The sequence below is a fragment of the Gossypium arboreum genome, chromosome 11 (genome assembly GCF_025698485.1).
Source record: "Gossypium arboreum isolate Shixiya-1 chromosome 11, ASM2569848v2, whole genome shotgun sequence".
NCBI classification, from domain to species: Eukaryota; Viridiplantae; Streptophyta; class Magnoliopsida; order Malvales; family Malvaceae; genus Gossypium; species Gossypium arboreum.
The window spans coordinates 103,778,408-103,850,496 of NC_069080.1; the positions used below are offsets into that span (position 1 = coordinate 103,778,408).

Here is a 72,089-nt window from a genome sequence, read left to right on the forward strand (position 1 = left end):
TATTTCTTACTATAGGTTGTGGATTTTGGGGAAACTGGTCCTGTTCGATGTTCCCGTTGCAAAGGTTACATAAATCATTTCATAAAGTTCATTGATCAGGAAAGGAAGTTTATCTGCAATTTATGTGGTCAGTAGTAATCAGCTTTGTGTGCTCATCTCGTATATTTTGCAGTATCTTGTGTATTTTAACTTATTCTTATATTCATACTAGTCTATTATTAAAGGTGACACTACAAATATCAAGTTGTGGTATATTGTTCTCATATATGTAGTTTATTTGAATGTTGGAGTTTTTGGACTGCTTTCTCAAAATTTTTATTGACTAGAAGTTTTCTAGGAAAATTTGACATAGTCCTGAAATTCAATTTATAATTTCTTGCTAATATTCTTTTATTTTTAGTGAATTAATCGACCAAATTCAGGTTTGTTGGTTAACCATAAAAATTCAGTTTAGTTAATGTAAGAGATTTTAAGAAAATTTGATATTTGAATGTTATTTTGGTTATTAGTTAGGATTAGTCCTGTTAAGTTTTTATACCTTCATTTTATTTGTTTTGAACTTTTATATGTGTTAATTTAACATCTGATGGTGATTAATATCTTCATTGTATTGTGCTTCTAGATTTTGATTTGTTCTGATATTTTGGTTGGATATGTAGAATTATCCATTGAAAAAATGTTGAAGGTTAATTTTGTTTCGTTAATGAAAACCAACCAAATTAACCGAAATATTAGGTTGTTTTCTCTTTTCCTGCAATTTTGTAGTTAACAGATTTGGGTTTCACGTTACATTATTTCCATTAACAAGTAAAAGTATTTTTCTTCATTATTTTTGCTATTAATAGTGTTCATTATTATTTACTAATAACCTGCTGACTGGATCTATTTATGGTGTTAAGAGTAATCTTTGTTAGCTTATATAATATGGGATTGAGAAAAAAATTTGTTGCTGTATTGAGATTTTTCTTTGATCTGATTGGTTGTGTTTATAGATTGAATGTTTTTACATCTGTTTATGGTTTTCCTTGATCTGGGTATGAACTGGGGTTTGAAAATGTTTTTGAGTATATGTAATGTGTTGTGATAATCAATGAATAAAAGGAGAGTTTGAGGATGGATATCTAGATGATGATGGTACACAGGAATTAGAGAAGTATAGCGACGATAACAAGGAACTGGCTTGGATGTTCTTACTTGACGGCTGCGCAATTTTACAAGCAGTTTACATGCGTTACGGTAATGATGATAATGATGGTAAAATGTTTATTAAAAATGATTTGCTAACATTTGTGTACTTGGATCAGTTCTTGTTGGAAAACCAATTACCTTTTCGGGTTCTTGAATTGCTTACAAGCCAGAGAGAAAATGGTGAAAAAATTCATGAATGTAATCCAAAGGTTCATCGACGATACTGTTATCAACACAGGCGAGGACAGGTAATTTAGGGAATTAAATAAAGAATCATTTTTGTGGAGTTTATAAATGTTAAAAGGTTTTTATAACTAGATGGGTGATGGAATCTATTTGACTCTCATTTCCAGATGATATAAAAAAGAATTTCATGTATTAATTTATGATTTTATTTTATTTTAAAAAATTGAGTAATTATTTTTTCAATTGGAGGGCCTAATTTTTAAAAGGAATAAAATGTAAATTTTCATTTCTTGGAATGACCCATGCCTGTCGGTTTGCATTTATCCTGTTGAGTGTACATTTTTTAGAAATAAAAAATTATGATTTCAAATCCAACTTATCTTAAAAATGGTAAGATTTTTTCATTAATACAATAATAAAAAATTTATTTTAGCTAATATTGTTTGAAACGGTTTAGATTGAAAATTAACTAAGACATCAATCCGAAAAAAGTTATTAGACCAGTCTCTATGTGTATGCCTGCAAGCTGTTGTGGTGATGGACATTAGTTGTTTAGTCTTTTGTTTTGTTGTGCTGTAAGACTATTAATTTGAATATTTAACCATTTGTTTGCAGGGTAACTGACTCTTCAAAGAGGGAAAATTTGAACTTGCCAGGGCAAAATATGAAAATATGTCTAATGTGATGTTGGATATGATTACTTCAAGAAAAATAAAGAGTGAGATGTTTGAGGTTTATCATTCACTTTCATGTCTTGATAAAATATAGTTTGGGGTGGAATTGAGCAAAGGCTTCAGAACTGTGATTTTGAGTTGAGTTTATGTTTACTCCTTGATTGTACTGATAATAATTTCTCAGGGAATCTTATGCATTGGCTTTCTCAAACGTTCTCGCCAGCAAAAGGAAATTACAAGGGAACAAGCAATTCAAGATCTGGAGGTAAGCTATGAGAGTTGCTCAAAGCTGGCCTTTTGGTCTACATCTTGCCTTGATGATATCTTATTTATATATTCTTTTGTTTGATCAATTGGAGGTCTAGTCATACTCTGAATGCTTCTTTTTTATATTCAAACCTCTCCTACCACATTATAATCAAGTGTTCTTAAGTTAACAAATGAACTGTAAGAACCCATTCTTGTCGTGCGTTGCAAGTGATTGTTGTTAAGATATTGAACCCACAACCTTTCAGAAGTCTTGAACAGTTCATTTTAAGGATATTTTCTAACATTTAATACATTGCTTACTTTAACTGAATTCAAGAAAAAAGTGATGCATTAATTACACGGTATTGGTTAACATTTCTCTTAAGAAATTTATCAATAAACACCTTAACATGATAAGAATATAGGAGATTTTGCAATATGGTATTGATTTGTAGGGTATTTCAGGCCAATATTGTGAAAGTATCACAGCTGTGAACTAATTTTCTCATCAAATACAATAATCTCATGGACATTTATATGCAGGAATTGGAGAGAAGAAGAGAAGAACTTGAACAATTGTTGTTGGCAGAAAGGGTATGAGAGAATATGGGTGATTAAGTCAAATGGAGAAAGGGACATCATGTCCTTGTTGTGTGCAGGTGTTTTCTCCCTGAGACAGGCAAGGAACCTGACATCAAGAATGGTTCAACTTAAAGATGCTTCCTCGTACTCATTCTCTTCCTCTTTATATTTTTCGATACTTACTTCAAGTAGGATACTAAGAATTTCCTATACTATTCTTTCTGATTGCTTATAAAATAGTTTGCTCATTAGATACTTCATTTTCTCGTCTTTTATTTGTGTAAATCATTTTTCTTTGTTTAGTGACAATGAATCTTTGAACATAATTTCATTGAGTTACATATAAATGATTTTTTAAAAATTGTGTATAGTTTAAAGTTCAAATTTCAAAATAAAACATAAAATATTTATCATAGAAAATAAATATTATTTAATTAAAATTTTTTTAAAGTTTATATTCTTTAGTGGCGTTTGTGAAAAAAGCATCGCTAAAGGTCATGGTTTTTAACGGCGCCATGACTTTTAACGGCATTTTTGTGGAAAGTGCCGCTAAAAACCATGAATTTTAGCGGCATTTTTATCACAAAAGACGCTAAAGATCATGATCTTTAGCGGCGTTTGCGAAAAGCGCCACTAAAGGTCATGGTCTATAGCGGCGTTATAAAAAAACGTCACTAAAGACCATGACCTTTAGCGACGCTTTTTCGCAAACACCGCTAAAGACCATGACTTTTAGCAGCGCTTTTAATGCAAACGCCGCTAAAAGTCATGGTCTTTAGTGGCGTTTTTTTAAATAAACACTGCAAAATTTTACGGCGTTTGCTATAGCGGCTTTTTTTGCGACGCTTGTGAAAACGCCGCTAGCGGCGCTTTTTCTCCTGTAATGAGTCAAAGTTTCCAACATATTGTATACACAAATTCTGAGTAAAAATTTGACTTGGAAAATTTGGAGTTAAATTTTATTTATAACTTGAAAAAAGTATGATCTCTAGAAATTTCTTGAATACAAAAAAATCATTTGGTTCTTCTCTCTGATTAGGCTTTGATCCAAGGGTTGGCTGGACTTGATCTCAAATGAATGCAGGTTACTTCGGGTCTTGTGGTGACTTGCTCTTGGAATAGGTTTAGACCTCCTTTCTTCAATTGAACATGATTAAAAAGCATCTTTCCCCAAAAAGAAACGTTGACTTGCTTTCCTTGGTTGGATTTGTTTGGAAGGCAGATTTCTTTAGAACCATTATGGCATTTGTCAGAATTTCTTCATGTTCTTCAATTTTTTTAGAGATTTCTTCATAAAACTTCTAGACTTCTGAACTCGTGAATGTGTAAAATGGCTTGGAGGTGACTCTATCTTTTATATTGCCAATCACTATAGTAAAAGAGAGTTCTTGTGGAATGTAAACTCTTCATTTGAAGTGATCCACAAATATAAACTCTTTTATTTATTATTTATCTTTTATTAACTTAATTAATTTAGAGATAAAATAAACATTTATTGTTATTAATTTTATTATTTTAATTTAATTAATGATAATATAAATATTTAATTGATGCAGCCGATTGAGTCTCGCTCGATTAGAAGTTTCTCCTATTTAAGGGTTGGAGAAGGGTTATGGGTAACTTTCAAAATTGTATAAGAAAAATTCTTCATTCATGTAGAACTCATCCTTCTTTGCCCATAAAACATAAAGCAATGCCCAAGCATTAACTTTTTCATCAGCACTGATCGATATTCACCTTCCACTTGCAGATGTTGTAGATTTTATTGGTTTTGAAACTTTGATTAAAGTTGATTGCACCATTTGTAGCCACTACAGATTTTCAGGTTCAAAAGCTTTGAAATAACAAAATTTTTAGAGCTAATTATTTCATCCACAACAAATCATAGATTGAAAGTGATCATGGGATAGCAATTCTAATCAATTTTGGTTTGCTCCTTTACGTGTTTATGCACTAATAATAACCACAACTTTCAAAATATCCTTGCACTCTTCATGCCTTTTTTTTTTCTTTTGCATTATATTTTTTAGACCATGATGAAAATCAAAAGCCATGATGATTTGTTGAATCGAGCTTTGTTCAATTTTTTTACCACTTTGAAGGATTTTTTGATGAAGCTCTCAAATCTCACATGTTTCAAAGCAAGATGTTTTAGGCATGCCGATGAAACCGATCAATTGCTTGACAATGTGTCTAAGGCAATATACATATACCAAAAGTGGAGCATCAAGATATCTTATTGAAGTGTCACATTTCAATACGACAAATTAAACTTTTTCAGTACTTAAAAGAGTTTATTCTTAAGTAATTCATAAAATCTTTTATTAATTTTTCACATTAAATGAATTTTAGTTTTAATTTTATTATATTTTCATACTTTTCTGAATAAAATGGCAAGTGTATATGAATAGGGATTTAATCTGTGAGTTTTGTTTTAGGTACTTAGTTGATGTAAAAGTGAGAAGAGAAGCTTAAACTGAAGCCAAAGTCGCGACATTGAGGAGTCATTTATTTAATTATATTGAATTAAATAATAATTCAAAAAACCTTAAATTAATGCTCAATTCATTTATGTATTTAATAAGAAAATGCAGTTTTTGCTAATGTAATCTATTTCTCTTTCTTTATCATTTTTATTCATTTTTTATTTCAACAAGCTAGATGAGGGACCGATTGTGTAACACCCTTTAATCCGTATCCGTCGTTGGAATAGGGTTACGGAGCATTACCAGAACTTTCAGAACATCTTTCAGATAATTCCCATAAATTGCTATTCATTAACCAAGATTATTCATATCGTCCTTAAATGGACACTCGAGGTCCATTACGAGCATTAGAATCAAGTCGAGACTTAATCGAAAACTCTAAGATTTTTTTGTGAAATTACAAAAATTTTCTAAGTTACATAGCTCACACGCCCGTGTGGTCCAAGGGACACGCCTGTGTGACACGCCCGTGCTGCAGGCCGTGTTCGACCCCGTGTAACTCTCTGACTTGTGCACATGGCCATGCCACACGTCTGTGTGTTAGGCCATGTGGTTAATTAAATTCTTTCAAAATTAGGTGCAGGTTTCACACGGCCAAGACAAACGCCCGTGTTCTAGGCCGTGTAGCACACACAATTGAGACACACACCCGTGTCTCTGCCTGTGTGCTCAATTCTAAGCATTCTATTTTCTCAAATTTAAGGTGCAGGAGACACACGACCTAAACACACGCCCATGTACAAGGCCATGTGTCACACACGGTCTAGACACATGCCCGTGTGTCTGTCCGTGTGGACAAAATAAATCCATTTCTAGCTTCATTTCTCACCCAAAATCACACTAATGACCTACACGTAAACTCACATCCAAATACCAATCATTTCAAGCATTCAAATTAAGAAAACTCTATCATTCAACATGGCATATCATTACATGCATACATGTTTATAATCTTACCTTGATATATTCCATATGTTAGGCATAATTTGATCAACCATTTAACATATATATATAGCTACCATAGTATCGCATTAAAAGTATGTCAAAAACAACCATTACTGGCCATTCCAATGGCTAGATTACAAACCACATATTTAAGCCATCTATGGCCAAGTTAGCCTATACATGCCATTATACCAAAATTATTTTACTATATATACCCAAAATAAGCTAGTGGATAATGTGATGATGCTCCAGTGATCTCCAACTTTCGCAAGCTTCTGAGCACTATAAAATAGGGGAAAATATAACGGAGTAAGCATTACAGGCTTAGTAAGTTCGTATAATGGAAACTAAACTTATCAATCCCGTTTATTAAATCTAAGCATACAATATCATGATCCATTTGGCAAAATTTCCTAAACATATGCATTCAATCAAACATGTTAGTCACAAAATCTTCATATCAATCAAGTAAACATAGATGAGCTCATCATGTAATATATTTTTTTTCAAGACATTATCATTTCATCTCATAATTCTCTCATCATGCCAAGATTTTTGTCCATTGAATCATTGAAATTCTGATGGATACTCAAGTAGTACACTCAAGGTGTACAATTTAATAACCCGTCAATTCTTATTCAAGAGTACCCTTTAGGACATTTAATCAAAGAACACACTCTCGAGCCACATATTGTATTACAGGATTACCATTCCAAGCTAAATCCTTCATGTAACGTATGTTCTGAAGAGCTCAATTAGGATTACCAGTCCAAGTTAAATCCTAGTTGTAACATATGCTCGAGAGAGATTATATCAGGATTACCCATCCAGGCTAAATCCTTTCTATAATGAGATCAATAGGATTACTCATCCGAGCTAAATCCCATTAGCAACAAATGTAAGACCTCATTTTATAAGGCAATCACATTTATCCATCAAAATTCAATATTCAAACGAGACTTTACCCTTTTTTTGACTTTTCCGAACATGTAATCATTTCACACATATATAATATTCACATAAATATAAATCATATTGCATACAATCATAACATTCAAGTTAACATATTTACATGCTCGATTAAGTTACACGAACTTACCTCGACACTTGTTCGCGTAAATAATCTACTAATTTTAAACATTTTCTTTTCCTCGATCTAACCTCAAATTTGTGTTGCCTGGATCTATATAAATAACTTTAATCATCAATTTCACACATTTCATATTCATTTGGACTCAATTTACATCCTAGGCAAAATTACCGTTTTACCCCCAACTTTTCCATAAATTCCAATTTCGTCCCTAAGCTTGGAAAATGAAATTCATGCAATTTACTCCCTATTCCAAGCCTAACCAAAATTTCAACATAAAATTTACCGCACATATTTTCTATAAATTTCATAATTTTTCATCAATTTTCACAACTTTACATTTTAGTCCCTAAATCATGTTTTCATCAAAAATCACTTTGTAAAAGTTGTTTATCTATCAACAACCTTTCATTTTCTACCATAAATTTTAAATTTTCAGCATATTCATCCATAACCTAATTTCCATACCTTGATAACTTTTCAAATTGATCCTCCAAATAGATAGATTAAGCTATCTCGATTTCAAAAATATCAAAATTACTAAAAACGGGACAAGAAAACTTACCCAATTAAGCCATGAAAGTTTACTCTCTCTCTCCTAGGGTTTTCATAGAACTTTGGGGGTTGAAGATGATAAAAAATAAGATGATAATTCTTTTATCATCTTTTAATTAATTAAATTATTTCAATTTCCAATTTAGCCTTGCCTTTTTTCTAAATTTCCATGGATGAGTCACCAAAATATCTACATACTTTTCTTTAATGGTCTAATTACCATATAAGGACCTCTAGTTTTGAATTTCATAGCTATTTAACCCTTGTATCTACTAGAATTCAACTTTTTCATTTTATGCGATTTAGTCCTTCTCGTAATTAAGTACATAATCGATAAAATTTTATTATCAAAATTTTCACATGACATTTTTATCATATTATGAACCATGTAATAAAATAAAAATAAATTTTATTTTCGGATAGGATTTGTGGTCCTGAAACCACTGTTCCCATTTCACTGATAAATGGGTTGTTACAGATTGGAAATATGATTAGGGCTCAAATAATTTATAATTAAGTTTTGACTTTTCATCTATTAGTTATAAATTTATTTATTCACAAAGTCATTCCACTAAAATATCGTAACTGAGCTCTACCTTATTATATACCATTACGAAAGCAACTTAATAAGTGCTGGTCTAATGACTTTATCATGAGTGTGTTACCCTCATAAGATATCCTTAATATCTTTTGAAAAAATTCTTGAAAATTCAATTATTATAAAATAGTAATTAAATCAATTATCACAAATACAGATGACCCATGACAATGTTTACTTTTCTTCTATCATGTAATATCGATGAGAGAATATCATTGACCTTTTAGTTGGGCTATAAATTCCACTATTACGGAATGATGCTACATGCTGGAAAAATCGTATACCCAACAAAATAGTTTTTGAATCCTTATCTATTTGAACTCAGACTTTCACTTACATCGAAGTATACAAGTCATGCATACATAGCCCATCATCCACTTAGGATTAAGGTATGTCACACTATAAACATTACAAGTGAATAAATTCTTAAATGAATCTAAGATTATTCTACTTGGGTCACGTTCGATGTGTTTTCAATCCAGTCAGTCACATCTATGTCTCTAACTTCTAGGAGCCATTCACTCCAATACCCAAGACAATGTATCTCCACAATTTAACTTTATAGATGACATATTAGTCTTTCAATCAATCTGCTCGTTTCTGGTTAGATAAATGACATGCTTAATTATCTACTAATATAATTTATCTTTTTTGTATTGTAATCTAATCATGTAATATCGCTTAGTATTAGTTAAATATTAGATAATTGATGAGTCAATATTTTCTTTGTAGGCAAAAACAATTGAGGACTATATACAATGAATATTAATGTAATCAATAAATATTTTATTAAACCAATTTGTTCGAAAAATACAAGTATACATAGACAAAAATACTACACTAAGGGCACTAGATCCAACACTTTCATGTTCATTTTAGCTTACTTTTGAGTAAAACCGATTCTTTTTAGGGCTAAATTGAGTTTTTGGTTATTAGTAGATATGTTTTTTGGTGTATAGGGATAAAATAAACTTATGAGAAATTAATAAAGGCTTCCAGGTGTGTATCAATGCCACTTTCTTTAAGGTTTTTTTTTTTTGCCCCCACCTATATTTTGGTAGGCAAAAAAGTTACCGGCAAATAAACATCGAGGATACAATAAAGCCCAATGACTGCTAACATTTTGCACTGACAGAAATACCCCACTGAGTGTTGAGCGGAGCATAGCAAAAATGTCAATTTTTAAACAATTTATGTATTTATTCTTTATAGAACAGTGTAGGAATATAAAAGATGGTGGGAGAATAAAAAAAAACTTTTGATGTGTTTGTCTTGTGTGTTAGGCAAATGAAATTTGGCTACTATTTGTAGGAGTTCTCATGAAGCTTCATAGGAAAACAACTATCTAAATGGGTAACCATATCTTTTAAAAATAAACATAATTATTCAATAGGTGCCTCTTTGAATAATCATGACTCATTGTTAATAATAAAGTGATATAATTTTTTGAATTTAAGGGGCATGATTTATCACTATGAAATGTGATAAATATTGGTTAACAAACAAGTGGTATAACTTTTGGTTACTTAATAACCTTTCATTTGCAACTATTGGAACACTATATATATTTTGAAAATATCCCAACAATGTTTGTATTTTGGTGTCATTTCTTATCATTTGATGCTACTTTAGGTAGTATAGGATGGTGAACAAGTAAGATTGATAATGTGTAGGTGAAGACTAAGTGCATTAAAGCTTGAAGGCTATGGAAACAAATAGTCACACCGCGACATGAGGTTGCTTGGTGCCACGACATGAAAGGCTAAGATGGCATAAGGTTACCAAGGCTAAGGTTGTAGCGCTAATTGATTGGAGGTCACGACCTAATCTAACACCCCAAAATAGAGCCTAAGAGTTTTAATTGTATTTGGGAATTTTAGCCTATATGTGCTCGGAATTTCGTAAGGTTGGTACTCAATAATGTTTTCGACAATGGCTATTAGGGAATTGAGTCAATTTCAAAAAATGAGTTTTAAATACCTTAATTTTATAAAAATGGATTGATTTGTGACAAAGTCAAAACTGTGGGCATTTATGTTGTAGTTTAGCCAATTTTTTAAATTGAACCTAATAAACCCCCATTCCTTGTTTGTTTTCACGATAGCTTTGTTCCTCTCTTTGCTTGTGTCGTCCCTTGCTCTCTCTTGCTCCTCTAATTTATTTTTGATATCTAAACTATAATTACTTGATTTCCTATCCTTTCCAAGCATTAAACCTTCACAAATCTTCAAGGAAGCACCCTAAAATTTCATAGATTTCATCATCTTCTTCATTTTTGGGTTTTTGAATTTGCATTGAAAACTCATTTAATCTTCTATCAAAGGTAACCATTCACTTTCCCATTAGTTTTTAATGTTATCTATACTTTTAAATCGAGTTTTTAGTTATGAAATAGTATGTTTTAGATAAAAGTCGAAATTTTGGTCATTAATGGTGAATTTTGGGTTGGTGGATTAAAATTTGGTTTTAAAGTGTTTTTCAACTCATTTTAACTTGATTAGAAGGTTTCTAAAGTTACTTTAAAGTTTTATTTAGGATTTCTCAAGTTTTAATAAATTTTCATTACTATGGCCAAAACTTGTCGAAAAATTTTGATACCTTAAAACGTGTAGCTTTGTGTAGTTTAAAAGTTGGTAATTAGTCGTAGATGAACATGTAGATGAATGAAGCTTGTTTCATACAAAAAGATTAAGTATAGACCGAGTTATTCAAATTTTAACTTTGTCATGCTAAAGTCTTTAGTTACATGAGAATGTAGTTTAGAATTGTATTTTGGTTGGTTTAAGTGAGTCTTTGGTTCTTACTTGATTGTGTATATCATGTGATTGTTGTGTGTGAAGCCTAGGATTCATTAGAGCCTACTACGAGTTGAAGGAACAGTTAATTCAAGCTCTTGGTTTTCGACGAAAGTTGATAATTGGATAGTGTTTTGGAATTGCTACTCGTAGATGATTCATTGTGTAATTGGGAATTTAGATATAGCCTAAACCCTTACTCTAAATTTCGAGTGTAAGTGTTCTCACGCCTATAATTAAATGTGAAATATGTTTGCTTGTGAACTTGTGAAATTATGAAATTATTAGCATATATGAGATGTTATGATATATGCTATGAGCTTGTGATGGCCATTATAAAAGTGAATATGAGGGTATGTTATTCATGTCATGTGACAATAAATATGTTGATTTGTTTTCATGCCATATGACAGAGATTATATGGTGCTACTAATGTAAATATGTAGTGAATATGTGTGGAAAATCAGTAAGTAAATATGTGATAATAATGTGCATATTTTGGCCTTGTGGCCTTATGAGACGATTGGATATAGCTGGCATGCCATAGGATTGTGAGTACTCACCTTTATGTTTTGATTATGTAGGGCGTTGAGGCCCAGGGACAATTTTGGAAAGATAAGGGAATATGAGCTACGCTCCATTCATCGGGATATGTATGTGTGGTGTGTTGAAGAGTGTTAGCTATATGCTTCACTTATGGGACATGTTCGACTCTTTGAGTCATTATGGCGCGATGCAGATTCGCATATCTGATGTATGGTGATAGAATCCACTTTATTTTTCATAATCTCAAAAGCCAAATTATCAAAAAAAAAGTGACTGAATATGTTTAAATGTTATTATTATATACTAAAATATATGCTTAAGTATTAATGTGACTACTATGTGAATAAAGTTTGGTAAGATGATTAATGTGTAAAATATGTCATAAGAGTAAAATATGATGTGAGTATGATGTATGCATGTTTCGTTGATGCATGATGGCTTATTTACGTAGTGGTTATTTTGAGCATTCACTGAGTTTGTTAAGCTTACCCACTCCATTTTAACCTTTTCAGAATAGTTGCGTTCCCGGTATGAGCGGTGTGGCCTTCAAGGAATTAATCCAAGTCATTCTTTTATTTGTTATAATAGGTGTATTTGGTTTATTTGTTATATGGGACTTTAAGGCAATGTGGTAGATTTTATTTCGGTTTTGCTAAGTTAATTCTTAGGTTGTTTACATGTTATTTATGCGTAGAAGTATGTAGACTTGAATATAATATTGGGACTACTATTTTGGATATTTTGATTTTTCTTAAACTAGGTGAATGAAGCATGATGTTTAGGGATTAAGTTGAATAGTTTTAATGCTTGCATATGCTGAATTCTTGTAACCTAGAGCAGAGGTATCGATATTGAAGCTTTAAAAATGATACCTCTGTACTTTCAAAAGTGTAGTAAGACAAAATATCAAATTGGTATCGATACTCGGGGTAAATTTATCGATACCTTGTGAAAGATACCAATAGTTTTCAACGTTTGGGAATTTTAGTGAGAAATAGAGTGCAAGTTTGGTATCGATTTTTCATGTGGTATCGATACACTTTAAGAAAATATCGATATTGCTTCTTTAGTATCGATACCATGTAACAGTTTGGGAAATTTTGCAATTTGGCCCATATGCAAGTTTGATTGAAATTTTTAGTACCCTTAGTGTATGTATGGCATTTTTTAACGGTAGGAAGTGGTTGTATGGCTATTATTCATACATATGATTAAATAAAGATAATGACTGGTTACTTGAGAAACCATTTGCTAAGTAAATGATACGTGACGGTGATGTAGTATCCTAGTATTCGGGCTCGGTGACTAGGCCGGGTATAGGGTGTTTCACCTAACTCACTGTTTGGAATTGAATGACTAAAGGTTCCACATAGTGTTGTGACATTGGAGAAGCCTAAAGTGCAACGTGGTTTGATTAAGTTCCAAGAGGAGTGCTAGACAATAAGTCATGTCGTGACGTAGAGATGTTGAAAATCGCAATATTGTTCCTTGAAGTCATAGCGTTGAAACATTGAGCCCATGACATGGATGCTTTGCACCCTGCTTAGGAGATGTTCGTTCGTGACATTGTGATGCCGCGATGTCAAGTCCTATTTCTAAAGACCATGATGATTACTCAAGGGTATTTTGTAGGAATTTTTCCCTTTAACCTTTGTTAAGCTAAAATATAAGTGAGGGCATTTAAGTCATTCAACTCCTTGATATAAATACTTCTTGGCATCAAAATCAAATATGAAGATAAGAATTAGAGGGAAAATAGAAATTAAACAAAGTTTTCTTAGTCTTTTTGTAGAGTATTCTTACAAGCTACTGTAGGTTTTGCATTTTTGGTGGATTTTCTTCATTTCTTCCGGATAGACAACATTGTAAGGGTGAAGTTGATACAATTTCCAACTCCATGCTATTTAGAGAAAGTTCTAAATTCTAAATTCATATTCTTCATTAATAATATGTTTATAATGGTATTTTATATCATTTCAATGGTGTTAAGTTGATTTCTTATGATGGTTGATTGTGATTTTAACTATCGATTGATGTTATCATGAATGCTTAACTTGATCAAATGTCCAATTGTTTCGATGTACTCAGTAGACTAGAATTGACGACTCTAGTTGAAAACTTAGATAGGTGAAACTGAGAAGAAATCCTATCGTGTGTTAAATTCGATACAATCAAGCCAAGTAGTAAGATCGAGGGTGAGCTATTAACAAGATGAGAACGAGAGGAGATCCTAATTGGTGATTCTTGTGTTAAGATGAGACAAAAAGGAGATTCCTAGCTAGGAATAATAACTAGGATAGTCGAGCACACATAGTGGCTTAATAATCAATTAAATGATCAATCGACCATCGCCTTAACCACTTGCATAGTCTAAACAAGGAACAGGGTAAATAGTTAGGTTACTTGCACGTTAAAATAGATTAGTTACCTTTATAATTCCTATGTGGTTGGAACTAATATTCTTTGAATTGATTAAACTAGTAATTACATTGTGAGTAGGTTAATTGACTCGTGCATTCCCTTATCAATCATTGTGGAAGAAAGATCTTTGGAATACTTGTCTAAGTGTTCCATTGTAACTATATATTACAATTTGCCATTGTTGTGCTTATCGTGCTTGCAATGTTAATCTTATTTGTGTGTTTGAAATGAGCGTATAATTGGTCCAAAAAATTTCTTCATCTACAGTTATGTCAAATTCTTAATGTTGCTAGTGTCATGGGTTGTGTATGGGAGCCCGCAACCATGACACATCTGTACGATCCATCAAGAAAGAAGGAGGTCATTTGGCCCAATCGAACTGGCCTGTTGCTTGAAGAGATTGAAGGTCCATCTACAAGCTCGACAAATATGGAAACATGATCTTCGAAGATATGCAATCTTAGATATGATATGTAATCTTAGAAGATATGATTTTGTAATCTTAGAGATTTGATTTGTAGATACCCTTTAATTGTAGCCGTTGATGTACTTGATTTGTACTGTTGGATTTGGAAAGGCTCAACTACAAATAGAGGCCTCTCCCCTCATTGTAAATCACTTGAGTTTTTTTTTAGCAATAAGAATTCTTGAGAGCATTCACCAAAAACTCTCTCTCTTGTGTTCTTATTTTTTGTAGCTTATTATTATTTTGTTCTTCGTTCATCTTGTTAGTTTCGAGTTACTTTCGTTTGAGTTGGGTTTTTGTGGAGGAATTTTGTTGAATCCTCATATTGTAGGAGTTAGGCTGACTTAGGCGTTTTTAGGAGGAAGAAACTGCCTAAGGCTGTACGGATTGTGAGGCAAAAATCCTAAGTCCGTGACAGTTGGTATCCGAGCCAATTTTCAAAAGTACTTTTGAGAGATGTCGAAAGAAGTTGTCGATCAAAATGAGCCAATGGAGACCCGTAGGAGGGCTAAAAAGGCTAGTCGATAGAGGGATATGCTATGGAGCTTGGAAAATCGAGTGATTAATCTCGAAGAGTCCGTTGGTGACATGAAGGAGACACTCGAAGTGGTCCTGATCCGCATGGAGGAAATGAAGGAAGATAGCAAGGAGTTTGTGTTGGACACTCTCAGATCCACTTAGGACAAACTGATGGTGAGGGACAAAGCTCTTGAGGCCCTGGTGACTGCCATGAAAGAGGAGATTGCTGAGCTAAAGGGAGAGCTCACAATCTGTAAGGCTACCCTGGGAAGTGGGATGTTGTCTTCGGGACCAAAGCAACGTCATGTGGATGTTTCAAAACCCGAGAAGTTCAAGGGGTCTAGGTCCGCGAGAGAAATGGACAACTTCCTGTGGGAATTGGAGCAATATTTTCGAGCAATAGGTATTGTGGATGATGCCACCAAGGTAAATACTACTTCAATTTACTTTTCTGATGTTGCTCTCTTGTAGTGGAGACGTAGGTCCACGGAAGAGAAACGTGGAGGAACAGCTATTGGGACTTGGGAGGAGTTCCAAAGAAAGTTGAAGAAGCAGTTTTATCCGCAACATACTGAAAAAGAGGCTCGTGCTAAGTTGTACCGGCTTACGCAACAAGGCACCGTTTGAGATTATGTTCGAGAATTTAGTGAGTTGATGTTTCAGATCTTAGACTTGAATGAGAAGGAAGCATGCTATTGGTTCGAGGATGGGCTGAAGATGTGGGCCAAGCAAGAGTTGCGTCGCCTAGGTATCACTAAATTGACCGTAGCCACGGCTGAGGCAGAAAATTTCTACGATGTTGGGGGAAGGAAGTTTGATAATAATAAGTCTTCCAAGCCCAAGTCGAGACCCAAAGGTAATGGTGGGGGAGACAAGGATCAAGGGGAAAATAATGGCGAAGGCTCAAGGGCTAGTCAAGGTAAGCCTTGGGATAGGAAGGGGCCCTTGAAATGCTATCTTGCCAAAGCCCACATAGAATGAGCGTCTGTCCGAAGAAAGCCACTTTCCATGCCATGGAGGCGCGCGAGGAAGCCGAAGATGACACCAAAAGTCTTAATTCAATATTAGGTGGTGCCGAAGAGAAGGCAAGTAATGGGTTGATGTTTGTGGACATCATCGTAACTGGCAGAGGATTGAATGCACTTGTTGATACTGGTGCGTCTAACTTATTCATGTCTGAAGAAATGGCGAAGGAACTTGGGCTCAAAGTTGAAGAGGATTCGAGACGAATCAAAATGATGAACTCGGAAAGCATTCACATAACGGGTGTGGCCAAAGGGGTGGAACTCTAACTTGGCGAATGGATCGGCAAAGCAACTATTAAGGTAATCTGACTTGATGATTATGATTTTGTTATTGGATTAAGCTTGCTTGACCGAGTTATTGTAGATATTCATCCTTCTGAGAATTACATGACGATCTCTGGTTCAAACCGTCGATATATAGTGCAAATAAAAAGAAAGAGAAGTACCGAGGGAAAAATACTGTCGGCGATTCAATTTGCCAAAGGAGTACGTAGAAATAAAGTCTCCTATCTAGCTACCTTGAGGGAAAATGTGGAGGAGAAATTCGAGGTAGAAATTCCAAAGGAAGTGAAACAGTTGCTGAAGTCATTTCAAGATGTAATGCCCATGGAGATGTAATGCCCATGGAGTTGCCAAAAAAGTTGCCACCTAAGAGGGATGTGGACCACAAGATTGAGCTGTTGCCCAATACTGAACCACCAACAAGGGCACTATATCGGATGGCTCCACCTGAGTTGGAGGAATTGCAAAAGCAATTGATGGAGGTGTTAGATGTCAGGTTCATTAGACCATCTAAAGCCCCATTCGGTGCACCTGTGCTATTCCAAAAGAAGTATGATGGGTCCCTGAGATTATGCATCGACTATAGAACCTTAAACAAGATCATTGTGAAAAATAGGTACCCCATTCCTCTTATTGCAGACTTGTTCGATCAACTTGGTAGCGCGAGATGGTTTACTAAGTTGGACTTGCGATCGGGGTACCACCAAGTGAGAGTAGCCGAAGGGGATGAGCCCAAGATAGCTTGTGTGACTCGATACAGATCTTTTGAGTTCCTTGTGATGCCGTTCGGGTTAACGAATACTCCGGCCACGTTTTGCACCCTAATGAATAAGGTACTACAACCCTTCTTATATCGTTTTGTGGTTGTTTATCTTGACGATATTGTGGTGGATAGTAAGACGTTTGAGGAGCATGTGGGGCATTTGAGGAAGGTGTTGCAAACCCTACGAGAAAATGAGTTATATGTCAAGGAGGAGAAATGCTCATTTTCTCAACGGGAGGTGCCATTTCTAGGCCATATTGTGGGAGGTGGCACGATTCAAATGGATGCTAGTAAAGTTCAAGCAATTGTCAATTGGGAGCCACCAACCAAGGTAACAGAGTTGTGGTCTCTCCTTGGACTAGCGAATTATTATCGTCGCTTCATTAAAGGCTATTCCAAGATTGCTGCACCCTCGACGGATTTGTTGAAAAAGGGTAAGGTGTGGGATTGGGACCCTCGGTGCGAGAAAGCCTTCAACCAAGTGAAGCAAGCAATGATGAGTGAGCCTGTACTCGTGTTACCGGCCTTTTCAAAGGCGTATGAGGTACGCACAGATGCTTCGAATTATGCAATTGGGGGAGTGCTGATGCAAGATGGGCATCCTATTGCTTTCGAAAGCCGAAAGCTTAATGAGATGGAACGAAGATACACGGTCCAAGAGAAAGAGATGACTGCGGTGGTGCATTTTTTGCTCACATGGAGAAAATATTTGCTGGGTTCTAGGTTCGTGGTATTCATTGATAATGTTGCAAATAGTTATTTCCTAACCCAGAAAAAGTTGTCCCCAAGCAGGCTCATTGGCAGATTTTTCTAGCAGAGTTTGATTTTAACATGGAATACAAGCCGGGGTGTGTAAACACTATGGCTAATGCGCTTAGCCAGAAAATGGAATTTGAAACGATAAGCCAACCCGATAGTCCCTATTGGTGCTCATTCAAGAAGGATTGTCCCATGATCCCACAGCCAAGAATCTGATTGAGCTTGCCAAAGAAGGAAGAACGAGAAAGTTTTAGCTCGAGGGAGAGTTACTATACACTCAGGGGCAACGTCTGTATGTGCCTCAACACAGGAATTTGCAAAAGGAAGTCATGAAGGAATGTCATGATTCCAAATGGGCTGGCCATCCAGGTATACACCGTACTTTGGCTCTCTTGGAAGATCGATTTTATTGGCCTCACATGGGTAATGATGTGGAGACCTATGTGAAAACTTGTTTGGTGTGCCAACAAGACAAGGATGAGTTGAAGGCTCCTGCTGGTTTGTTACAACCTTTGGCCATTCTAGAGCGCCCATGGGAAAGTTTATCCATGGACTTTATTTTGGGTTTACCTAAGTCTGATGGATTTGCGAGTATTTTTGTTGTGGTGGACAGGTTTTCGAAGTATGCAACTTTCATCCCCGCAACCAAAGAGTGTCCCGCTGAGGAGGCAGCTCGCTTGTTCCTTAGACATGTGGTGAAGTATTAGGGAGTACCAAAGTCCATCATCAGTGATCGAGATGGGCGATTCACGAGTCAATTTTGGACGGAGTTGTTCAAGTTAATGGGCTCAGACTTGAACTTTTCCACTAGCATGCATCCCCAAACCGATGGGCAAACCGAACGAGTGAATGCATTGTTGGAGACGTATCTTCAGCACTATGTAAGTGCGACGCAAAGGGATTGGCCGAAGTTGTTGGACGTGGCCCAATTTTCGTACAACTTACAACGAAGTGGGGCGACGAACCAAAGTCCGTTCGAGATAGTGACGGGGCAACAGCCGCTTACACCTAATGCTGTTGCAACTCGTTATGCGAGACCGAATCCAACAGCTTATCAATTTGCGAGGGATTGGCAAGAGCAAAACGATCTAGCTAGAGCTTGTCTACATAAGGCAAGTAAGCGCAACAAGAAGTGGGCGAATCAAAATCGAAAGGACGTGCAATTTCAGGTTGGTGACCCAGTTCTTGCTAAACTACACCTGATTTTGCGACATGATGGGTTACACAAAGGACTCGTGCGACGGTATGAGGGGCCATTTCGAGTTGTGAAGAAGGTAGGCAAGGTGGCCTACAAGCTTGAGTTGCCTGAAAAGCTCAAAGTCCATCCAGCATTCCATGTGAGTATGCTTAAGCCATTCCATGAAGATGGAGAAGACCCAAATCGAAGCAAGTCTGAACGAGCACCAATGGGGGTAAAAAGTTACCTATGATCGAGAGGTCAAAAACATCGAGGCGAATCGTGTGGTCAGACGGAAGTACTATCGACCACGGCATGAATACCTAGTCCGATGGAAGGGATTTTCGGATAGTGAGACAAGTTGGGAACCTGCTGAAGCCTTGTGGCAATTCCAAGACAAGATAGATCGGTACCATGCGGAGGACGCGACGAGGGTGTCGCTAGATTCGGTGGGGGAAAATGTCATGGGTTGCTCATGGGAGCCCGCAACCATGACACATCTGTGCGATCCATCAAGAAGGAAGGAGGTCATTTGGCCCAATCGGACTGGCCCATTGCTTGAAGGGATTGAAGGTCCATCTACAAGCTCGACAAATATGGAAACATGATCTTTGAAGATATGCAATCTTAGATATGATATGTTATCTTAGAAGATATGATTTTGTAATCTTAGAGATTTGATTTGTAGATACCCTTTAATCGTAACCGTTGATGTACTTGATTTGTACCGTTGGATTTGGAGAGGCTCAACTATAAATAGAGGCCTCTCCCTTCATTGTAAATCACTTGAGTTTTTTTTTAGCAATAAGAATTCTTCAGAGCATTCACTAAAAACTCTCTCTTGTGTTCTTATTTTCTGTGGCTTGTTCTTATTTTGTTCTTCATTCATCTTGTTGGTTTTGAGTTGCTTTTGTTTGAGTTGGGTTTTTGTAGAGGAATTCTGTTGAATCCTCATATTATAGGAGTTAGGCTGACTTAGGCGTTTTTGGGAGGAAGAAACTGCCTAAGGCCGCACGAATTGTGAGGCAAAAATCCTAAGTCCGTGACACTAGTAGCTAGTATGAGCTTCTAACCTATTTTAGATCTCCTTAAAATAATATTGGTCCATTTCTTACCTTTATTCAAGGGTTTGCATTTGCTAATTCCCTAATACTGCATAAACTGGGGAGTCAATCTTAAATAAGGGTATAGCAATAATTGCAATTCACTTGGATTTAACAGTTTTTGAGAAATTTAGGCTTTGTCAATATATATATATTTGGGCCTAAAAATTCTAATATTGCAATTCTTTTTTTTTTTCACAATAATCATAATACATGCTCTAGATTCATTAAACATTTATAAAAAGAATTAAATAATTAAAACTAGTGTCATAATCATCTTCAAGACCATTTCAAAAATCATTCTAAAGTTTATTAAATTGATAAATTATTCAAAGTTGTTAAAATGATTTTCCTTTGTTTTAGTTTAACATAGAAAATTCAAGATCATATAATCAAAAGAAATTTGAGTTTCATAAAAATTATTAAAGATGAATTATTTAAGTTGGTTTTAATTTGGAAACATAAAATAAAAAATTAAATTTTAGGAGATTAAATTAGTTAATTTCAATATTGTACTAACAAATCGACTTACACTATCAAGAGATACAAAAATTTCAATAATTTATTTAATTGATTTTGATTCTTTAAAATTTAAAATTTCAAAAAAATTAAAACCTTCTATAAAGAGGTAAACAAAAATTTCAATAAAAATTTAAAACCTTTGATAAAGAGGTAAACAAATACAAATTGCAATTTTTAATACATTATTTTAATTTTTACTGCTTTTCACTTTAATATTTAATAATTTTTAACTCGTTAATATTTTTAAAAACCAAAGATATTTCTTGGGTGTAAACATAATGTAACGTATATAGTCGACTGTCGTTAAAAATACTACTCATTAACCTAAAAACCATAATATATACACTTGTGCAATAACCAAAATGCCCCTTATCAAACTTCCTACAACAAATTTAAGCTTATGGTCTAATGGTCAATTTCATTTTATCATGGTGTAATATCTCTTTAAAGCCTCCAACTAGGCACAAAATAAATTTCCAGTTTAGTCCCTTTACTGATTCCAAGGCATTATTTAAAGCTTTCAAATGCAATTTATTCTGGAGTTACTAGTATTTTCAAAATTTACTATTCATGTCTTAAAATAATGTTGTTATCAACAACGAAAATTTGAAGACATTACAATGAAGCCCTAACGTGAGAAGGGAAGGTCCAAAGCAGTTAATCAAGACACGGGCGAGAGGAAGCCCCTTAGCTACTTCTTGTGTGAAGTCCCCCATAAGGTGCGAGATTGCCCCACCAAAGCCATATTGTTATCCATTAAATTTTTGAGTGAATCAAAAGATGATGGTAGCGATAGTAATTCAAAGCCTCGAGTAGGGAGGCTTGGCGTGATTAGAGCCATAAAAGTTATGCACCACAAGAAGGTGAGTGTTTAGACTAGGTACCATTTTAGGGTTCCAAAAGGCGAAGGTTAATTGAGCACCAAGGGAGAGTGCTACATTGAGACAAATGGTGAAGTTTGACCCCTCTTATGCAAGCGTGTAATGGAAAAGTGCAAAAAGTGAATGAACAATAGGACCAAGAGCGAGAGTTCCATCGAGATAAGATATGGTCAAAGACAATTTGCAGGTAGATCACTTAAAGTCAAGACCTCAAAGGTATTGTTCATGTCATAGGGGTCGAAATAATTTAGGGAATAATGTGTGGAGCTCCCTTAGCAACAATTAGCAACAAGGAAATTACTAGATCAAGTAAAAGAGAATGTCGCAGTCTTCTCCTGAACAACCCACTAAGGGTGTGAAGTAAGCCCCTCTTAGTGTTGGCAAAAGCCTCCAAATGTAGTTAAAGGCCATCAAGGGCCTAAGGAGGCCCCCTTAGCAACAAGAAGTTCAGAATGGTGCATGTGCAAGAAAGAGTCCAAAGGTTCCTAAAACATCCCAAAAGTCTCTAAAACATATGATAAGACTCTAAAAGCCCCAAAAGGGTCCAAAAGTCTATAAAAGATGCCAAAACCTTATGGAATCGAGTAGAGCCTTTCTAAAGGTCTAGAATGCTCTAAAAATGTAAAGACTTGTATAGAATTGCATAGATTCTTCTAGAAATATGATCTTGATTGTCCATTGGAATCAATTTCAATCGTTCAATCAAAAGGCCTTGGCTATATAAAGAAAGACACCCTCCCTCATTTATAATTGAAGCTAGCTTAAGAATAACAACACTTCCAACATTCTCCCAACTCTCTTGTGTGCTTAGGTGTACTCTTTTGTTGTGTTTGTCTAAACCTAGAAGCTAGAGAGTGCCTATCTGAGAAAGATCAAAAGTTGTACTTAGACTGCAAAACACCTAGATGGCTAACACAAACCTAGTCACTTTAATTATTTCTCAATTCCCCTAAATATCAAATCTAAACTATCTAAACTTCATATCCCAAATTCTCTATCCTCCAAATTTTCTTATATGATCTCTTACCATTCTCATTAATTAGTAAAGCCATAATATTTTCTACTCAAACACCTCTCTATTATCCTACACTATCATTACCTTCAGCCTCTAAACATCAACCTTGTTATTATCTAACCATTACTATAATATTTTACCAACAGTCAAAACTATCCTCAAGCATAATCTCACCACCTAAAAATTTATATTACAACAACTCCCCCCATTGCCTAAATACGCTTTATCTCACCACCTCAAAATATTATATTTTATCTCACCATCTAAAACTACCTTCTAAGAAATTACACAAAATCAAAACTCATCCAAAAAAACACAACAAATAATAAATAAAAATCAAGTCAATAAAATTTTTTTAAAAAAAACCCAAAAAATAAACGAAAAAAAAAGAAAAAGAAAGACAAGACAAGACTTTTTTTAACTCAATTTAAACTTAGAAAAGATGAAAAGAATAAGTCGATGGTGTTAGTTGAAAAAAAAAAAAAAAACCTAACTGCAACAACGAAAATGATAACATAAATAGCCATTAATTAAGAGAAAGATGATAAGAGCAAATTAAAATCACCAAACCAGATGCTATTATTTGAACCAAAGTATAACTGAATCATGAGATTTTTTATTTTTTATACTAAGAGCAGTATAAAAGTAAATTCTTTAACAGTTTTTGCAATTACATAATCTAATTTACAAATGCTCAAGCATTAATTGCTTTTAATAAAAATCAAATATAACTTTTTTCAAATCTGACATAGTTACATGGAAGAGTTAAAGAGTAAAATTAGTTTAGGAAGATTGTCAAGAGCCAACATGAAAACTCCCGCCAACATAAACATCAAAACAAAAGCTAACAAAACTTTTGCAATGTAAAGAAAACTTATTCCTGGTTTTGAAACCATTTTGCGAGAATTAGTGAGATCAACGTTCTGTTAAGAATGAAAACAAATATAATAAAACATGTTAGCCAAGAGAGACATCAAAATTCTATTAAAGTGAACAAATAAAATATATATCAATCAAGAATATGAGATGAACATGTACTAGAGAGTTGAAACAATAAAATGACTTACGTAAATCCAGATTTTTATTGTTAAAAATATAATCTAGTTTGATGTTTATAATAAGCATATATTTGTTGAAAATGATATGAATTTGTATGGTTATTTGAAAATATTAAAAACTTTGAAACAAAATTGATTTCTCATTACTAATTTCCAGTAACGGCAACTAGATCATGAGGAAATAGCACCTGAAAAAAGGAAGGTTTTCAAATTGGCATTCCCTTTTTACAACACTTCATCCATGTAATGACACAACCACTATAATTCCAAACTAGTCTTAGAACTGCAGATATGCAACTGAAGACGTAAAGCAGCTCAGCGGAGGCATGTAATGCTTACAAAATTTTATTTCTTCTTTGTCATGAAAACATTAATCAAATCATCCTTGACAATTGTTCAATCTGAAAACCGCTTGACAACATACATTAAAGGAAATGCTAGAGGATGTTATTACCTTTCCATTAGGGAGCTGTGTCGGAAATCCCCGAACATGTTTGCCTTTTCCAATGCCTAAACAGGAAACACGGACAAGGATGTAAGCAAATGAGAACCTACACAATCCCAACACCCAAAAGCATAATTATACTTTAATCTGATAAGAAGTCAAGTACCAGGAAAATCCATTTCATTAACAGTTTGCAAATTCCAACCATTGCCATAATTCACAAGAACAGCATCAGGGCCAAAAATAATGGGTTCCTCCCCTTCTCTAAAGGATTCAATATGCAAGGCAACCGGAGCTCCGATACCCAACTTTCTATTTATCAATGACACTGCAAATCCGGCCTTAGTACCGGCTGCAAACCGGGTTTTCTTGCCGGAACTTTTGCATAAAACCTCTAAATACTACACATTCGAACACAAATAAATAAATGATAATCGATTTGACTGCTTCCGGAAAGTAAAATCAGCATAAAAAATCGTGTTTTTTATGGAACATGTAGTGTATTAACAAAACCCATTGATAAACTAGCATCAAAATTCAAATTTTCGAATCAATTTCACAGTTATAGGAGATAATTGCCATCCCCCCACCAGCGGCAGCATTTGTCGACATGCATGAACTTAAACATATATACATGGAAAAGAAAAATACACAGAATTTAAGATAAATGAAGAGAAAAAAGATAGTTTACTGGAGGAGGCTTTGGGGAATTGGCTTGTTCAGCTTCTGACATGGATGGGGATCGGAGAAACAGGGAAGAAACAGCTGCGAACGAGTTGACATCAATTTTAAATTAGTTTATCAAGAAAAATATAATAGTAGTGTTCACGAAAGCCCATTGAATCTCAAATCTGGCCCAAAAATCCATTTCTTCCTAAAAAAATCCAAATCCTTGCATCAAATTTTAAAATTTTTAATTTTTAAATTATAATTTTAAAATGCATGCTTTAAAAATACTAATATTTATAATTATTTTGTTTGGATATTTTTTAAAAAATAAGTTATTGAAATTTCATAAACTAACAATAAAAGAAATAATGATATTGACAATTAAAATGTGGATACACGCACGAAATATATTTAATAACATAAAACATATTAAATTTTAAATCAAATAAATATTTGTTGAGTATTATTTTCGTTGTGTCGCATTAAAGAGGACAATCGATTATTTATATACATGGTTACTATTCATAGAATTGACGGTTTTAGTAAATTCTATGCATGTTGGACATGTGTAACTCCTTGGGTATATGAGAGCTGAGACCGCGAGCTCTCCTTGCTGACTTCATACTGTAAAGCTTGCACGCATCAATCTGGTAAGGCCTAGCCGAGTCGCAGGTAGGAAACCCGGACCTTATCTGGTTTTCGGGTTGGAGATCATAAGTATATAACAATCTAGCCCCCCTATTGGGTTTAAAGAGGGCTATAAAGTGACACTCCTTAGAGCCATCACTTCGATTTATACAGCTTGCAGAATACGCAGTGACCACTGGAACATGACATTAACTTCGCCACTTGTACGAGTCAATCGCACCTATTTGTATCTAACTGTTAGCACTCCTCGGTTATTTGAACCGTCAAAATACGGGGAAGAGAAACTTCCTTAAAGGGGTTTTTGAAACCCTAAACTTACAATTTTAACATTTTTTAAAACCAGGCTCGATTGAAGCTTTCTTCAAGGTAAATCTTGGTAACATCCTCGTCTTAGATTTTAACTTTCGTCTATCTTTTTTTCTTCTTTTTCTACATCAGAAATATGTCGAGAATGAGGGGGCTAATGGTCGAATAATTCCCCATTACCCACCACGAAAGCGTGCTTTTGAAAATCTTTGTAAAAGCTAACTTCTTCATTTCACTACAAAAGAAAAAGAAATGAGTCGAGCTTTGGGCGCACAGGGGATTCAAAACCTTAATTTTGCTTATTAATTCTCCATTCCTGATGGGCTACACAGGTTTATTGATACTAGTGACAACAGCTTCTTACTACCCATCCATGCTCTAGAAGTCGGGTTCTACTTGCCCTTGCATTCGTTATTCTGTCATCTCCTTCAAGAGTACCGGATTGCTCATGGTCAACTCTGTGGGTTCTCCTGGTGGATCACAATGGCTTATTTTATCGATTGTTGTCGACGTAATGAAGCACCACAACTCGCGGTTTTCCAAAGCTTATATCTATTAAAGGCCCAAAACCAGAGGAATTCGTCAGGCTTCTATTTTTTTTCTCCTCGCAATAAAACCAAGACTATAATTTCGAATCGATGTCCTAATATTCGAATGAATTGAGGAAAATATATTAGGGTGAGATGTAAGCTTGCTGACAGATTTGATTTTCCCACAAAGTGGTTTACACCGAATAGAGACATGTGCTTAGTCAAGTGAACCGTTAGGACAGATGGTAGTTTAGCCCAGGTAGAAATGCTTCGCGTTGGCAGTTCGCTGGTTATCGAAGATATTATAGTCGTGAGGAATGTAACAGCCAATTTTTGATAAAAATTCGAACAATGGTTTCAGGACCATAGATTCGAGTCCGAAAAAAATTATTTTATTACTATTTTATGATATATAGTAGATAATAATATTTTATGAAAATTTTGTAAAGAAATTTTATCGATTACGTGTTTAATTTGATAAAGGACCAAATTGCACAAAGTGCACAAGTTGAGTTCTAAGAGCTAAAAGGATTAAATAGCCTATAGAACTTTAAAGTGGAGGTCCTTATATGGTAATTAGACCATTAATTAAAAGTTAGTAGATATTTTTGGATGATTCATCCATGGAAAATTAGAAAAAGGTTAAGGACTAAATTGGAAATCAAAATAATTAAAAATGATAAATTAATTAAATAACAAAATATCATCATTTATCATCATCGTCCCCGAATATTTTGCATGGAAACCCTAGGAAAGATAAAGCAAGCTTTCTTGGCCAAATTAGATCCAGATAGACCAAATTCGGAGTTAGAATGAAGAAAAGAGAAAAAGGTCAGATTAGTAGATTTTACGTACACAAACATTTGTCGAGGTAAGTTTTTGTAACTAAATTGTGTATATTTATATGCTTGAATTAAATGTTGTTTTTGTGAATTGTATAAATGTCACATATATATGACATTGAAAATATATCTGACAAAGCCCGATAAGTGATAATGCCCGATAAATGATGAATGATAAAAATGTTATTTTTATGCTTGAAATGAATTTGAAATGTGTTTATTTGAATTATATGAATATTATAAATGTATGAAATAATCACATGCCTGATAATGCCTGAAAAATGTTAAATCCCATTTGAATAAATGAAAGTTGATGGATACAGTATTTTCCTGTATTAATATTAACGTCCTGCATATGTTGCGAGTGGGATTTAGCTCAGACGAGTAATCCTAATATAGCCCTCTCGAGCATACTAATAAATAGTTCTTGCGAGCATCTTGATTCGTAGTGGTTTTGCATGTGTTGCACACTACCGCAGCTCTTTGTAAGTGTCCTATTACATGATTCAATCAATTGTGATCCAGCATATAATGTGGACACAAACGTAGCTCTACGTGAGCGTCCTGATATAGGCTCTTATGAGCTTCCTAACATGGCTCGCTTGAACTTCCTGTTACCTTATCTGGTGCTCCTTGATACTATCTTTTCGGAGATATCTGATAAGCTCTATGAGCTTCCTGAGTAAAACTCTTATGAGCTTCCTGAGTAAAACTCTTATGAGTTTCCTGTTTAGCCTGGATAAGTGTCATGTTACATGGCTCATCTAAGTATCTTGATATGTGGCTCGAGAATGTGCTCCTTTGTTATTTTCCCTAATAAGGTACCTCTGAATATGAGTTGACAGATCCTGATTTGTACACCTCGAATGTACTACCTGTGTATCCATCGATATTTCAAATAAATTCAATGAGAAAAATCCTAACAAGAGAATATATGAATAAGAAATGAGTTATTACACGTATCTGCCTGAAATACATGAAAATGATGATACATGATAATTAATATATGGAAATATGAAATGATGATATTTGTACATGGAATTTATTTGATGAATATGTTCATCCTTGATTATAGATTTGTACACCTTGAGTGTACTACTTGTGTCACATTGATATTTCAAATAATATGAGTAAAGTTCTAACATGAAATAATCTGAACTCGAGATGAATTATTATGAAAATATACTTGTAATTTAAAGATATGATTTATACATGTTAAATGAATATGTGATGTGGAAAGCATACGTGTCTAGAAATCTGATTGTTGTAGATCCCATATATGTTTCTTGATGATATTGCAGAATGTGACTAACAAGGGCAATGAGGATATATGTAGGACTTGAGATCAAATTGATTGAATGTCTCTTACATGTTTATCTTGAAATAGAATGAATGGTAAGCTAAGTACCATGTTATACGAACTTACTAAGCATTATATGCTTATTTAGTTTTATTTCCCTATTTTATAGTAAATCGGAAGCTCATTGGATTAGAAGCTTGGCGGAGATCACTCGCACTATTCATCGGCCCATTTCGGTACATACGAAAAATTAATTATGGTTATAATGGCATCTATAGGTAACTTGGCCATATTGGCACATAAATGGCTAATTGTAATCTAGCCATTGGAATGGTTAGTAAAGATTTTTTTTTGGTAAATTATAAGGTTACACCATGGTGAATATCTTTGTGTTTAGTGTGGTTGATTAAATTATGTTAACATGTATGTTCACAAAGGGTAAGATTATAAACACGAATGCATGTAATGTTGTACCATGTTAGATGTTTAGAATTAACTTGGTTATGATGCTTGAATTGGTTGGTATATGAATGAAAGTCTTGGTATAGGTCATTGGCAAAGTTCGCGTGAGAAATAAAGTTAGAAAATAGTTTTATTTTGTCTACACGGGTAAACACATAGGCGTGTGCCTTGATTGTGTGTGACACACAGCTTGGCACATGGGCATGTGGTTTGGCCGTATGTCCCTTGCATCCTAAAATTTAGAAACAGAATACTCAGAATTTGGCACAGGGCAGAGACACGGGCGTGTGTCTCAGCCGTATGTGCTACATGGCTTAGAACACGAACGTGTGTCTTAACCGTGTGAAACTTGTACCTTAATGTTTTGCAAGTCAAAGAGTTACACAGGCTGAGGATACGGCTGTATGATCTATTTCATGCACCACATGGCCAAGGATATGGTGTGTCGCTTGACCGTGTGAGCCACATGGCCTATACACATGAGCGTATGACCCCTTTATATGAGAGAAATTGTGAAATTTTGTGAAAAATTTCCTAAGTTCCCAATTTAGTCCCGACTTGATTCCAATGTTTATAATGGGCCTCAAGGGATTCAAGGGACAATATGACTAGTTTTGGAAATGAACAATATTTAACATGAATTATCTGTAATTATTTTGTAAACTTTGGTAATACTCTATAACCCTATTTCGGCGACGGATACGGGTTAGGAGTGTTACAAGGAACTTGTTTCGATATTGTTTAGAGAGCCTTAGCCCAAATGGGTGTAGGCGAGGTGACAATAGTGAAGTTTTTGAGGCATTAGGTGCGGACCCTGAAAAACGGACATGGCCCTACGTAGTCAAAGATGTCAACAATGATTTGGGTCTAATCTTGACAAGATTCAAAGAGGAACCCGAGAACTTCTTTTATTGTTACTGTAGGATGAAACCTCGCCCCTAGATTTTGGTGGTCTCATCGCGGGAAGAAACTGATACTAATATTAATTTGATAACTACTCTTGTGATACTAAAATTGTTGGTGGTCCAAGCATAGTTCGCAGTTCTAGAAGCGACTTTGAGGAAACTACTAGTGTATCCTGAGAAATTAACGAAGCTATGAACCTACGAGCTTCTCTAAGGGAAATGTGCAAATAGCGCAAAACAGATGTGAGGGCTATTAACGTGGTTATCAGTAGTTTAGATGAGGTAAATAGTAGAAGGCTAGAGTCTTTTTGTAAAAGGAGGGCAGATCATGCTGGGCCCTATGTTATGATGGCCACTACTTTTACTTCTCCCTTGACGAGCTCATCGTCTGTGGCTTGTGAGAGTCAAATCATTGTTTGTGGTAGTTCTCCCCATTCTATTCCTCTTGTTATTTCTCATCCCCCTTTATCTCCTATTAATGAGCCATCTATTGAGATGATGGCGAGCTACTCCCAGGTCACGGGTGTTTGAGCACGAGGGAATTGTACAGTATGATTGAGAAGTGGAAAGCTTCAATGCCAAAAACTACAAAAAGGTGAATGCGTGACGCTGAGTCATCTAATGGTTTGCAAAAGTCTCTTTTATTGAAACTCAATTCCTCTCTGGAAGCTCACCTGGATGAGGTCACCATGATGAGTTTGGGCCTTGATGAAAGTGTTGGTGGGGCAGAGGCTAATCAGAAGTAGCTTGGAGGAATATTGGAGAGCCCTGACAAGCAATATCTTAAGATGATGAAAGAAAATGAAATGCGCTCTACAAGTAAAATAAAGAGCTCGCTGGGAAATTGGGGGCTGCATAAGTAAAAAATGATGAATTATCTTGTGAGGTCATGGATGAAAGGGAGAGAAATGAGGCCTTAGAAACTAAGCTGAGGAGAACTACTAAAGAGCACAAGGCAACTGTGAACCAAATATTTACAAAACATGAGGCTATGATGGCGAGGTTAAAGCAAAAACAAGTAGAAGCCTTACAAAAATTCAAGAAGGAGACCCTAGAAACTCTGAGCAATCTCGCTGTTGAACTTAAGTTAAACATACTTCTGCATACTCAAGTTATGGTTGGCCTTTCTGATGCTCGTAGAGTTGACTTCAACCCCCTCTACGAGGTTGATATGAATAAACTTTGTTTTGATGTTCGCCTCCCATTGGGAGCTACTTGGGATGAGTTCGCATCTAAATGGAAGAACTTAAAAGATTTTTACCCTAACGAGGGTTCTGCTAAGCTAAACATTGTACCTACTGATAACAATAACAATACCATCGTTGTGCCTGCTAAAAACATAAAAGTTGTAGAGAGAGGAGAGAGGGAAGATGATATCACTAGTGATCTTGAAAGGGGAGAAAATATACCTTAATCAGTTGTAAACATGCATTACCTTTCTTATTATTTGAATGAAAAAAATTAAATATTAAAAAATTTCAAGTTTACTTATTAGTGTTATGGCATCTCATCTTTCTACGAACTCAAGCAATTTTTGAATTTAATCCAATCTTGAACTTAAGCAAATTTTGAACTTTCAACAAATTTTGGGCTTAAGCAAAATTTGAACTTAAGGATATTTTGAACTTAAGCAAGTTCTGAACTTAGGTGGATTTCAAAATTCCTTCCCAAAAATCATTAAGCGACTTAGTACAATTTGAACCATTAACTACATTAGAGGTACGGGCTTAAATTTACTACCCATTATGCTGTAAGTTAGGAACGTAAGTTTGCTACTTGTGTTATAGCTGATAGTTTAACTCTTCGAGCTCTTAGAATATTAGTTAGGAGCGTAGGTCTACTAGCTATTTTTGGAGGTTGCAATCATAAACTGGAAAACCTTTATAACATAAGCTGGGAGCATACGTTCACTACCTATGTAAGAGCTGCAAGCTTAACTCTACAAGCTCTTAGAATACTAGTTGGGAGCATAGGTCCGCTAGCTATTTTTGGAGGTTGCGATCATAAACCGAAAAACCTTTATAACATCAGCTAGGAGTGTAGGTTCGTTAGCTGTGTTGGAGCTGCAAGCTTAACTCTGCGAGCTCTTAGAATACTAGCTAAGAGCATAGGTCAGCTAGCTATTTTTGGAGGTTGCAATTGTAAACCGGCAAACCTTTATAACATCAGCTAGAAGCGTAGGTCTGCTAGCTGTGTTGGAGTTGCGAGCTCTTAAAATACTAACTAGGAGCGTGGGTCCACTAGTTGTTTTTAAAGGTTGCGATTATAAATTGGAAAACCATTATAACATTAGCTGGGTGCATAGATCCGTTAGCTATGTTGGAGCTGTGAGTTTTATTCTGCAAGCTCTTAGAATACTAGCTGGGAGTATAAGTCCACTAGTTATTTTTAGAGGTTGGGATTATAAACTGGAAAACCTTTATAACACTAGCTGGGAGAGTAGGCCTGCTAGCTGTGTTGGAGTTTCGAGCTTGACTTTACGAGCTCTTAGAACAATGGTTGGGAGTGTAGGTCCACTAGCTAGTTTTGGAGGTTGCGGTCATAAACTGAGAAACCTTTATATAATACTAAGTACAAGTGTTTATAAGGAAAATACTTTTATTCAAAGAGTAAGAAATTATACATAGTACTTTTCGAGGTGATAGGCATTCCATGTTCGTGGCAGAACCATGCCTTCCATATTTGATAACTTATACGTTTCATAGCCAATCTTTTCTATGACCTTGTATGGCCATTCCCAACTTAGAGCCATTTTCTTTTGCTGTGAAGCTGGAAAACTAGCCCCAATATTTCTTAAGACAAGATCGCCTACTTAGAACTGCTTATTCTTAACCTTAGAATTGTAGTAGCTAGCTAGTTATTGAGCATATGCTGCATTCTTAATTTTCTTTGCTTCTCTGAATTCATCGACCATATCAAGGATGAGCTTGATAGCCTCCTAGTTGGCACCTTCATCAAAAGGTATGGTTCTGTACGATCATATGCCAATCTCTGCGGGAATTGCTGCCTCTATGCCATAAACAAGGGAAAAAGTTGTTTCTTCTGTCGCGGCATAGCGCGAAGTTCGCAGAGCCCATAAAATTCTTAGTAGCTCTTCCAACCAATCACCTTTGGCTTGACTAACTTTCGTTTTCAAGGACGTTAAAATTTTTTTGTTCATCGTTTCTACTTGACCATTCGCTTGTGGCATTTTAACTGAACTCTGAGCCAAAGTTATTTGAAGATCAATACAGAATTTTTTGAATTTTCCCTGAAGTTGTATGCCATTATTTCTAATGATCAAGCGAGGTATACCAAACCAATAGACAATTGACTTCCAGAGGAAAGATTCCATCTGTTTCTCCGTAATGGTTGTTAAAGCTTCAGCTTCAATCCACTTGGTGAAATGATTCACAACCACCACTATAAACTTCTTCTGTGTCATGGCTATTGGAAACGGACCATGGATATCAATTCCTCAGATCACGAATGGCCAAAGGTTTGACATAACCTGGAGAGGCTCTGTTGGCTGTCGTTGTATCTTGGTATATCTCTGGCAAGAGTCACATGTGTGAACTAATTGATGTGCATATTTTTGAACTGTATGCCAATAATACCCTTATTTGAAATTTTTATGGGCAAGTAGCCTTCCTCTCAAATGACCATCAAAGATACCTTCATGAATTTCTCACATCACATACTCAACCTCAAATGATGATAAACATCGCAACAGTGAATACGAAAACCCCTTTCTATATAGTACACTATCTAAAATGGTATACCTAGTAATTATAGGACAAAATAAATTATCTTAATTTATCATGTAATTGAACGATTCAACAACTATCTACACAATGTTCAAATATCTAATTCATCCATTAGGAATTTTTTAGATATTTGTAGTTTGCGATAATGACATACCTCGTAGCCTTGCGTTGTAGCTTTGCAAGCTCCTTATTGTCTAGATTATCATATGTGCCCTGAAGTATGCAAACTATGGGAATCATCCATGTCTCCTCCTGATCTATGCACAGAACTTGTGGCGCATCATAACTGAAGGTATCTCTGTACTCGAGCAGGATTTTCCCTCTTTGCTCAATGACAATAGATGATGCTAGTTTGGATAAAGCATCTACACGCCTATTGTCACTCTTTGGAAGTTGCTTTATTTGGACTTTATCAAATCCTACGAGCAATTAGGTTGCAACTAAATGATATTTGTTTGACATTGCTTCCTTACCTCGTGCTCACGGTTCATTTGCTTCACCACCAACTGTGAATCTATGTGGATGACTAGATCCTTCACTCCTAGTTGGAGTCCTAGTTGCAGTCTTGATATCAAAGCTTTATATTTTACAGTGTTGTTGAATGTTTAAAACCCAAAATATTTTCTATAATGTTATTCATTGCCACTAGGATCAATCATGAGTACTCTTGCTCCTGACCCTGCCTTGGCTGCGATGCCGTCAACATAAACTAACCAACTTTTCAAACTATCCAACTTTTCAAACTATCAGTTGTATATGAACCCTTCTAAGGTGGGCTAACTACTAGGTTGTGTATAACAAGTGGAAAAGAGATCTTAGAATAAAGTACGAACTCATCATGTATCATTATAGAAATAACAATCTAAATTGTTGATGTTTACCAATGTTTACATAAAATTGTAAATAACATACACATTTAACTTCATAAAATGTTCATTATCCAATATTTCAGGTTATAAGGTGTGTTACCTACTGGGCTAATAGGCTTCTGGAAAGAACAATCCACCATGAAGTCAGCCAATACTTGCCCCTTTATCGTTATTCTCGGGCTAAACTCCACTCTAAACTCAGCCAATTTGATACTCTATTTTGTTACCCTTCCTAAGGTGTCGGCTTTGGATATTACTTCCTTCATAGGTTGATTAATCATAATAACAACTGGATGAGCCTGGAAGTATGGACGCAATTTGTGAGCTACAACAATCAAAGTAAAAATACACTTTTCTATTTTTGAGTACCTCAGTTCGTCGTTCTAGAGTACCTTGTTGATGTAGTACATTGGAAATTGGTGAACATGCACTGCTCTAACTAACACTTCGCAACTTTCTCCTCCAAGATAGCCAAATATAGATAGAGGGTTTCTCCACTCGTTGTGACTTTTGAAGCGGTGGGGAGGTAAGGTATAACTTTAGCTCTTCAAAGGCTATCTAGCATTCCTTGGTCCATGAAAATGAGGTTCTCAAAGCTTTGAAGAAATGGGGGCATTTATCTGACATCTTGGTGATGAACCTGTTGAGTACCATGACTCTACCTATGAGGTACTGAATATCTTTTATTATTCATGGAGGAGGCATTTCAAGATCGCACAGATCTTCTCCGGGTTCATCTCTATTCCCTTTTTCGAAATCATGAAACCCAAGAATCTGCCAGCCCGTACGCTGAAAGCATACTTTTCAGGATTCAACTTTATGTTGTGGGCTCTCAAAACAATGAAAGCTTCCGATAAGTTTCGCACATGGTCTTCTATAGATGCACTTTTAAGTAACATGTCATCCACGTAGACCCTAATTTTTTTCTTGAGACCAAAAGGCATGACTTGATAGCACAAAAACCATTCATCGATAATGAAAACTATTTTTTTGCAGGTTATATTGATCCAACAAAATCAGGTTATAACCTAAAAAAGTGCTCATGAAGCTCATGAACATGTGACTTACAAAGGCATCAACCAAAGGTTCAACCGAAAGTAAAGGGAAACTATCCTTAGGGCACGTCTTAATGAGGTTGGTGAAATCAATACACATTCTTCATTTTTCATTTGCTTTCTTTACCATAACCACATTCGAGACCTAATCTAGATACTTGACTTCCCTGATAAAACTCGCTGATAACAATTTAGCTACCTCCAGCCTTATTGCTTCCACTACCTACGAAGTGAACTTCCTCTTCTTCTGCTTAACCATTTTTGCCTCTAGAAGTACATTCAACTTGTGGACAATCATCTAGGGGTCTACCCCTAGCATATTTTTCACTAGCATATATGTCTTCTAGATACGAGCTCTTGCGCTTGTTTAATAGATAACATATGGCATTGCCTCACAGTTCATTGATTCAATCACAATAACCCGACCCCTATCCTTGTCGGGAACTTGATCTTCATGCAAAATGTTGTAACTACCATTTTTTACATCCTCATTATTGGGTGCTCAAAAATAGCATTGTACGCCATGGGATGGTCTACAACAAAAAACTGAACATATTCCGTAGTCGTGTGCTCGCCACCCCTAAGGTAACTGGCAAAATGATAGAGCCCTTTACCTCGACTGGATGGTTCGTAAAACCAAACAACTGGCTTACTTTAGAAAAAGTTTGCTTTTTTAACCCCATTTTTTGATACACTTCCCAAGATAGCACCTCTATTACACTCCCAATGTCTACGAGTATCCTTTTAACCTCAGAACATGCGATTGTTGCAAAAACAACCATCAGATAGTTACCCTCTTTGTTTTAGACTAACTATTCATCATCATTACCAAATTCAACACTCCATCTTCCCAGTTGACATGACCTACTAAGGGCGCTGACAGACATCACACTTCTCATATGAGCCTTCCTTTTTTCACTAAAACCTACCTAGTCTTCATTTGTACCTACAACCACATGGATGGTACCTTTAACTTACCCTTAGGATCATCACGCAAACTCTGTCCCTGTTGGGCAACACCTTGATCGATAAATTCAGTGAGTTCACTATTTTTCACTATCTGTTTGATAGCATCCCTTAAAGTGAAATAGTCTTCAGTCTTGTTTTCCAACATCACTGCGGAAGGCACATCTATCTTTTGAGTTTGCCCTTCTTGTGCTATGCCTTATTGGAGATGGTTTGGGTAGGATGCCAAGACTCTTTACTTGGTTCAGAATGTAAGTATGGGTAGCATTCAAAGGAGTTTAAACATCAAACCTGCTCTTGGGAATGTATTTCTTGGTTTTTTTTGCTTGAGACCTCTAAGGAGCCTTAAAAGAATCAATTTACGTTTGTGCTATCTGCTACCTATTACCTTATGCTCATAACGACTGATTAGGGGGCCTTGCCTATTACAAGCTCTCTTTCAATTCCTAAACTTCTTGTCTACCCTTTGAAAGGTGTCACGTGATGCCTTTTTAATCTCCTATGGTTCTACAGACTTGTGGGCTCGCTCATACAGGTCTGCCCAACTCTGGGGCCTATTATCAGGAAAGGAATACTACACATGGTCATTCTGTACCCCTATGATGAAAGCATTGATAACCCACTAATCTTCTAAGTTCTTTATGTTCAAAGTTGTCGCATGAAACCACTTCACATAATCTTGGGTAACTCACCTTCTCTCTGTTTCACAGACATCAACCTCATAGACGTGCTCATGATTGCCTTGTGGGCCCTAAATCTTCCTAAGAACATCTCGCCCAACTGGGAGAAACTTCAAACTGATCCCTAAGGAATGGACAAGTACCAATCATTCGTACTTGCTTTACGTGTCGTGGAAAAAGCCTTGCACTTTGCAAAATTCGATGCTCTCAGTATATTCATATAATCACTATACTATATCAGGTGGGCTCGTGGGTCTCTCCTCCATTCGAACATGTCCTTTAGGACATTAAAATCACGTGGCAAGTTCATTGCCACTATTTTATAGGCTAATGGATTGTTAGAATAGAAAAGTCAATCCATGTATTGAGACTCAGGGTGCAATGCCCTCGCGTCTCATTGCAACTTATCCATCTCGCTCTGCCATTCTCTCACATGCATGCCTGGACCTTCATCCTACGCATTCATATTATCATGGAAATTAGAGTTGTTAGAATGTACCTTCCTTCGTAACTTTTCATTCTGTGTTAGTAACTCCTGTTGAAAAGTCTACTGCTACTCAAACAGTGCATCCTATACAGCCATCTATTCTTTTATTAACCTCATCTGCTCTTGAAGAGTAAGAAACTATTGTGGCGATGTTTCCTAGATAGAAAGGAGTGGTAGCCCATGAACAGAGGATATGTTCAAGTCTAATAGACCAAAAAATCCCTGATAAGTTGGACTATCGAAGTTCTCTGGTCGATCGGTGAACTAGTCGACGAACAAGTCTGCTTCGTTAGCTTGACTGCTAGAACTCGAGGCTCTAGCTTGTCCAAATGAAAGATTGATGGGGAAGTTGTCATTTGGGTGAGCCATTGTAATTTCTATGAAAGGTTTTTTCTCAAACTGAAAAAAAATCTACTGGTCGAAAATCTGTCCACGCTTACCACACCAATTATTAAGTACTTTTTCGTTATGTCCCATTGAAAAGGACAATCAAATATTTATATACATGGTTATTGTTTATGGAATTGATGTTCTTAGTAGACTCTATGTATGTTGGACACGTGTAACTCCTTAGGTATATGCGAGCTGAAATTGTGAGATCCCTTGCGAGCACCCCTTGGCATGTGCGAGCTCAGACTATGAGCTCCCCTTGTTGACTTCTTACTGTAAGGCTTGCACGCATCCATCTGGTAGGGTCTAATTAGGTTGCGGATAGACGACCAGGACCTTATATAATATTCAAGTTGGAAATCATAAGTATATAACAATATTATATGTTGAGTTTTTTTATTTAGTGTTAGTGGATTTATATAGACTAAAATGATTGAAGTTTTATAATAAATTTTGAAAAATCACCTCGTTCTACTCATCATGGTCTAGATGGCAAACTTTATCATTTTAAAGAATTTTAAATTATGGTATTTTAAAGTGGTTTTGGTTTCTTTCAAAATACTCAAATTTAGAATTCTCATTATTTGTTCTTATTTTTATAATTACATAGTTGAAATAGTTAATATTAATTATTACGATCATCGGTAAAAAACATCATTCAATAAAATATTTAAAAATAATAATTTTAAAGTATCACCTACTAGGATAGGAGTATTTAGTAATGTTAACTATTGAGGTCAAAAAATATTATTAATTAGTTCAAATAATTTATTTTTTACTTAATTTGATCCTAAAATATATAACCAAAAAAAAATTAATTGAAGTACAAAAGAGCTGGTAACAAGGATAAAATAGGCAACATTTTGTTTAACGTTAACTTTTTGAACTTTTTGTAATAGGAATCACGACCGATTTATCGAAAAAAGGCCCATTCCCAAACAAAATTACGAAAATGGGCCAATTAAAGCATTATTTACGGAAAAGGGCCAGTTTTGGCAAAATGCGCTTACGAGGCCACGTTTCAGGGGGAAATTTCTAGCAAAGCATTGTGCCACGTCAACAAATCGCTCCTACGTGGATGCGTTTTGCTGACGTGGCACAAAGAGCTCCCCCATGGGTGAACTTTGCTCCATGTTTTTATATTTAGGGATATTTTCATGTTTAGTCCCTAGGCTTTTTAGGGGTTTTAGTGTTAGAGTTTTGCTAAAATAAGTTAGGGTTTAGTGGTTATTTAAAAAAAAAAGTTAGGTTTAAAATTTTAGTAGATTTTTAAAATAAATCAAGATTTAGTGTTATTTTATAAATTATTTGAATTAGGTTTATGATTTTTAAATGAATTAAGTAAATTAGGGTTCTAGGGTTTTAAAATAAATAAAATTAAGGTTTAGGGTCTACGATTAAAATTAATTAAATTAGGGTTTAGTTTTTTTAAAAATAACATTGTGTTTATTTTTTAACAAAATTGACTATTTTGACCTTGAAAAAATAATTTTGAGAAGACGTTTCTGAACAAATAGTGTCAAAAATGCTTCAAGAAGGATGCACTGTTAGTAAAATTACAGGAAAAAGCACCCACGTAGACGCTCTTTTTCTACAGTAGTTCCCAAAAAAATAATTTTGAGAAGACGTTTCTGAACAAATAGTGTCAAAAAGGTTTCAAGCAGGATACACTATCAGCAAAATTTATGAAAAAAGCTCCCACGTGGACACTCTTTTTCTACAGTAGTTCTTAAAATAATAATTTTGAGAAGATGTTTCTGAACAAATAGTGTCAGAAACGCTTCAAATAGGATGCACTGCCAGCAAAATTTTTGAAAAAAGCTCTCACGTAGACGCTCTTTTTTCTACAGTATTCATGCTTGGCCTTAGGCTATAAACGAGGCAAATATCATTCTCAGGTTGCATAAGTTATAGCAAGAAAAATTAGAGAGGCTAAGCATAGTAGAAATTGAAGATAAGTGAACGTATTAGTGCTGTTATTTACTATGATGGTGAAGTCTGTGACATTGAGAATGGTGTTGTGTTTTTATGGGAGAACACAACGCGAATAGTTTTTAACCAGAGTATGGATTTTACAGAATTTCGTAAAAGAATTAGGCGCAAAATATTTAGAACGACGCCAAGTAGGGTTTCTTCTGTTAAGTATCAATTTTGTACTTTGATTGATCCCGTGACATATGATGCATTTGACATCAAAGGTGTTCGTAGCTTTGAGGCAATGGTGTAGACTCATCTCGCTAGTGGATCACTCTATCTTGATATATATGTTCAATTTTCATCGCCAAATGAAACATTTGCGACTTCAACATCAACTGCTGTTTGAGAGGAATACACAACCCCTAGCCGACACTCCGTTAGTGAGAGGTAGAACACGGAAGCGCCTGTGTTTGGTGCAGTATGGAAAACACAACTCCTGCACGACACTCTTTAGTCAATGGGACATGCACATTGGTGGGTCGATGTTCGATTCTGGAAATATGTATTGAGGAATCACATCAACTTCTAGTGGTTGGCAATCCATATCTGATTGGGGACATTATGAAACATCCACAAGAAGGGACGTTGTACTCCCTACGACGTCCTCTGACGAGGGGACCTCGTACATTGCAGACCATGGTGGGTTGGATGATGAGTCTGATGGGGATCCACCTTGAGAGCTCAGCCCCGATGGTACAGAAGTTACTTTATTTTCTGAATAGGAGCCTATTCTATCCGAACCTGAAGACATTGAAGGGGGTTTAGATAAAGAAGAAGAAGATCCACGATTCAGGGCATACTCGCCTCTAGTCCACATGCATAATGTCGACATATTAGCAAATGATGTGTTGGAGTTTCTAGAGCTACCACACAGAACCCGTGACCGTACAAGTTTTTCATTCGTTTCGGGTGATTTGGAAGTCGGTAAAGAGTTTTCCAGTAAAGATAGTTTTCTTGGTGCTTTGAAAAATATAGCATCAAACATGGAGTTAACTACAACATGGTTAAATCCAAATCTGAGAAGTTCGAGGCCAAGTGTGTAGTACAGGACAGTACCTGTTCATGAAAAATCATGGCTTCTCTTAGGAAAATGATAGGCTTGTGAGAGATAGAAAAATACAAAGGTCTACATACCTGTGTTGCTGGTAAAGTATCACTAGTTGTTTAGGGTTTTGAATAATAATGCTATTACTTAATGTTGCATTTTTTAACGTACTTTGTTGAAGGTGTTTCACAAGATCATCCTAAGATGGATTTAGGCATGATAGCTACCTTAGTACTACCGATGTTGAAGACGGATCCCAGGACATCTATGTCATGCATAATTGTCAGTATTCGTAGCCAATTGAGGTACACGCCCTCTTATCACAAGGCTTGGATAGCTAAGCAAAAGGTTGGAAAAGACGTATAGTGGGTGGGACACTTCATATAATAAGGCTTGGCAGTAGTGTCAGGTGCTAGAGAGGCACGTCTCAAGTTACATAACAGGCCTTGAAACGGTCCCTACGTACTACAACGACCGATTGCTCCATGGATGCCAAGTGTTCAAATGTTTATTTTGGAGCTTTAAGCAATGTCGGGATGCATTTGTGTACTACAACCCATTTGTACAAATTGATGGTACATTTATGTATGGTAGATATACCTATCGACTATTGCTAGCTGTGGCACAGGATGGCGGTGGAAGAATCCTTCCAATTGCATTTGCAATAACACCGGGGGAGTTAGCTGATGACTGGTATTGCTTTCCTTCTAGGTTAAGGAGGCATGTATGCCCCTAACCTGATATCTACATTATATCAAATCGGGGCACTGGAATACTAGTCACAATTGAGTGACATGGAAGCTTATGGGATAGCACACACCATCAGTATTGTCTAAGGCAAGTTGCGTCCAACTACTACGGGCAATATTGATCTACGACTCAACGAAAGTAAATGACCAATATGGGTATTTAATCTCTATTAATATACTTTTGGTTGTAATATTCAATTTATTCTGAATAGAATATTGGTATGTAATTTTCGCTATTAACTTATATTGGCAGGGTACGAGATCAATAAGGATCGTTTTCATGAGATGTTGGGGAATTTGCATTTAATTAACGGTCAAAGTGCAGACTACCTCTGTAATATACCTTTCAAATCGTGGACACAAGTATATGACGGCGGCCTATAATATGGTTATATGACCACAAACCTGGCTGAATGCATAAATTCTGTCCTAAAAGGAACGCGTCATTTGTCGATAACCTCGGTTGTGTGAGAGACATATTTTCGTTTGGCGGAACTATTTCCAAAGCAAGCAGCGAGGTATAAAGGCTAAATGCAAGGAGGCCATGTATGGTCTAGGAAGGTATTGCAAGAAATTAACAAGGTGAAGGCGTGGGCCAACACCATGCACACAGTGTGTCATGATCGTGACAACCTATAGTTTCGTGTGACGGAGTTTGACAGACCGAGCCAATGTATTACCGGTGGGCAATATCGTGTACACTTGATAAATAGGACTTGCGACTATGAGACATTTGATGCACTTCGCTATCCATACGCTCATGCAATTGCAGCTTGTCAAAACTTTCATTTGGATCCCATGAGATATGCCGACGAAGTGTACAAAATAGAAAACATGTACAAATGTGTAGACACGTATTCTATAATAGCCCGATTTTGGGCCTAGTAGGAACAGTGGTTTTGGAACCACAAATCTGAGGCTGGAGAAGTTATTTAATGATATTTTATGGTTATAGCATGATTATAACGGTGGATGAAAATTTTGGTGAATTAATTTTAGCGATTGCATGCTTAATTGTGAAAAAGGACTAAATCGTATAAAGTGCAAAAGTCCTGTTTTATTAGCTAAAGGTGTAAATTGACTATGAATCATATTGTGGAGGTCTTTAAAGGGAAAATAGACCCTTTTGAGAGACGTGGCCAGCCATGGGAGACAAAGAAATGGAAAAGTCAACATTTGGTAAAATTAGGTGATAAAATTGAATAAAATAAAACAAATAGGAAAAGTTCTCATTTTCTCATCTCTCTCCTTCTTTCTCCACTGACTTCTCCTCAAGAAAACTGCATGGCAGCTTAAATTTTTCAGCAACCTTAAACTCTTGCAAGTAAGTCTTCTTGGTGATCTTTCTTGATAATTTTTATATTTTTGGAACCTCTAAAGCTTAATCTAGATAATGGGGGAACTATATTGCAAAATGGTTAAGAGTCTAAGGTTTTTCCATGAAAGCATATGTGTTTTAACTGAGATTTTATGGAAGAATATGAGTTTTGGTTGTGAAATAAATAACTTTTGTAAAGTGATTTTCATGGAAAACCCCTAAAAGGACCATTTTGTAAAAGTTATAAAATAGGTTGTAATTGTGTGAAATAGTGAAAATTTAGGATTTTCATAAGAGTAATAAATGGTCGGTTAGGCTTGGCTAATAAGGAAATTTGATAAAATCGATTTTCGAGTCTAGGGGTAAAATGGAGCCGCTCTCTCTAGCAGGGAATCTAGTTCAGCAAGGTCCATAGGGTGAGCTCGCTTGAAGCTGGGGCGCGTCTGGTGGTATCGTATATAAGATCACATGGCTGCTTTTAGGATCAATCTGTTTATCCAACTCAAAATATCGTAAGAGAAGAAGACGAATCTGACGCCAAAAACTCCCATATCTTTCTTGGTGTGATCGTATCAGCTATTTTGCTTTTAAATAGGTTGAAGTTAGTTAATCAAACTAGGTCATCTTTGCAATCATAGGCTCTGGGACAGATGGGACGCTATTTACCAGGAAAAAGACACTACCCTTTTTTTTTAAATTGAAAAAGCCGAAGGGGCAAACGAGGGCTGCGGTAACGAGCCGTAAGAAAGATGAGCAGAGCATTCCTTTCACCGGCCATTATAAGAGTAGGGGACGTGGTGAGATAGATAGAGGTCCAATCTTGCAGCAGCTAGTTGCTCAGCTTTAGTCTTGGGCTGATAACGATTGAAGAATGAAAGAGAATGGTGGCCCCTTTCGCCTAGGGGCCATCGTCGAAGAACAATGTCGGGGACAGGGTGAAAACCTTCTGTTGGTTACGCCCTTTAAGTTAAGGGTTGGTTCTTCCATATAAAGGGAAAAGATGCGCTCAAGCATGCAAAGAAAGCTCTTCGAGCTTCTAGGGAGAAAATGGTCATTTTCCCAACTTATAAATTATTGAGCGTTTAGATTTAATTGATGATTAAATGACTAAATATTATCATTTTAGATCAAGAAATATGAAAACCGAGCTTGGACCGGGGAAAAGCCAAGCTTGTGAATTAGGCCCATTAGTTGCTCACATTTTGTAAACCAATATAAGTTGTATGTTAATAATGCAATTATATTGTTATGATGTGTGATTGAATTGATATTGCATAAATTGTTTTGATTGTGAATATAAGTATGCATGTTGAAAAATTAATGTAATAAAGACTCCCGGTTGAACATTAGGAATAGATTTGGATATTCGTGCCATGACATTGGTGATATGTGTGCTAGTGTAAGACATGTCAAGGACATGCATCGACCACATTATGAGAGTAAGTGTAAGACATGTTTGGGACATGCATCGGCTTCAAGATATACAAGCCAGTGTAAGACATCTCTAGGACATGCATTGACATTGAGACGAGAGCTAGTGTAAGACATGTCTGGGACATACATCGGCCTCGAGATATACAAGCTAGTGTTAGACCTATCTGGGACATTGCGTCAGCTTGTTGTGTGTCAGTGTAGGACCTGTTTGGGACATAGCATCGACAATGATAGATTAAAGCTAGAGTAAGACCTGTTTGGGACACGGTCGACCTCGATATACGAAAGTCAGTGTAAGACCATGTCTGGGACATGGCATCGACTTTGATGTGCTAGCCAGTGTAAGACCATGTCTGGGATATGGCGTCTGCATCTTATCCCATGTTTGGGGATATTGAATATCCTGTATTATTCCAAATGGTTCAACAGGAGATTTATGGTATATATCGAAATGAGAGAACTTATGGCCATGTGGTGAGTGGTACAGGTACCTAAATAAGAATTATGAAATACGAGCTTCATTTACGTTGTATGTTTAGTAAGGAAGGAAAGTGAGTAGGTTATGCTTATGACTACTCGTGTATTTTACATGAAATACGAAATGTGAATTCAATCAACTTTGTATGCTTGGTCAAAGACGAATATGAACAAATAATATTCATGAATCCTCACTTGTGTGTACAAATTGAGTTATATTGGGAGTATGATCCCTCATGGTAACTTGTAGTTATTTCATTATTTACATGCGACTTACTAAGCTTTATACTTACCTCTTTTCCTTTCTATTTTCTTATAGTGCCACCAAAGTAGCTCGTGGATCATAGCCTTAAGTCGTCTTAGCCAGTCACACTATCCTTGAAGCATTTGGTATAACAAGTTTTATCATTTTGATTATGGCATGTATAGGAACTAGTCTTTTTGTAATGGTCACATTGTCTTGGGCCAAACGAGTGGCTTGTCATTGCTATTGAGTCATTTTGTATAATGCCATGGATAGTGGCTAATATTGATTACTGATAAATGCAAATGATGATCTTCTTTTGGGAATGAGTAAATTGAATGGTTTTGCATGTTGTTGGGTTTGTTTATGAATAAGTAGAGTGGCCCTAATGTGTGGAATATTTGGTTGGGGGCTGATTTAGCCATGTGGTTGTGTATGAAATTGGTTTGTCTTGGTGTAGTATAGCTTGGTGCAAGTAAAGGTGGCAAATGGGCTTGGAAAATAGCTTTATTTTGTCCACACGGGTAGACACACGGGCGTGTAAATAGGTCATGTGTGACACACGGTCTGCCTCATGGGCGTGTGGACCAACTGTGTGTCTCATACACCTTGAATTTGCAAGTCAGTATGCATGGTAGTAAACACACGAGCAGAGACATGACCGTGTGTCTCAACCATGCAGAGAACACGGCCTCTGGCCACGGGCGTGTGCCTTGGCCGTGTGCCCCTAATTGGTTGCTTATGTCAGAAAGAAAATGTTAAAGTTTTTACACACGGGCTGCGATACTAGTGTGTCATGGCTTGTGAGAGACAAGGGTTATAGACACAGGAGTGTGCCCGACCGTTTGAAAACCCCTGTAGGTTCGAGTTTGAAACTAAATTCACATGGGTTTGGGACACGACTTGTCTCCTTATGCTTTGGCCGTGTGAACCGCACAGGCCTTCAGCACGGCTATGTTAAAATGGCCACATGGGCATGTCGCCTTTCCACACGGGCGTGTGCCCCTATTTCAAGTGACATATTTCAAAGTTTTCAACGGTGTTTAGATTAATCTCGGATCGCTCCTAAGTGTGATTTGGACCTTGCAGGCCTATATTAAAAATTTCTAGATCAAGAATGAAAAGTTATAAATTTGATCTAAGTTTTATAACTCGAAAATGATTGTTTGTATGCGTTTAAGTCAGGTAATGCCTTGTGCCCAGTCTCGGCCTCAGACTTAGGTAAGGGGTGTTGCATTTATTGGTATCAGAGCTATGGTTTAGTTGATTCTAGGACTAACCTAGCGTGAGTATAAGTCTAGCTATACATGTCGTAGTTGTATATTGGTAGTATGACGACTCCTGACGAGATAAAATGTATTTTTATATATAGTAAATGGATCATGACGTGGCTACGGCAGATGATGTGAAAAGTAATACACTGGCTCCCGCTGAAGGGACTGCGCCGATAGATAGTGGGCCCGTGACAATGAGTCAGGGTAGAGAGGCTAGAGAAGCTTACCTCCACATGATGGATGCATGGTACTCGGAGTTCGTTCGTGCAAATCCAAACACTCCACCTCCCCCACCTCCTCCGATTCCTTAGCCTGCCCCTATGGTTTCTTATGAAGTAGGCATAATTAGGAGAGAGAAACCTCCAGTAGATAGAATTCATAACCATGGGGCCGAGGAATTTCGGGCGAACATTGATGATGACCTGAAGAGAGCAGAGTTTTGGTTGGAAAATACCATTAAGGTATTTAATGAGCTATCATGCACACCTGATGAGTGGATGAAGTGTGTCGTGTCACTCCTGCGAGATTCAGCCTATCAGTGGTGGAATACTCTTGTGTCTGTTGTGCCGAGAGAGAGGGTAACTTAGGGATTCTTCCAGAAAGAATTTCGGAAGAAGTACATTAGCCAATGGTTTATCGATCAAAAGAGAATAGAATTTCTCAAACTGAAGCAAGGTCGTATGACAGTGATGGAGTATAAGCGCGAATTTGTGAGGCTTAGGAAATAGGCGCGGGAGTGCGTATCCATAGAAGCCACAATGTGTAAGAGGTTCGAAGATGGGTTGAACGAAGACATTCGACTATTGGTTGGCATCTTAGAGTTAAGAGAATTCGTGGTACTTGTTGAGAGAGCCTGCAAGACAGAAGAATTGGCCAAGAAAAAGAGAAGAGCGAACATTGAGTCCTGTGACTCAAAAAAGAGATGGATCGGGAAGTCACATCAGACCTCATCTAAGAGATCGAGAGAGTTTCCTACTCGATCAAATGCATCAGTGGGATTCTCGAGCAAGAGTAAGAATAAGCAGCATGTGGTGATAAAAGCCCAAACCACTTCTATCGCGAGTGTTGATAGTGCTCGTCCGGATCAACTAGAGTGTCCTCTGTGCGGTAGACATCATTTTGGTGAATGCTTAGGTAGTGAAAGGAGCTGTTTCAAATGTGGGTCACTTGACCATTTTATCTGTAGTTGTCCCAAGATGGGTGAGAAAAATAGAGATCAAACTGTAAGATCAGATAACACTCCTTCGAGGGGTAGACCACAGAAGAACCCGGAAGTGGGGCTGGCAGTCGAGGTACACTTAAAGATTCCACTGTGAGGTTTGAGGGCAGAGCGCCTGCAAGGACTTATGCTATACGTGCCTGTGAAGAGGCAGAGTCTTCCAATATGATTACGGGTACCGTTTCTATCCATGATATATCTGTCGTTGCTTTGATTGACTTGGGGTCTACTCATTCTTACATTTGTATAAAATTGATACCCCGTATGAATATGCTAGTCGAGTCCACTGAATTTGTGGTAAAAGTGTCCAACCCGTTAGGCAAACATGTGTTAGTTGACCAAGTATGTAGAAATTGTCCTTTGACAATTAGAGGTCATTGTTTTTCGACTAACTTGATGTTATTGTCGTTTAATGAATTTGATGTAATCCTTGGGATGGATTGGTTAACTTCTCATGGTTTTGTAATGGACTGTGGACGAAAAGTTATCGAGTTGATATGTGGGAGCGGGGATTTTCTTCGGGTTGAAACGGGTGAATTAGACAATTCGCATGTAGTGATATCGTCCGTGCCGACAGTGAGATATTTGAGAAAAGGGCATGAAGCTTATCTCTCTTTTGTATTGAATACTCAAGCATATGAATTGAAGATCGAGTCAGTACCAGTGGTATGTGAGTTCACAGATGTGTTTCTGGAGAAATTACCCAGATTGCCTCTAGTGAGGGAAGTTGAATTTGGAATTGAGTTAATCCCTGGTACGGCACCATCTCGATTGCTCCATATAAGATGGCTCTGACGGAGTTAAAGGAGTTGAAAGTTTAGCAACAAGAGTTAATGGATAAAGGTTTTGCGAGACCGAGCTATTCTCCTAGGGTGCTCCGATACTTTTTGTGAAAAAGAAAGACGGGTCGATGAGGCTATGTATAGACTACAAACAACTTAACAAGGTGACTGTAAAGAACAAGTATCCCTTGCCAAGGACAGGCGATCTATTTGACCAATTAAAAGGAGCCACCGTGTTTTCCAAGATAGACTTAAGGTTTGAAGGATGAATCGCTCCCTAAAAGGAATCTATTGATTCTCTCCCAATTGGTTGGACCGTAGGTGCGATGATTTACTTCCCAAGAGGTCTCTGGTTCAAGTCCAGATGGCCCAATTGCCAAGGAAAAGAATAGAAGAAGCATCGACTCCTTCATGCCTACAAGATCCATTCGTTCTTTTTCTCGATAGATGGTCGAACTTCATCCGGGTTCGAACCCTACCGAGAGGTCCACTAGAGATCGAAATTGTTGAAGAAAGAAAAGATGTTTCTTTTGTCCCTTCCAAAGCGATCGAAAATAAACAAATAGTTAATATATTCAAGATAATTATGTATTTACAAAATACCGTTATAATCATAAAATATATAAATGCATAAAAGATTTTGACTCTAATTATCTCTATTTAGAACTCTAAACTAAATAGAAATAAATTTAATATATATTAAATCTATTCAAAATAAATTTAATCTATATTAAATCTATTAAATCGATCGATTAAATGAAATCTATATAAAAAATTTCTATATAATTTAGATGTAAAATATACTAAAATATAAAATAAACTAGAAAATAAAATGGAGTCAGTAATATTAGTAATATTATATTACTATATTAATATAAAAGAAATATAACTAAGATATAAAAAAGATATTAAATATAAAGATAAATAATAAATATATATATAAAATTTTAATTTAAATCTAATTATTATAATTATTAGATTCTATCAACATTAGCTTGAATATTAGATTGAATCTACCATTATTATATTAAATATGTTATATTTATATATTTATATTAAGTTTATATTAAGTATGGCATTAAAAATTATAAAAATTCTAGTTTTTCTAAATTGAGTCTATAATTCATATTAATAATTCATATTAATTATGAATAACTAATAGATAGTTAATAGATAAGATCTAATAGTTTGTCAATCCCTATGGATACCAAATTTCTATTATTTGAGCCCGCTTAGCTCAGAGGTTAGAGCATCGCATTTGTAATGCGATGGTCATCGGTTCGATTCCGGTAGCCGGCTTTCCCTATTTGTTTGCTTTTTTCCTTTCTTACATAATTTAGAATGTTTTTTTTTTGAAATCAAAGAACAAACAGTGAAAAAGCTTTTTCCCCTTTTCTTTTCAATTCTTTCCAAAGGTCAACAATCTGTTTACTTCATAAAATGGGTACCTCAATTTAATATTTGTACCTGTTATTGTTATATTGTTTAGTTAGAATTGTAACACCCCGAATTTGGGCCTAGAAGTATTGGGCCTTGAGTGCGGGTCCGTAAGGAGGTTGTATATAGGTATTTAATTGTGCAATGAAATAACACAATTAAATGTCCGCTTTGGTGGTTAATGGCCCTGAGAAGTGTTAGAGAAATCTTGGGTTTTCAAACTTGGGCTTTAGCAAAAATTTTGGTATTAAGAGGGAAAAAAAAAAACCTGGATGCTTGGATGTGAGGGCTTTTAAATTATTGTGTTAAATAAATGACACAAGGAAGCTTGTAGTTTAGTGGTTGTGGCGTCATTAAGGTTGTATGGGAGCCTGGGTTCAAGCCTTGGCTCTTGCAATTTAGTTTGGTTTTTTTTTTTAAGGGAACCTAGACTTTGGCCTTTAGACCTTATAATTAATTGGGGATAAAATATGACACAAAAAGCCTTGTGGCTTAGTGGCAAGTAGCGTGTGGAGCATCTGAGGGGAGGCATGGGTTCGAATCCCATGGCAAGCAAGGAGCATTTATTTTGCTAACAGGAGGCAGCAAGAGTTGGTGTTGAATTTAAACTCTGATGTTGGAAGGATCCCACATCGGGAAGCTAACATATGAGGGGATGCGAAGCTGGCTTGAAATAGAGAGAACCATGAGGAGAGTAGAAGTACCTTTCTTGGCTGATCCCTTTTGTTGTATGGCGTGCTCGTTTGGGTTGGGCGTCGGCTAAGAGTGCTCGGAGCGTGGATTAACTCCAGTCTCCTATCAGGTATGTATTTCTTACTACTCTAGCTGTAGGATGGCTACTTCGGGCCGCGATGGGCCGAAAGGGGTCATGTGGGCCTAATAGGCCTGCGGGTCCAATTGGATAAGTTGTTTGATTGTGTAGTAAATATTGGGCTAGGCTAGCTGAATCTAATATTTGTGGCTAGATTTGGGATAAAAGGGCGACACGAGCGTGTGGGCCCATTTGGGCCGAGAATGGGCTTTAGGGCTATTAGTATTGTTATCCATGTTTAGAATACTTTAGTTTACCAATTATTGAAATACCCTCGACTTGCAAAATTACCAAAGTACCCTCGATTTATAGAATTACCGTTTTACCCTCGATTTATAGAATTACCGTTTTACCCTCGATTTATAGAATTATTATTTTACCCTTGATTTATAGAATTACTGTTTTACCCTCGATTTAAAAAATTACTAAAATACCCTTGGTTTACAAAATTACCAAAATACCCTCGATCAGTAAAATTACCAAAATACCCTAGTCTGTAAAATTACTAAAATACCCTTGGTTTGTAAAATTACCAAAATACCCCTAGTTTGTAAAATTACCAAAATACCACTGGTTTGTGAAATTACCGAAACACCCTCAATTTGTAAAATTACCAAAATACCCCTGATTTACAAAATTACAAAAATACCCTTGACTTTCTAAAAATTATAAAAATACCATTGGTTTACAAAATTACTGAAATACCCTTGGTTTGTAGATTTACCAAAACACCCTTGTAGGGTGAAATGACTAAAATACCCTTATTAGGTAAAAAGACTATAAAGCCCCTGTAGGGTAAAGTTACCGTAATACCCCTGTATGGTAAAATGACGAATATGCCCTTATGTTCCGTATGACCGATGTGCTTAGGATTTACATATATTGATATTGGATTAGTTAAGTTTGAGTGATGGTGGTGGTTATCGTGGCGATTGATTTTGGAAACGTCTCAACTTCAACCCGTAATGTGTGTACTAACCTCGTAATAGCTTAGATTAATATTTCTTTGAGAAGTAGAAATGCTAAAATACTGGTATTTTGGGAACTTGTACTGTTGCATTTGGGTATAGATGCGATAAATACGATAATATCGGTGTTTGGATCGATGGAACAGGTAAGAACTCAATTTTGTGCACGATGGTAAGTTGGGCCTCAATAGGCTGAAATTGGGCCCAATTGGCTGAAATTGGGCCCAATGGGCTAAAATTGGGCCCAATGGGCTTCAGGCCCATTTGGGTTAAACTGATAGAAAATGGAATCTGGAAAAGTTGCATGTTAACACGGTTAATACTTTTGTAAAATTTGGATTATGTGGGCTTAATGGGCTAAATCGGCATTCGTAGGGCCCATCAGAGGTTTTGGGCCCAAAAGCCCGAGTTTGAGAAAGTGGGTTAAAGATCATTGTTTAAACACTCAGAAATATTGATAATTGTTGATGAACATGGAAAACCCTAATATTTGGTAAAATTACGAAATTACCCTTATAATGTGAAAAATGACTGTTTTGCCCTTGTGGGCAAGTGACTGACTTGGACTGTGTGGTTGACGGATTTGATTGTGAATATATATTGGTGATATGAATGACTTGACTGTGATTGTTTGATTCAAATATGGGCATGACATTCTGCATACATGACATGTTGCATGGGTTGGGTTTTGTAAATGGAGGAAGTGCTAAAAGGGCTATGCCCCAGTTTACCGAAAAGGGCTTTGCCCTAGTTTACAGAAAAGGGCTTTTCCTCAGTTTATCAAAAGGGCTTTGCCCCAGTTATTAAAAGAGGCTAAGCCTCCAAATATATGATAAAGCAGCTATGCTGCCAGTGGTGTGTTGGTGGGGTGGGTTGAATCATTCCCCACATGGTGTGTTGGTTGGTACGGGTGGAGAGTAGCGGATGGTGGGTCGAGTAGTCTCCCCAAATGGGCTTGCATACATCCATTGACATTACATGTGATATTGAAATGGGCCTAAGGGCCATCTTGTTTCTGATAAAGGCTTCGCCCCAATGATATGATTTATGAAAAGGCTTCGGCCCAGTGATATGATTTATGATAATGCTTCGGCCCAGTGATATGATTTATGATAAGGCTTTGGCCCAGTGATATGATTTATGAAAAGGCTTGACCCGAGAATCGTTAAACAAAAGGCTTGACCAAGATATGCCAAGACTAAATAGGGCTTTGGCAGATTGTATTGATCTTGTGTTTTCACTGTTTGTTTGTTATTGGGATTACACACCGAGTTTTAAGTAAACTCACCCGCTTCTAACTGTAGGTAATCCCTAAGCTTAGATGGTTTGAAGTCTGCGAGGACTCGGAGAAGGCCACACTCATCATTTTCGGTTCTTTAAATTGCAATAAGTAGCCGGTTTATTTCTTTATAAGTTTTATCTTATTAATATTATTATTTGGTTTTGGGTTGTAATAAGGCCATTTTAATTATTTTTTGGGATTATTTTATTTTATACCTATATTTTTCGATAACAATATGAGTTAGACCTAGGCGCATTTCCAAAATGATAATTGTTTTCAAAATAAACGCATAACGATACAATTAATGCTTATCAAAAATATCGACTTAAATGAATTGCAACTCGGTTTTTTCAAAACTAACCTAGCACCAAAGTGTGGCAATGGTTGTGGGCATGTCTAGGATTGGATCCAATCAAGAGCATTGGTACTTAAGCAGCCTTCATGGCTCACCTCCTCTGCTTTGAGATACCTACCGGTGCATGACTTCCATTCACTTTATTAACTTAGCAAAGACTATCTTTTAAAACACTAAGAAGGACGTTAAAAGAGGCATTGGTTTCCTTAAAAACTTCAATGTGACACGTCGGATCCGGCCATAACGTCTGGGCCGAGTTTGGGGTGTTACAAGAAATATATCTTATAACGATTATATTATAATTCGTATATTATACTAATTATATCTAAATACTAAGTGTATCTAAGCGAATCTATATATCTAATAGATATCTAATAAGTGCAAGGAATGTAGAATTAAATAAAAGGACTTGCCCATCTTTTTAAATCAAATAAAATAGATGTATATGATAAGATAATCCACTTTCTTTATTATATTACTTTATTGCCCATTAAAGCGGTACGTGAGCTAGGTTCAGAACGTCGTGAGACAATTCGGTCCATATCCGGTGTGGGCGTTAGAGCATTGAGAGGACCTTTCCTAATGCGAGAGGACCGGAAGGACGATCTCGGTGTACCAGTTATCGTGCCTGACGTGGCAACTTGGTAGCCAAGTGCGGAGCGGATAACTACTGAAAGCATCTAAGTAGTAAGCCCAACCCTTGGAACATACTACAGCCCCAAGTGGCGAAGAGCCGACATCAAGGTGCCAAACCTTCCCGTCGATGTGTGCTCTTGGGGAAGATCAGCCTGTTATCCTTAGAGTAACTTTTATCCATTGAGCAACGGCCCTTCCACTCGGCAGTGTCGGATCACTAAGGCCGACTTTCGTCCCTGCTCGACGGGTGGGTCTTGCAGTCAAGCTCCCTTCTGCCTTTGCACTCGAGGGCCGACAGTACTCGTACTGGAAATTATAATCAAGGATTGCTTTATCAACCACCATTTACTTCAGAGATTCCTCCTGAAACATTTTTCAACTACAAGGGTTCACTATCTTTCCACGAATTAGTAAATTAGGTAGGATTTTTTTTATAGAAACAGACAACGAATTAATCTTCATAAATTCGATAGTATTTTCAACAGGACCAAGGCGGCTATCCATTGATTTACTTAGCCCACATCTGTATTCTAATTCTCCCTTAGACAAGATCAAATTGAACCATGATTTTTCCATAGAGTTTTCTTGCCTCTATTTCCATGAAAGTACAGTAGATGAATAGTCATTCGATGAAAAATCAATTGAATATTTTATTTCCTATCAAAATACGCATACTAGATACAATCACTAGGGTTATTAACGAACAATGAGTGAATATTGAAACAAACGATTCTCTTTTGTGAGAACCTAGAGTAGCCGTTCTTGATCCAATGTGGAGACAAGGTATGTTCGTTATACCCTTCATGACTCGTTTAGGAATAACCAATTCATGGGGCGGTTGGAGTATTACAGGGGGGACTATAACAAATCTGGGTATTTGAGTTACGAAGGTGTGGTAGGAGCACATATTGTATTTTCGGCTTGTGCTTCTTGGCGACTATCGGCATTGGGTATATTGGGATCTAGAAATTTTTGTGATGAGCGCATGTGAAAACCTTCTTTGGATTTGCCCAAGATTTTTGAAATTCATTTATTTCTCTCAGGAGCGGCTTGCTTTGGCTTTGGCGCATTTCATGTAACAGGATTGTATGGTCTTGGAATATGGGTGTCGGACCCTTATGGACTAACTGGCAAGGTCCAACCTATAAATCCGGCATGGGGCGTGGAAGGTTTTGAAACTAAGAGCGCTTTCTTATCACAGTAGATACAATTGTAAAGAAAAGGATGATTTGGTTATTACCGACTTAGAATAAAGGAATAAGATGTACCGAAAACCGCATTTAGGATGAGGTATGGGCACTATGAGTTCCTTGTTATGCCCTTTGGTTTAACGAATGCCCCTCTAGTGTTTATGAATTTGATGAACCGCATTTTTCGGCCGTATTTGGATAAGTTTGTGGTGGTCTTTATCGATGATACATTAATTTATTCTCGAGAGGCAAGTGAACATGTGGAACATTTGAGAACTATTTTGCAGACTTTGAGAGATAAGCAGTTGTATGCCAAGTTTAGTAAAAGTGATTTTTCGCTTCGAGAGGTTGGATTCTTAGGACACATCGTGTCGGGTGATGGAATTAGAGTTGACCCAAGTAAGATATTGGCTATTGTAGAGTGGAAACCATCGAGAAATGTGTCGGAGATTAGAAGCTTCCTGGGCTTGGCAAGGTACTATAAATGATTTGTTAAAGGGTTCTCAATGATAGCTACTCCGATGACGAGACTGCAAAAAAAAGAGGTCAAGTTCGAGTGGACGGATAAATGCCAACAGAGCTTTGAGACATTAAAGACCTTGTTGAATGAGGCCTCAGTTTTAGTGCAATTGAAATCGGGAAAATAGTTTATGGTATATAGCGACGCCTCCTTAAATGGATTGGGGTGCGTACTTATGCAAGAAGGTAAAGTCATAGCTTACGCTTCGAGACAGCTAAAGCCACATGAGAAAAAATACCTGACGCATGATTTAGAGTTGGCCGCCATCTTGTTCGCGTTGAAAATTTGGAGACACAATTTGTATGGCGAAAAATGCTGAGTGTTCACTGACCATAAAAGCCTCAAGTATTTGATGACTCAAAAGGAGTTGAACCTACGTCAATAGAGATGGTTGGAGTTGATAAAAGACTATGAGTTGATAATCGACTACCACCCAGGAAAGGCGAATGTAGTCGCTGACGCGCTGAGTAGAAAGTCATTATTCGCCTTGAAGGCCATGAACACTCAGTTGTTTATGGCCAATGATGGTTCTGTTCTAGCAGAACTGAAAGCTAGACCGATGTTCCTTCAAGAGATTTGTGGAGCTCAGAAGGGTGACGAGGAATTGTAAGCCAAGATGACTCAGAACAAGACAGATTGTGAATCAGACTTTCGAATTGGTACCGATGGGTGTATAATGTTCAAAGATAGGGTTTGTGTACCCAAGGACAATGAACTCATTCAGAGGATTTTACAAGAGGCACATAGTGGTTGCTTGTCTATCCATCCGGGTAGTGTGAAAATGTATAATGACCTGAAAAAAATATACTGGTGGTCGGGAATGAAAAGAGACATTTCGGAGTTTGTTTCTAAGTGTCTAGTTTATCAGCAAGTAAAGGCTAAACACTAAGTACCTTCAGGTTTACTTCAACCTGTGATGGTTCCCGAATGGAAAAGGGACTGTGTAACCATAGATTTCATTTCGGGGTTATCTTTGACGCTAAAAAAAAAGGATTTTGTTTGGGTTGTTGTTGATAGGCTTACCAAGTCGGCACATATTATACCGGTGCATACCGACTATTCCCTTGAGAAATTGGCTGAAATGTATGTTTCTAAGATCGTAAGACTTCATGGAGTACCCTTATCGATTATTTCGGATAGAGACCCAAGGTTTACCTCACGGTTTTGTAATAAGTTACATGAGGCATTAGGAACAAAACTGAATTTTAGCACTGTATTTCATCTGCAAACCGACAGTCAATCAGAAAGAGTGATTCAGACCTTAGAAGACATGTTACGGTGTTGTGTTCTCGAGTTTCAAGGCAGTTGGGAAAAGTACTTACCATTGGTTGAATTCGCCTACAACAATAGTTATCAGTCAAGTTTGAAAATGGCGCCTTATGAGGCTTTATATGGACGCAAGTGTTGGATGCCCTTATATTGGACCAAACTAAAAGAAAATCAAATTCACGAGGTTGACTTAGTAAAAGAAATCGAAGAGAAAGTTAAGGTGATTCACGACTGGTTGAAGGCCGCTTCAGATAGACAGAAATCCTACGCGGATTTGAAATGAAAGGAAATTGAGTTTCAAGTTGGTGATAGGGTGTTTTTGAAAGTATCCCTGTAGAGGAAAGTCCTCAGATTCGATAGAAAAGGCAAGCTAAGTCCTCATTTCATAAGACCTTATGAGGTTACTGAGAGAATAGAGCATGTTGCCTACCGATTGGCTTTACCCTCAAAGTTGGAAAAGATTCACGATGTATTTCATGTGTCTATGTTACGTCACTATAGATCAAATCCTTTGCATGTGATCACATAAACTAAGGTTGGGATTCAGTTGGATATGACTTATGATGAAGAGCCGATTAAGATTTTGGCTCTGGAGGTTAAGCAATTGAGGAATAAAAGTATAGCATTTGTGAAAGTTTTGTGGCATAGACATGGAGTCAAGGAAGCCACATGGGAACCCGAGGAGACTATGAGAGATCAATACCCGAACTTCTTTACAAGTAAGATTGTCGGGGACAAAAATACCTAAGGGGGGAGAATTGTAATAACCCGATTTTGGGCCTAGTCGGAACAGTAGTTTCGGGACCACTAAAGCTTAATCTAGCTAATGAGGGGACTATATTGCAAAATAGTTGAGAGTCTAGGGTTTCGCCATGAAATCATATGCGTTGTTAACTGAAATTTTATGGAAGAATATGAGTTTTGGTTGTGAAATAAACAACTTTTGTAAAGTGATTTTCATGGAAAACCCCTAAAAGGACTATTTTGTAAAAGTTATAAAATAGGTCGTAATTGTGTGAAATAATGGAAATTTTGGGTTGTCAAAAGAGTAATAAATGGTTGGTTAAGCTTGGCTAAGAAGGAAATTCGATAAAAATCGATTTTCGGGCCTAGAGGTAAAATGGTCATTTTATGAAAGTCTAGGGGCAAAATGGTTATTTTGCCCAATTTATAAATTATTGAGCATTTAGATTTAATTGATGATTAAATAACTAAATGTTGTCATTTTAGATCAAGAAATATGAAAACTAAACTTGGACCGGTGAAAGCCCAAACTTATGGATTAGGCCGATTAGTTGCTCACATTTTGTAAACCAAGGTAAGTTGTATGTTAATAATGTAATTATATTGTTATGATGTGTGATTGAATTGATATTGCATAAATTGTTTTGATTGTGAATATGGGTATGTATGTTGAGAAATTAATGTAATAAAGACTCCCGGTTGAACATTAGGAATAGATTTGGATATTCATGCCATGACATTAGTGATATGTGTGCCAGTGTAAGACATGTCTGGGACATGCATCGGCTACATTATAAGAGTCAGTGTAAGACATGTCTAGGACATGCATCGACATTGAGACGAGAGCTAGTGTAAGACATGTCTGCGATATACATCGGCCTCGAGATATACAAGCTAGTGTTAGACCTATCTGGGAATGGCGTCAGCTTGTTGTGTGTCAGTGTAAGACCCGTCTGGGACATAGCATTAACACCGATAGATGAGAGCCAATGTAAGACCTATCTGGGACATGGCGTCGGCATTGATATATGAAAGTCAGTGTAAGACCTATCTGGGACATGGCATTGGCATCTTATCCCATGTTTGGGGATATTGAATATCCTGTAGTATTCCAAATGGTTCAACGGGAGATTTATGGTATATATCAAAATGAGAGAACTTATGACCATGTGGTGAGTGGCACATGTACCTAAATGAGAATTACAAAATACGAGCTTTATTTAGGTTGTATGTTTAGTAAGGAAGGAAAGTGAGTAAGTTATGCTTATGACCACTCGTGTATTTTACATGAAGTACAAAATGTGAATTCAATCAACGTTGTATGCTTGGTGAGAGACGAATATGAACAAATAATATTCATGAATCCTCACTTGCGTGTACAAATTGAGTTATATTGGGAGTATGATCCCTCATGGTAACTTGTAGTTATTTCATTATTTACATGCAACTTACTAAACTTTATACTTACCTCTTTTCCTTTCCATTTTCTTATAGTGCCACCAAAGTAGCTCGTGGATCATAGCCTTAAGTCGTCTTAGCCAGTCACACTATCCTTGAAGCATTTGGTATAACAAGTTTTATCATTTTGATTATGGCATGTATAGGAACTAGTCTTTTTGTAATGGTCACATTGTCTTGGGCCAAACGAGTGGCTTGTCATTGCTATTGAGTCATTTTGTATAATGCCATGGATAGTGGCTAATATTAATTACTGATAAATGTAAATGATGATCTTCTTTTGGGAATGAGTAAATTGAATGGTTTTGCATGTTGTTGGGTTTGTTTATGAATAAGTAGAGTGGCCCTAATATGTGGAATATTTGGTTGGGGGCTGATTTAGCCATGTGGTTGTGTATGAAATTGGTTTGTCTTGGTGTAGTATAGCTTGGTACAAGTAAAGGTGGAAAATGGGCTTGGTAAATAGCTTTATTTTGTCCACACGGGTAGACAAAAGGGCGTGTGTCTAGGTCGTATGTGACACACGGTTTGCACTATGGGTGTGTGGTCCGGCCGTGTGTCTCCTGCACCTTAAATTTGCAAGTCAGTATGCATGGTAGTAAACACATGGGCAGAGACACGGCCGTGTGTCTCAGCTGTGTGGAGAACAAGGCCTCTGGCCACAGACGTGTGCCTTGGCCTTGTGCCCCTAATTGGTTGCTGAGGTCAGAAACAGAATGTTAAGTTTTTTACACACAGGCGTGTCATGGCCATGTGAGGGACATGGGCTATAGACATGGGCGTGTGCCCGGCCATGTGAAAACCCCTGTAGGTTCGAGTTTGGAACTAAATTCACACAGGTTTGGGACACGGGCATGTCCCCTTATGCTTAGGCCGTATGAACTACATGGGCCTTCAGCATGGCCATGTCAAAATGGCCACATGGGCGTGTCGCCTTTCCACACGGGCGTGTGCCTCTATTTCAAGTGACATATTTCTAAGTCTTTAACAGTGTTCAGATTAATCCCAAATCGTTTTCTAAGTGTGATTTGGACCTTGCAGGCCCATATTAAGAATTTCTAGATTAATAGTGAAAAGTTTTAAATTTGAGCTAGTTTTTATAACTCAGAAATGATTGTATGCATGCGTTTAAGTCAGGTAATGCCTCGTGCTCAGTCCTGGCCTCGGACTTAGGTAAGGGGTGTTACATATTCCCATCGGTCCCAGTTGAACGTAAGTGGTCGTCTGTATCGCTTGCTCCATTTAAGCTATTACCAGGTAGAGAATTACGTCGCAAACCAAAAGGTCGACCTTGTTTGAGTAGAATACGTAATAATATGGATATCAGGGAAAGAATGAACCAACAAAATTTGTGTCGATGGTGTAGGAACCCAGGTCATACAATTCGATCATGTCCAAACCGAAATAGTTGATAATTACTGTAATGAAATGATGTTGCATTATTTTTATTCCGCCTTATTCAAAAGAATTTATATTTTATTAAAAATATAAAATTAATTTACAATTAAAATATTAAAAACTTCTTTTTTATTAAATGAAACAATATAAAAACAGCGTCTACAAATATATTAAAAAAATCAATGTATATGTCGGTCGGAATCAGTGCTACATGGGGGTGGACAATGGTTACGTGCTAGATTCCTCCTTGGTTGCTCCGGCGAGGGTTGTGGTTGCTCAGGTTGTGGGTGTTAAGAGGATGACCCACTTTGGTAGAATAAAGAACATGGAGTTGTTTGCATCACCCATGGCAGAAGTGTTTTAACCCCATAAGGTGATAGGGAATGGTAATGAGATGAGTTCGTCGACCGTGCCTCGTGCGATCCCTCAGGCGACGATGGCCTATATATCATCGGTTGAGTCGTTAGAATAGTCAGGAAAGGAGATGCACTGGGCCATGCATTCCAACCTACCATAGGACTGGGAAAAGGAAACATATAAGAGTTAGGATACATATAAGGACTAGAATATGCACCTGGCATAATCTAAAGGGGCTGTGATGTGGATGTCGTTGATTGAGGCATTAGGCTCGGTGATACTATGGGTACTGTTGATGGGCCCGGTGATTGTGTGGGTGCTGTTGAGGGGCCCGTCTCATCATCCCTACTCCTTGGATTTAAAGGGCCCCGTCGTTCACTTCCCACACGGATTTGCCGACACCTTTGCTCTTCTGATAGCAAATATGGCTTGCCATGGATCCTAAATCATGGTATGTAATCCGGGGTGCACGCTAACTCTGGGACAATGATCGGTTTGCGATCAGGTATATGATCGTACCGGTTTTCCCAAATTTTAATATATTTCAACCAGAATAACGGCCAATTTGTATTCGCTAGCCATAAGTTGATTTTGTATTGCTCATCGAGCACCTCAGGTTCCTCAGAACTCGGTTGTCGAAATCTAAATTGTCGCAACACTCTATCCGTCTGGTGCATCTCGACAATAGAATAGTTTACCGATGAGACCTTAACATGCCAAATGTTCGGATTTTGAAAGAATTTTTTTCGGAATTATTGTCGTATTGCCGGATCCTCGTATGGTGTCCATTGAAACTATATGAATAGGATAAAAATATTAGTTATATATATAATATTAAATACTAAGTACTAAATATGAAACGACTATTTTATGTATATATATATTTTATTTAATACTTACTTGCACTTTCGACTTTTGGTCTAATAAAAGTCGTATATCTTCAAGAGCAGTAAGTATTCCAATATAACTCGCCGGATGGTTCCACCTAATTAAATAAATTTTCAGCATACAATTTTATTTTAAATCTATGAAATAATTGTAACATCAAATGAAAATTTTACCTCATTATGAGTGGGAATGTATATGGGTGGTTCATTCTGTAACACCCCGTACCCGAGTCCGTTACCGGAATCGAACACAAGGTGCACACAGACTTAACTTAACTATTTCACAGTCCATTGAGAAATTTCCAGACAAGCTGGTTACTGCATCACTGTCGCCTTAAAAATCATATCTTGAGTTTCAAGGCTCGAAAATCAGTTTCGTAATTTTTCCCCGAAACTAGACTCATATGTCCATCTACAGATTTTTTTCTAGAATTTTTGGTCAAGCCAATTAGTACAGTTTATTAGTTAAAGTCTCCCCTATTCCAAGGTTCGACTACACTGACCTTTATGCATTACGAATTGGATATCTTCCGGTACAGGTCTTCAATACTTATGATGTTTGTTTCTTTAGAAACTAGACTCATATAGGAATCTATACATATATGGCATGACTCCTAATAATCTCTGGTTAATATACAATGAATTTCCAAAGTCGGAACAGGGGATCCAGAAACCGTTCTGGCCCTATTTCACGAGAACTTTAATATCTCTTAACATATAACTCATATGACCGTTTAGTTTCTTCCATATGAAAGTAGATTCATCAAGGTTCATTTAAATAATTTATTCACTATTTAATTCCATTCCTACAAATTTTAGTGATTTTTCAAATGCTCACCACTGCTGCTGTCCGTATCTGTTTTCAAGGTAACTTTACCTATTTCGTGGTTTCCATGGACCAACTAGAGTTTTGTCATACATAGGTCCACATATACTCATATTTAGCCATTCCAATGGCTGATCATTTGCCCAACACTTCCATTCCAGTCCATACTCACATCATGAAACCATACATATATACATAAACACAAATAGTCTAATGCCATACCCCACTTTTACGAGCCATTTTCGCATGGCTGTACACACATACATCGCAAAACGTATTTGAAAAACAACAAAGGGTAGTCCTATACATGCCATATCCAGAGTTCAACTAAAGAGTACCAAAAGGGCTTTGATAGTGTGGATGACTTCGACTTCGATGATCCCGAATCCGATAGCTAACAAGCAAAATCTATAAAACAGAGAACAAAGAAACGGAGTAAGCAATTTATGCTTAGTAAGTTTTAAGCAAAACAAAGTGTTCTCAATCACTATCATTGGTCATTCATTTCAACTGTTCGATGAAGTTAATCTAGAGCTTCATCTCGATCTATAATGTCATTAAACGCAACACTTGGCTGCCACATATATACTTTCGAATAATAATGACCTAGATGGTCAAATATTTCCAAAGCACATGCTTCATCAATTATCAGCTTTCAATAATCCTTTCCACTTGTTCATAATCACATCCATACTTAAGCTTACAAATCATAATCCTTACCTCTTTGATACTGATAATTCACCTCAAATCACTCCACCGATGAGTAAGTGATACGTACTGAACATCTTAAATACATAATACTTATTTGATGGTAACTTAATGCGATACTCAATATCAAAGTCTTACTTGAATCCTAGCATTTAGCCGTCGGGTCTTTAATGCTCGGATATAGTACGAAACACGGCCTCACGGACATTAATCAAGAAAATATTCTCGATAAAGCCTGCGGGGTTTTAACCCGGATATAGTACTGACACAAATGCTCTTCGGGACTTATCACATTTATACACTTTCACATTCATCACATCGGCCATTAGGCCTTATCACATCTATACACACCTTCACATTCATCACATCGGCCATTAGGCCTTATCACATATATACACACCTTCACATTCATCACATCGGCCATTAGGCCTTATCACATATATATATCTCATACAAATTTCATATTTTTTCTTGTACATCAATTTCAGCAATAGCTTATAAGCAACTCAAATAGTTTCATCAAAGTTAACAACAACATCACATATTCACTACAAGTAGTTTTCCTGAGCAACAGTCACTAAATTGTTTATAACTGGAGCTACGAAATTCAAAATCAATTGACGTTAAATTTCCCCGAATGTAGACTCATGTATATTTCATCCATAAAATTTTCAGAATTTTAGGTGTGGCCAATCAATACCATATTTTTCTTAAAGTTTCCCCTGTTTCACTGTTTGACTAATCTGACCACTCTTCACTACGAATCAAATTTTTCATTGTACAGAATTCATAATGTGTTCTATTTGATTCCATTTAAAACTAGACTCATTAAGGAGTCTAAGCATATAAATCTTATCTCATAACCATTTTTGTACAAATTATAATGATTTTCCAAAAACAGAATAGGGGATTTCGGAGTCATTCCGACACTGTCCCGCACAACTTTAAATATCTCTTTATAGGAAATTTCTTTGCTCACACGGCCTCTTTTATAAGGAACTAGACTAATTAAGCTTTGATTACATATTTTATTCAGCCTATAATTCCACACCAACAATTTATGGTGATTTTCTAAAATCATGTTACTGCTGCTGTCCTAAGCAAATTATTACAATTTGCTCTTAAATTTCCAAGTCCAAACACTTATGAACTTACCATTTGAGTTTTAAACATATCATGACCACATCATATTTTATTAAATCAACTCAGTATGTCCTATTTTGGTTGAATTTACTCAACGTTTGATCACTTAAAACTTACCTCGGAAGTTGCCGAACGATTACGACGGCTATTCGATCACCTCTTTCTTTCCCTTATCCAACTTTGATCCTCTAGGCTCTTGAGCTAGATCAAACAATTTACTTCTCAAATTAAACATAGTCATACGACATCCATATACATTTTATGCTAGCCGAAATGTATAATGTTTTGTAACTTAACAAACTTATCATACATTATGTATTCATAATATTTGTGCAGCCAATTATCCATGGTCATACACACACAATCAAAAATAAATACCAAATTTTCATATCCTCTAGGCCCTAAGCCGAATACACTTGTCATGTTCACCTACATTTTTCAAGTACAACATTCTCATTTTCGGCATTAGTATCAAGCATAATAGCTAATTCTTCCCACCACTTCATCAATGCAATCATACCATCACAAATCAACTTAAAATAACCATATCTAATAATCAAATACTTATAGCATTGTACATTTCTCACATAGCAAGTACAACTAAATTCATTATTAATATATATATATATCTAAACACTTAACTACAAGATTTAGTCACCATTATCAAATCATAAAACAGCTTATAACCATCATCTATATTTACTTCACATAAACCGAAATAACCATTACATCATCTTTAAAACACTTAGCATTTTACCCATTTAATCAAGCCAACTCTCAAGACCATTCCATCACACAAATTATACCATAAATCATACTTACAATTTCAGTTAATGCATGACCGAAACTCACCATCATTAACATCATTATCGAACCAAAACCAAAACACATCTATGGGATGAGTAGAGTTTGAACTAATCATCTCAAACATGCATAGATTTTCAAGAATCATTCAATACATACCTCATTCTAGCCATCTTCTAAGCCAAAAATCAAAGCAACCAAACTTTCCTCTCCCTCCCTTTAGGCTACGGCAATGGAGGACAAAGATCAACCAATTTTGATTCAATTTTCTCTATGACCCAATGCACATACCTTGGATTTTTAGCTTGCTATCTTGCTGAAATTCTCAAAGCATATTTCTTCTTTCCTTCTCCCACATTCGGCAAGAACAAGGTGGGAATGTATGGCTTCTTTTTTTTTTTTTTTTCTAATACTTATTTCCTATTATAAAACCATGTAGTCATTATAATATTAACACAAAGTGCATGTTTTTTTGTATCCCATACCATCATGGCCGGCCACTTCCTCTAGAGTGGGGAATTTGACATGCAAGTACAATTATTTTGCAACATGCATAAATAGGCCACTTACATTTGCCTAGCACATTTCTAAATTCTTTCACATAAGTCCTATTTAATAAAATTCACTCACAATTAACAAAATTCAAACATGAAATATTCAAACATACAAATTCCACATACAATAAGCACAGAATATAACATCTAATTATTTTTTTGTGACTCGATTTTGTGGTCCCGAAACCACTTTCCGACTAAGGTCACATTAAGGGTGTCACACATTCGACATAAAAATGGAAAGCGAAACTGTGCCCATGATTGTAGTAGTGATAGACAACCTCCGATTTTGGCTTTATTTGGTCGCGTCGCCCGCACATCTCCCGATACAATGTTACCAACATGGTAGACTCCGAACTAAGTTCGCCAACTTCTCTAAAATCAACTAGTTTCAGCAGCCACCTTAAATGTACTAGGTTTCGTGACAAGTTCAGCATCAGATAATCTCCAATCATCTCAAGGATGTGTGCTCGAGCATATCGTATTCTTTCAACTTCAGTCGAACCATTCCTCGGCTCTGGGAATGTATCTCGTAACCAGCCTATCTCAATCCGACCTTCGTAAATATTATCTGAAATCGCACCCAAAAGATCGTAACATATCGCTCCCCAATCAGCAGATTGAACGAACCCAGTAAGTGTGGACCCATCCACCGGCAATCCTAATTGTAACTGGACGTCCTCCAAAGTGATAGTACACTCTCCACATGGAAGATGGAATGTGTGCGTCTCGAGTCTCCACCTCTCTATTAACGCGATGATGAATTTTGGGTCCAACTTGCACCCTCGGCCTATAGTGGCGCGTGCCAAAAACCCGCTTCCCTCAAGTAATTTTCTATCATCGGTGATGGTGGACTAGACATATTATGAATATAACATTGTAACACCCTATCTACAGATTGTTATAAAAAATTATAAAATACAAATTAATTAAAATTACATAAATGAAAAAAATATTAAATAATATTCAAAAATTAAAATTAATTAAAATTACATAAATGAAAAAAAAATATTAAATAATATTCAGCATTTAAAATAAATCGTTACCATTTTCATTTGTTCGACGGAGATATGTTTATGATCGAGACGAATTAATTCCCCGGCAATTGCTAACACGATCAAATATTTTTGAAATTATAAAAAAATAATATTAATTTTAAAAAATAAAGTAAATAACTAATTATAAAGAGCTTTGAGAAATTTAATGAGAAATTTGAGAGCTTTAAAGAGAATTGTTAGAGATTTTTGGCTAAATTTTGAAGAAATTAAGTGTGAAATATAAGTAGGGAGGTTTTATAGTTTTTTTTTTTTACCATTGGAACCCCCCAACGGTAAAAAAAAATTCAAAAAGAAATAGTCGTTTCTGCCAGCAAAGCACTCCCCCAAGGGCGCGCTTTGCTGGATTTTTTCCCCTAAAACACGGCCACGTAAGTGCATTTTGTCAAAACGGGCCTTTTTTCGTAAATAATTGGCCCATTTTCATAATTTTATTTGGAAATGAGGCTTTTTACGTAAATGGGTCAGGAATCACATCACCATTTTTATAACTTTTTTGTAATAAAAATCACGCATGACAAAATTATATTCCAAAATCAATTCAAAAGCTACGATAGAAAGTGGAATTTTTTTTTGAAAAATAGAAAAGTGGAATTTGAATGAAAAGTATTTGTTGTTTAAATTTATTTTTGAAGGTCCATATAAATTTCGAAGTTTGTGATTAGAAAAAAATCAATTTTAAAACTTTGACGAAAATAAAATCTCGTCTAAATAAAATTTATTTCTATTTTAATTTTAAAGTTCTTATTGTTGAATAGAATCCATGGTCCAAAACTTTCCATGAATTTCTAATTAATTTAATGATAAATTTCTAACATTTGCATATTTTATCAAAATAACTCTAATTTGTTATGAATATTTTATTAAGTGGATGTTCATCATTATCAAGATAAAGTTTTAATTTACTTTAAATTCTAAGAATTATTAGAATTAGATCTCTACTTCTTTTATACTTCTTATGTCTATAAATAGAGACTCGATGAAGTATTGTAAATCACTCTTTTTATCAATAAAGTACATTATCTATTGCTTTAATATTTTCTTTGTTATTTATTCTCTCCATCTCTATTTATTTTATAATACGTTATCAGCACGATCTTGCTTAAAGTAATAGTTCTTTTTATCGACGATCAAATTTATCCTCTATGATTTTCAATTTCTTTGACAGCAAGATGCAAAGTTTTTACAGAAAGTTTCTTTTATTTAATATTTCATATCGATTATTATTTTCATTCTTCTTTCATTATATGTTATCATTATTTTGATTAACTTATTTTACTTTTTGTTTTTAAGGATGGTGAAAGATTTGATACCGTTATCTATATAAAATCAAGAATATTTTTAAACGATCTCATACCATTTAGTGATGACATTGATTTTAAAAATCTTCAGATTTTGATTTAAAATCCACACATGTTTGCAATGGTGATTATGAAATAAAGAATCTATTAGGATGTTTATAAGTTTGTCCTAGTAAATCTATTGCATTCCCAAAGTAAATGTAAACATAAAGAAAATAAAAGAAATACTCATGAACCACTAAAAGTGAGAACATAATAATAAATAAGAGAACAATGAGAGCTTTTAAGATAACTTTTCAAAGGGTAAATATAACTTTTGTTATCAATGTGATATGAAAAGATTATTGGTCACATATGTGACGTATGCCCAAATATTTTATTTCATTAATATTCTTTGAGGAAGATATGAAAATGTAGTAATGAATTCTGTCATTACAAATAGAAAATATTTATCATATTTGGTACTAAAACAAACAAATATTATTACAATATTTGATAATACAAAATTAGTCGAAAACTCCGAAGAGCTAATATATCACTATCTAAAAATACAAAATTTGTGATGGTTAATACATTACTTTTAAAAGTTATTTGTATACATTACTTTTAAAAGTTATTTGTAATGGATCTCATATTGAAATTGTGAATGAGAAAATATTATTCATATGAATAAAAATGGGATTGAGTTATTAATTTATATTTATTTTATAATTTTGTGATATTCTTTTGTCATCATCCTATTAAAGGGTTGAAAGTAAAATATTTGACTGTGAAAGATCTACTTATGAGCAATAGAATATGATAATTCTATCTAAAGTTTAAAAAAAATTGTGAGTATAACTCTACAATTATTTAGAATAAATTCTCAATTAAAATTACGTGGTAAAATATTACCGATGAGAACTTATAAGAGAGAAAACTTATGTATGAAAAGTCATTACCTCGAAAATAAGATCCACTTTCAAAGTTTGCTATTAATAGATTTTTGTGCATTTGAAGATTTTATCATATTTCCTAAAGCGAATATTGCATATAATTATTTGAAAATTATATTTATTAACTTGATGGTATTATAGACTTCACATTGATTTACACATTTCCAATAGTAAATGTCACAATAGTAATTATATGTCGATACAAATTAAAATGAATGATAATAAAATTATCAATTTGTTGCAATTTAGTACAATTAAAACACATGTTAAAATAAACCAGAAGTTTACTCATACAAATGCGTTTACTACTTAGCGTGACCGGTTAGATCATCCTGGACAGTATATGATGCGAAAATTAATTGAGAATTCATATGGACATCCATTAAAGAACATGAAGATTCTTTAATTTAAAAGAATTCTCGTATGTTGCATGTTCTCAATGAAAATTTATTATTAGAAACTCACTAGCTAAAGTTGAGATATAATGTCTTGCATTTCTGAAACAAATATGGGCCCATTCATCCACCATGTGGATAATTTTGATATTATATGATTTTGGTATATGCATCTACAAAATAATCACATGTGTTATCAATTTGCAACCTGCCGTTTGCAAGATTGCTTGTTTAAATGATTAATTTCAGATTATGCAATTAAAACAATTTATCTTGCTAATGTTGTTGAGTTTACATCTCAAGTTTTCAATGATTATTGCATGTCAATTGGGATAAAAGTTGAACATCTTATAGCTCATGTTCACACACAAAATGATTTAGCTGAATTGTTTATCAAATGCCTCCAAATAATAGTTAAATTATTACTTGTGAGAACTAAATATTTCTCATCTTTAAATTTTTGTATGTGTGTATATGTTCAAATTGCTCCACCACAACACATAAAGATGAGTGAATCCTCAAAGAAAGTTAAAAATATATATTAATTACAATTTTTTTTGTATTGTTAGATGTTTTGAATTCGTTGGAGATTCAATTATGACATTATTTCTTATTACAATTTTGATTCGATAGTTTTCTCGACATTAGGGGAAGAGAAATAATAACTTCTAATGAGTTAAGGGAGAGTAGTTTGAACTAGAAGTTCAATAAGGATAACTCATTACAAGTTAACTATTAAATGTATTTACAACTTTAATAAGAATAATCAAGTGTTATATAGATTGATTGATTTCAAAGATGAAAAATTATTCTAGATGATCATATAGTGGAGGCGGCTGCTCCAGAAGAGACCCAAGACATAACTAATAAATAAAGTTCTAGAAGAGATTCAGATACCTAAAACTAAATTTTAAAATAATAAAAATAAAATATCTCAATAAATTATGTCAATTTGAGAAAATGTGGAACCGAATAATAAAAGTGGTTGACAATGATTTTGCATGCAATATTATTATTGAAATAATGATACAAAAGGAGGATCCTGAATAAATCTATTGAGAAATATAGATATAGAATACATTGATCAAAATAGAAAGACGCAACTCAAGTACAATTAAATTCGTGGAGTATTTAGATCAGTAGTCCAAATATTTAAAGGTATAAAGTCAGTAAGGGTGCAATTGAAATAGTTTTGTAAAAGCGGAATAAAAATATGAAGTATTTCGCTAAGTATTGCCATTGATTATGAAAAAATATAATATTCTTTTGTAGTGGATGCATAACCTTTAGATATATTATTAAATTGACAATTCATAACATATCTAACTTGCGTCTAATGATTATTATTACAACTTTTTATGAATCACTATATAATATATTAAAATCCTTGAAGGATTTAGGATGTTAGAACCATATTGAAATTCTCAAGGAATTGTTAATTTATATGAATTGAAATAATTTGAATGTATATGATAAATTTGACTTAGTAAAAAGTAGTTGAAGGAGGATTATAAAATTATCCAAAATACCTATTTGTGTTTTTATAAAAGAACCATTATTAAAGTTTGTATGATTATTGTTGGATCTCCTGAAGGGATAAAAATATATTTCCCCGAATTTCCCTCATGACTTTTAAAAGAATGGTGATATATATGGTTAGCAATACATTCAAATAGTCATTTGAAAAACTAGTATTCAAGATTGAATACGTAAAATATGAGAAAGTATGTGATGTTTTCATGAGGGGGCGTTAATACGCGTTGTACTCTTTTTCCCTTAACCGAGATTTTGTCTAATTGAATTTTCTTGGTAAGGTTTTTAATGAGGCAGCAAATTATGCATATTATAGATCGTGTATTCTTTTCTTTATTAAGTTTTTATCCCACAAGGTTTTTCCTAATAAGGTTTTAACGAGGCACATTATCTACCAATGAACATTTAAAGGGGAGTGTTATGAATATCTTATTAAGTAGATATCCATCATAATCAAGATAAAGTTTTAATGTACTTTAAATTCTAATAGTAATTAAAATTAGATCTCTACTTCTTTTATACTTTTTATGCCTATAAACAAAGACTTTGATGAAGTATTATAAATCACCCTTTCTAACCAATAAAGCATATTCTATATTACTTCCATATTTTTTTGTTATTTATTCTCCCCATCTCTCTTTATTTTATAACATAAATATATTTTTAACATTCTTTTACCATCAACCTTTGTTATTTTTTCAAACTATTTTATAAATTCCATGTTTCAAATTTTCTTTTCTTTAAAAAGATTTCAATCTTTTGTTTACTAATAAATTTTTCTATTGAGTTCATTTTTATATAATTACGTTTATTTTCTTT

General features: G+C 35.7%; 2 protein-coding genes, 2 long non-coding RNA genes and 1 other non-coding gene across 5 annotated transcripts; 4 read left to right on the forward strand and 1 right to left on the reverse strand.

The window, feature by feature from the left end:
- The first annotated feature begins 2,002 nt into the window (after window positions 1-2,002).
- Window positions 2,003-3,203, forward strand: LOC108473115 (uncharacterized). Its single transcript, XR_001869651.2, has 3 exons — window positions 2,003-2,092; window positions 2,233-2,313; window positions 2,841-3,203. It is a non-coding gene; the product is annotated as an uncharacterized LOC108473115 (long non-coding RNA).
- An 8,735-nt stretch (window positions 3,204-11,938) lies between these two features.
- Window positions 11,939-12,683, forward strand: LOC108473297 (uncharacterized). The gene is made up of 2 exons (XR_001869726.2): window positions 11,939-12,102; window positions 12,407-12,683. It is a non-coding gene; the product is annotated as an uncharacterized LOC108473297 (long non-coding RNA).
- Window positions 12,684-23,532: 10,849 nt separating this feature from the next.
- On the reverse strand, window positions 23,533-25,152 carry LOC108472531 (uncharacterized). The gene is made up of 4 exons (XM_017774069.2): window positions 25,022-25,152; window positions 24,497-24,731; window positions 24,340-24,395; window positions 23,533-23,750 (listed from the first exon to the last, which is right to left on the reverse strand). The coding sequence occupies exons 1-4, from the start codon at window positions 25,061-25,063 to the stop codon at window positions 23,580-23,582; spliced, it is 504 nt and encodes a 167-aa protein (XP_017629558.1). The 5' UTR covers window positions 25,064-25,152; the 3' UTR covers window positions 23,533-23,579.
- Window positions 25,153-49,930: 24,778 nt separating this feature from the next.
- On the forward strand, window positions 49,931-50,003 carry TRNAT-UGU (transfer RNA threonine (anticodon UGU)). Its single transcript has one exon. It is a non-coding gene; the product is annotated as a tRNA-Thr (tRNA).
- Window positions 50,004-55,022: 5,019 nt separating this feature from the next.
- On the forward strand, window positions 55,023-55,397 carry LOC128283924 (photosystem II CP47 reaction center protein-like). The gene is made up of 2 exons (XM_053021335.1): window positions 55,023-55,143; window positions 55,237-55,397. Exons 1-2 carry the CDS (start codon window positions 55,023-55,025, stop codon window positions 55,395-55,397), a joined length of 282 nt encoding a protein of 93 aa, XP_052877295.1.
- The last annotated feature ends 16,692 nt before the right edge of the window (window positions 55,398-72,089 follow it).

What these genes read in the sequence shown, in the direction of transcription:
- LOC128283924 (XM_053021335.1), top strand. Translation starts at nt 55,023, where the DNA reads ATGGGGCGGTTGGAGTATTACAGGGGGGACTATAACAAATCTGGGTAT. An exon ending in TTGGCGACTATCGGCATTGG is followed by an intron (nt 55,144 to 55,236) that starts GTATATTGGGAT and finishes TATTTCTCTCAG; the next exon opens with GAGCGGCTTGCTTTGGCTTT.
- LOC108472531 (XM_017774069.2), bottom strand. Translation starts at nt 25,063, where the DNA reads ATGTCAGAAGCTGAACAAGCCAATTCCCCAAAGCCTCCTCCA. An exon ending in TAATGAAATGGATTTTCCTG is followed by an intron (nt 24,396 to 24,496) that starts GTACTTGACTTC and finishes TTTCCTGTTTAG; the next exon opens with GCATTGGAAAAGGCAAACAT. An exon ending in CACAGCTCCCTAATGGAAAG is followed by an intron (nt 23,751 to 24,339) that starts GTAATAACATCC and finishes CATTCTTAACAG; the next exon opens with AACGTTGATCTCACTAATTC.